Raw genomic sequence first — 71,536 nt, forward strand, 5'->3', positions numbered from 1 at the left:
AGTTAAATTCCTCAGCTTGAATGTTACCTAACATGCGACAGTACAGCTGGGACCACAGTCTAGCACTTGTTCCACTTATTAATTTTGTCTTTTGTTTCATAAGAAACCAGAGTGTAAAAACACAGCACCAGCAAACCTAAATACAGCAGGACTGCAGTAAACACAACAAACAGTTGCTTATTTTCTCGGCCCTGTAACACTGCATCTGTTTGAAGTACGTTTTCCAGTGAAAAGATGGCTCTGCATGATGCATAAAAAGTCTCTTTTCCATCTGTATACCTGGCCAGCAAATGCTGAGAGCTAGAATTTGAACTGAGTGGGAGCTCACTTGCTTTTATCCCTCATTTGTTATTTTAAAGGCTCTATTTTCTTTTCTTTGTTTTATTTTTCTCCTTTCCCTTTTTATTTTGTCCTTTTCCTCTTCCTTTTTCTTTTTCCTCTTCCTTTTTCTTTTTCCTCTTCTTTTTCTTTTTCCTTTTCTTTTTCTTTTTCCTCTTCTTTTTCTTTTTCCTCTTTTTCTTTTTCCTCTTCCTTTTTCTTTTTCCTCTTCCTTTCTCCTCTTCCTTTTTCTTTCTCCTCTTCCTTTTTCTTTCTCCTCTTCCTCTTCCTTTTTCTTTCTCCTCTTCCTTTTTCTTTCTCCTCTTCCTTTTTCTTTCTCCTCTTCCTTTTTCTTTCTCCTCTTCCTTTTTCTTTCTCCTCTTCCTTTTTCTTTCTCCTCTTCCTTTTTCTTTTTCTCTTTCTCTTTCTTTTCCTTTTTCTCTTCCTTTTCCTTTTTCTCTTCCTTTTCCTTTTTCTCTTCCTTTTCCTTTTCTCTTCCTTTTCCTTTTTCTCTTCCTTTCCCTTTTTCTCTTCCTTTTCCTTTTTCTCTTCCGTTCTCTTTTTCTCTTCCTTTCCCTTTTTCTCTTCCTTTCCCTTTTTCTCTTCCTTTCCCTTTTTCTCTTCCTTTCCCTTTTTCTCTTCCTTTCCCTTTTTCTCTTCCTTTCCCTTTTTCTCTTCCTTTCCCTTTTTCTCTTCCTTTCCCTTTTTCTCTTCCTTTCTCTTTTTCTCTTCCTTTCCCTTTTTCTCTTCCTTTCCCTTTTTCTCTTCCTTTCCCTTTTTCTCTTCCTTTCCCTTTTTCTTTTCCTTTCCCTTTTTCTCTTCCTTTCTCTTTTTCTCTTCCTTTCTCTTTTTCTCTTCCTTTCTCTTTCTCCTTTTCTCCTTTTTTTTTTATTTTTTATTTTAAAGGCCTTTTGACTGTCTGTTTGGAAAAAGAAACAGTGCAAGGGCTGGGGGAAAACCAGTGGTTGAAAATACCTAATAAGCTATAGGAAAACAGAATTTATGGGAGGAAAAAGAACTGTCCTAGGCAGTGCATTAACTCATGTCATGGCTTTTTAAAGGCAGTGTTATAGGTTAATTAGTATCTGTGCTGTCCTGGTGCCTGCCAGGTCTCATTGGGTAGGACTCCTATAAAGACAATCCTTCTATAAGTGGTTTAATACCTGTGTGTGTACAGGGAAATTTTTTTCTCTCCTCAGCAGAAAAAGTCAGATACTAAAAGGACCACAGAAAGGGAAATGCTTTGAGTGACACAAAGCCTGCAGTCTATTGAGATTCTGATTGGATGCTTAAAGGAGGTATTCTTTTATCTTGTGTTTTCCTACACATTGGCTTTCTCAACCTGCTTTAGGGCTGAATTCAGGCACTAAGAGCTGCAGAGTGTTTCCCTCTGAAAGACCTTGCTTGCACTTCTAGCTCTTCTGCATTAGAGGTAGCAGCCAGAATGGTGATGATCCACTGCCCTTTGAGCATCACTGGGTGCGTGGTGGTAAAACCAGATTAATGTTTCATGGGCCTCTGAGCCCATGCTGGCTGAGCACAGCAAATATCAAAGGTAATGCAATGTTCCTCTGTAGTATAAAGAGGGGGGGGGGGAAAGGCAGCAAAATGACCTTTTCTCTGTGAAAGTGAATGAAAATAGGAGTGTCTGTGTCTGGAATCCAAGAGGCAGAAGTGTCACTCTGAAATGACACCCATGGCTGAATCTGCTGGTGTAGAAGAGAAGGGAAGGCTGAGAAAAGCCATGATTTGTGCACCTCAGTTGTTGTGCATGTCACAAAACTTAGACTTACCCACACCTTCTCCTTCCTTTTCTCTTTGCTTCTGCTCTACTCTCCAGAACACAGAATGTGGATGGGCTATCACAGCAGAAAATACTGGTTCCAACTGGAGATTCCAGGCTGATGGTAGTCTTCACCAGGCTGTCATAGGGATCTCTGCTCTATTGCACAGGAGGACTGGTTCCCAGAGGGCTTAACAGCTTCAAAAAGCACTTTCCACATTAAAGAAGTGGGTACTGTCACCTTGAATCTCACATCGATTAGAGAATTTGTAGCAATCCATGCAGATAATTAAAGCAGTTGTGTCTGATAGCTCTGTGATGGGATTTCCATGACCAGAGGGATAAATAAGCACTGTCCAGAAGACAGCTGTGCATCCTCAGGAACCCTTTACCAACTGGGTACTTGTTGGCACCCAAAACAAATCCCAAGAGTGAGTGAGTCTGTACAGTCACCTGCCTCTCATCTTCCAGGTCTCATCTTTCCAGGGCAAGGACAAAGTTTGCCTTGCAATGTGCCAGTGTCTCTCAGGCATGCTTGCACTCTGCCTTTGCCAGGAACTGGGACATAACACCAAGCTAGGTGTGTTGGTTAAAGATGAGTCAGAGTTGGCTAGTCTGTGCAGGTGGAGAGAACATGTAATGTCTTAAAACAGAGAAAATGTTATGAGACCTTGAGTGATTGTTGATCCTGATAGACTCAGGATGGAGTAAAAAGCCTTATTGATCAGCTTGTTATCCTTGGACCAGCATAGACCCCCTCTGAAAGGAAAACAAAATGGCAATGAAATTAATTTTTTGCCTGCTGCAGTGTGCCTCATAGAAGATCTCATAGGGCAAAGAGTCCTGAAAATGCTATAGATTATGAAAAAACACTAGCAAAACCTGCTTTTTACTGTGCTTTCCCCAGGAAGGATACTTCCCAAGTTAACAGAGACCATAGCTGCATCTTTTGAATCTCGAAAAGCAAACCCCAGGCAAGAATATAGGAAATAGGGACCACTTGTTTCCTGGAGAGAAGCCCAATTGCTTCATTAAAGAAGAGTTGTCACATGCTTGTTTCTTAAATCCTGCTAAATACCTGCTTAGCAGCATTATTGACAGGCTTTTCTCATGAACATTGAGCTGTTAAGCTGCTCCTAGTTTACAGCAAGAGGTTAAAGGATTTCTCAAAGCTCCCAATGAAAGCCTTACTAACTGGATTAACTGCTAACATGGATTTAAGCTTTGAGTCAGATTAACCCCCATTGCTCAAAGAAGGTTCTTCTTGTTCATCTTTTCTTCCTTTCCCCCCACCCCCCTTCTCTTTTTCTTCCCAGCTTTTCTCTTTTTGTTTGTCAGGAATAAGGAGAAAAAAAATAAGCCTCTATGCTTGTGTCTGAGCAGGGGGACTCTGTGCTCAAGGGTCTGGGAGGAAGAAGGCTTCTGCTCCTGGGATGTGGTCTGTGAAGCAACATCAGAACTGGGCTGGCACCCTCAGATGTTACAGTTTCTGGAAGGCCATTAGAAAATGGGGGTAGCCATTATAAGAATAAGGAGAAGTAATAATTGGTCAACAGGTTTGGCTTCTGCTTCCCTTTTCTGGTCTCATCCTTAGATTTCCTGAGCATGAGAATCAGGAACTCTTCTATTAAGGACTGTAACTATTCACACAACTGGCTGGACAGTTAGTAGAGAAAGTGGGTCAAAGAGGTTAAACCAAGGTCTTAGTAGCCCCCAAAACCTGAAGTTTATCTCCTTTAGGCTGTAGTTAAATGTGTATTACTTCAGCATCTTAGGAGGACTTCAGCACCATCTGTGCTCCTGCTTTGGGCCAATTGTTTCTGCTGCTCCACTGGATTCTGAGCTGGTGCATGGATTTCCAAGCAGCCCTATAATCAAGCTATCTAAAGCCCACTGTATAGGCATTTCCCCCTCTCTTCTGGGTGGTAATGTTCACAAGCACTCTTGATCCCTGATGAAGAAGTGAATTCAGCAGCCCTGTACTCTTGATCCCTGATGAAGAAGTGAATTCAGCAGCCCTGCACTCTTGATCCCTGATGAAGAAGTGAATTCAGCAGCCCTGCACTCTTGATCCCTGATGAAGAAGTGAATTCAGCAGCCCTGTACTCTTGATCCCTGATGAAGAAGTGAATTCAGCAGCCCTGTACTCTTGATCCCTGATGAAGAAGTGAATTCAGCAGCCCTGCACTCTTGAACCCTGATGAAGAAGTGAATTCAGCAGCTCTGCTCACCTCTGTGTGAAGCCAGTCCTGGAGCTGGTCCTTCCAAGTGTAAGAGTTTGTTAGCAAATGCTAAAGGGTGGCAGGGGAAAGCAAACAGAGACATGGGCTGGAAGGAGCCAGGGCACAGCAATGTGGTTGCTCTTGCCTGACCAAACAGGCATATGAGTTGATTCCCAGCCCAGAAAAGAGATCAAGGAATTGAGCCAATGCTTTTTTCAGTTTCTCCATCATGTGTTCACTGCACAATTCAGACCTCTCAATTACCTTTCCTCCCAGTGTCTGACAAGTGATGCAATGTCCATGTGATGTTTAGCACACCAGGGGCATGGCATCGTCTGGCACAGGCAAGGAGTCCCAGCACTTGGCTGCCCCAGGGAAGTGAGTCTTGTACTGGGGCCACTCAGAGCACCCCTCAGGGTGGTGGCATCTCCCCAGGGATGAAGCTGTCTTTCTCATTTAGCTCTCTCTGCTGTGCTGGCTCAGATCTAAGTCCAGCTGGCCCAGGACCATGTTTCTAAACAGAGACTGAAATGTAAGAAACTCCTGCAGAGTGCTTGTCCCCCATTTAACATCGCCCATAAGTGTGCCCAGTGCCCGGCAGCCCTGGGTGCAGCTGGCTCTCCCAGGATCACAGCAGTCCTGTGCTTTTCAAAATGCTGTTTCCAAGCTTGCTCTCAGGTGATCCCAGTGAGTGATCTGGAAGTCAGCCTTTCTCTGAACCCCTTGGGATTTTATGTGTGTCCTGTTTTGTAGCCATCCTCCCTCTCAAATTGTTCAGACTCTGCTCCTCTAAAAGCCATCAGCAGGATTCACATGATCCTGCTTCCTCATTTTCATTGAAAAATGATCAGCTCTCCTGTGCACTTCTTAATCTCACACTCTTTGAGTCTCTCCCAGCTGCCTTTATCCCCATCTAATCCATTTTATCTGAATTGCTGGCCTCCACTTCTGGTTTACCTTTCACCTTGCTTCACCACCACCATCCCATGTCCCTTTAATCTCCTATCTCCTATTCTCCCACTCCTCTGGGAGCTGCTCCTCCTCCTCTTTCCTCCAGCCCATCAGGTTTCTCTGCTTTCCCCCTGGTCTTCCCCAAATGTCTTCCAGCTGTTCAGCATCACCCTGTTCCTTCCTCATCATTGCCAGGAGGATTCCCTCACAAATTTCCTTTACCAATTTCTTCCCACACTTCACTCCACATCCCCTAGGGCAAGCCAGGTCACTCATTTTGTGCTTCCCATCGGCAGATGCTGATTTCTTCAGGGCAATTGCTCCAGGTGTGTGACAGAGAGAATGCTGTTACCCAGAGGCAACTGTTCTCTGCAAGACCTCCCACAGAGGTCTCAGGTGGTGGCATTGTCTGTCTGCTCTCTGGCAGGTCTTGCTCTTAGCACATGTAAGGACCTTCAGAAATCTCCAAGCTTGGACAGAGCCACATTTCTCTCTCTGTAGTGCTGGTGGACTCAGATGTTCATTTGGGAGCCATCCATATCCTGCCTCCCCCTTTGGGCATCTGAACAGTTATTTGTGGAATTCCTTATGGTTTGACACTTGGCATTTTACAGCACAGGCCTGTCATATCCCTTTTATATCAGATGATAAAAATAATGTTTCCTAGCCCTACAGCTTGCAGGGAGACTGGCCAAAGAGAAGGGAAACAGGGAAAAATAAAATCTAACAAATAAAAAGGTTGGGAAGAAATGAGCTAGTTATGGGGTGTGAGGGAACGTCACTCCCTATGATGTAGTGAGGTGAAGGCAAAGGGTGATGGTTAGGTGGCTGGGGAACCTGGCAAGACACTGCCATAGCTCTCAGTTGTTTCCTTTCAGGGCATACATTCACCAGCACTGTGGCAGGCATGAGAAGAGAGTATCTGTAACCTGGATATTCCTTTTTGTTCTTAGAGACACTCCAGAGCTCTTCTGAGGTCTGTGTAAGTTGAAACAACCTTAAGCTTCTCCAGCTTGTTCTCTCTATTCCTTGAGCTGAGGGAAGCATAAACCTCTGATGCATTGACAAGACTTTGCTTCCCACTGCCTGACATTCAAAGGCTGCTCTGCTGGAAAGGTGTGGGCTCACTTTAGGTCAGAGCCCTGCCTTCAATTGCACAGTGGTCCAGAGGCCTCCTGCCCTCCTGATCTTCTTAAAGGGCAGGTTTTGAGGCCACTCCTCATAGCAAGCAGGGCATAAAAGCATTTGAGTGTGACTAAGTATTGGCCTGATGGATTTCCTAGGTCTAATCCCAGGGGCATTATCCCAACCTTGGTATTTAAGAAGAATGGTGAACTTCATTAGCAAATCAGAGGCTTCCTGGTGGTTATGTCCCCTCTCTGAGGGAGGCACCAGACAAAGCTATCACCTGTAAGAACTGAAATGGGCTGTGCCCTGCCTTTGTAGACAGCACAGGATTTTGTGTCGAGTACTTGCTCGTGTAGGCAGACACTGCATGAGGTCTCAGCCTGCTGAGCCTGATCTCTGCCTGATGTCCTAGTGGGCTGGGTATAGAACAACCTTCTGGCAGCTCTGGTAGTTAACAAAAGGAGCAGCTCTACCGAAGATGAATTCTATCCCACCAGCTAGATAGAAGCACAGCTGAGGTGACATGTCTAAGCCACTGGGATTTCTCCATACCACCTCCCACTGATGGGAGGCTCGTTGTACTCCCAAGACTCCATTATACCCATGGGAAGTAGCCTCCTAATTTCATCCTTGGAGCTGGACTGACTAGCTTGTGGGGCTAATCTCCTTGTAGTCTGCTCCCCCAAGGCGGATTTACGTGAGTGCTAAGGTCTGCCATTTGTGATCTTTCATAGTTAAGAAACGTCTGCCAGGTGTTATTGGTTTGCTTTTTGGCATGTAATGGCCAGGGCAGCAAGCACTAAGAGATGATTCTCTCTGACCATTTTCAGCAGTCACCTTGCCTGCTTCTTGCTGACACAGTTCTTATGGTAATTAATGAGCTGGCACGTTCCTAGGAGCCTTGTCAACGAATTAATCTCTGCACAGAGGGAACAGCAGAACATAGGTTCCTCTTGTTGTCTTTGGCAGACAGGGGAGATGGAGAACCTGCAGGCAGATAGGGAAGGGGCTGTGTAAGGAGTCCCTGCTCCAAGGCTGGATGAAGTGATGCATATTGCATATGTTTGTGGGGTTGGGTTTTTTTCGGTTTTTTTTTGTTTTGTTTTTTTTTATATACATCTATTTTTATCCTCTTGAGCTTTTATGTGTCTGATTACAGTTTCTGAGGTGCTGCTTTGCCTGGTGAGGGAGTGCAGTTCATTATTAAGTTGGTGCTACAGGAGCTGAGAATATCATCAGCTCCATCAGTTCTGTGAAGGCATCTATGTGGATGCATTTTGTCCAAGTAAGCGAAGAAAGGTGAGATCTGGAAGGGTGATCAACCCAGGGAGCTTGTTCTTGATAAATTGTATTTCATGTTTGATCACACTCTGGTTCAGAGGCTGGCAGTGAAACAATGAGGAAAAACTACCTCCCTGTAGGGCTCCAGACATCTGCTTTATCACCACTGGAGGAAAAGTGTCTACAAAGGCAGTGAAGGAACATTCTCTCCCTCCTTCCAAGCTCAGCAGGTTGTAGGGAGCCCTGTGGCCTTGCACTGCCATCCTCCTCTTCTGTCTCTCACACTCAGAGACACAGTAAGCTTGAAAGAGCCTCTCCAGGCAGCTCCTGACTAACTCTCTCCAAGGACCACACTTCACAGCTGACCCTCTGCTGCTCCCACTCTGCAACTTTTTTAAAACATTGGTCAAAGCCTACAGCAGTTACCACTAAGGAGTGGGGAAAGATGAAATGAGTGGCAGTCTCTGAAGTTGTCTTCGGTGTGAGTAAAGCAGAAAACATAAATGTGAAGAATTTGTGGCTAGAAATACAGTGGTCTGCCTTGAGACTTTATTGGGGTCTGAATCTCTCATGCCTTCCTTGAGCCACCTCCTGGTAAGTGCATCAGTGGATTGTTATAGATCCTGTTAAACGTTCAAGAGTCTCTCCTGCTGCAGTCTGACTCTCCTAAAGGAGGAGGTTTTGCACTTGTGCAGTAGAGGTGGAAATGAGTTGATAATGTGGGTCAGGGCAAGCCCAGGATTTGAAACTACTTTGTAGCCAGTTGTTTTTCAACCCAGCAACTGAAAAACTGTCTGTGGTTCTGGCAGAAGGATATTTAACTTTGAGGTTTAGGAGCTGTTCTTTAATTTAGACAGAGTAGCAGGCTGATAACCCAGTTATATAGTCAGTGTTGTATTAAAAGTCCCAGGGCTGCTGGTATTGATCCCAGTATTGACCTAAAGTAACTCATGCCTCTGCTAGGAAAGAAAATCATATATTTGCTTAAGGGACAAGGTGATCTACAAGAGCTAAGAAACATATTTTCTTAGAGCATCTAGGAGTGAGACATGGAATTTGTCATCTGGTTTAGTATTTACTTGCTCTTTCCTCTCCAGTTGCTAATCCCAGCCAGCCACGGAGAAAACTCTTAAGTCTACAGTGTATCTCTGCTTATTTGATTGTCCAAGAGACTGGAAAATGGTCTAACCCATGATTAAGTCCATCCACAGGTAATGAGGGGATTGACTTAGCCATTTCTTATTCTTTCCTTACCTATGATTCTGCACTGAAACCACTGACCAGGAGACAAGTTTGATTATTGCCTGCCTGTGGGATGCAGCTTCTCCCTGGACTCTGCATGTTTTGCTTTCATTGTCACCAGAGACATTTCAGTGATGAGAACAAAAGAAGGGTAGCATGACTGCTTTTTATAAAGATATATTTCCCATTTCAGTTGAAAAGGGAATTCCCCAGGCCTCTGCTTTTCTGAAATCATCCAGGTGCATCAGAGTATTTCCAAGCTCTTTTGTCATCATTTCAAGGACTGCCTGCCTGTAGGAAGAGAGGGGACAGTGCAACTGGGTGTTAACCCTTTGATGTACAGGGCTGTTTGACCCAGCTTTAACCCACTGTATCAGAAGGATTTTCACAGTGTTTCTTCAGCTTCAGTGGATTAGACTGAGCTGGATTCTGCCTCGATGTTTTAGTTTTGTTAATGTAGAATTACACTAAAATGTCAGCTGGAAGAACACAGGAATGCTGCACTTACACCTAAGGATAATATTATGGTCAGTGATGCAGCTGACACCCACATGGCCAGGCCAGCATGGATACAGCGACTGTCTTGCTCTATTGAACTGCTGAACTATGTTTGGTTCATGTAAGTGCTTGGAAACTGCAATGATAAACAGACCAGAAATTTCTATAGAGAGCTGAAACATTTCCCTACCTCTACCCATTGCAGAATCCCCAGAGGTTTATGGTGAATTGATCTCATTGGGCACCCCTAAGAAATAGGGGAGATACATCCCAATTTAATGGGTGAACCAAGTTCCCCATTAAAGGAAAGGTACTGGAATGTGTCCAGAGAAGGGCAATGAAGCAGATCAGGGGCCTGGAACACAAACCCTATGAGGAGAGGCTGAGGGAGCTGGGGGTGTTTAGCCTGGAGAAGAGGAGGCTCAGGGGAGACCTCATTGCTGTCTACAACTACCTGAAGGGAGGTTGTAGCCAGGTGGGGGTTGGTCTCTTCTCCCAGGCAACCAGCACCAGAACAAGAGGACACAGTCTGAAGTTGTGCCAGGGGATGTATAGGCTGGATGGTAGGAGGAAGTTCTTCACAGAGAGAGAGATTGCCCATTGGAATGGGTTGCCTAGGGAGGTGGTGGAGTCACTGTCCCTGGAGATGTTCAAGAGAAGACTGGATGAGGCACTTAGTGCCATGGTCTAGTTGATTGGCTAGGGCTGGGTGATAGGTTGGACTGGAGGATCTTGGAGGTCTCATCCAACCTGGCTGATTCTGTGCTTCTATCATGTCTTCACTTCTTCCTGAGAGTATTCACAGCACAGGGTATTAGCAATCTAATTTAGATGGTGGAGCTTGTCCATGGCAAGAGAGAAGCTCCCTCTGTAGTCCTGACTGTGAGTGGTGTTTGGAGAGGAAAACTATGAGCTGAGAGGATGTACAGCTATTTCAGGTTAAATTTTCCACAAATATCTGTTGTGTGGCTCTGAGTTAGCAAATCAAGCTTCATCTTCATGAGGAAACTTGCCAAAAAAACCCAAACCCCAAAAACACAAAACCCAAACCCTAAGAAACAACCAACCAAACAAAACCCAACAACAACAACAAAATCCTGAACAAACCTCTGGTATCCTTTATGCTAGAAATCACAGTGTGTGCCACATATTATCACAGTCTCACAGTGTATCAGAGGTTGGAAAGGACCTCAAGAGATCATCAGGTCCAACCCCCCTGCCAGAGCAGGAGCACCTAGGGTAGTCCAAACAGGAATGCATCCAGGTGGGTTTGGAAAGTCTCCAGGGAAGGAGACTCCACAACCCCCCTGGGCAGCCTGCTCCAGGGCTCTGTCACCCTCACTGTAAAGAAGTTTCTCCTCATGTTGAGCTGAAAGCTTCTATGTTCTAGTTTGAACCCATTGTTCATTATCTTATCACTGTGAACCACCCAAAAGAGCCTGGCCCCCTCCACTTGACACCCACCCCTCAGATATTGATAGACATTGATCAGATCCCCTCTCAGTCTTTGATAGACATTGATCAGATCTCCTCTCAGTCTTCACTTCTCCAGACTAAACAGCCCCAGGGCTCTCAGTCTCTCTTCATAGGGGAGGTGCTCAAGTCCCCTAATCCTCCTTGTGGCTCCCTGTTGGATTCTCTTCAGTAGGTTTCTGTCTCATATTAAATGTCCTAGTAAATGTCTCTGTCTCATATTAAATGTCCTGTTAAATGTCTCTGTCATATTAAATGTCCTTTTTAGGTAGCAGAAGGCTATAGCTGCTTGCTTCACTTGCACCATTCAGCGCAGAGTTCCAGTGGTTATTCTTGCTTAACCACATCAAAGTTTGTTTTGTTTTGTTTTGTTTTTAATATAGGTCTTATAAACAATTTCTCTTTTAATTGTGCAGATTGTCCCAAACTGCTTTCTCAAATGTCAGTGAAATATCAGAACTGCCAGCTATGGTGTTTCAGGTTTGTGGCCTCACCTCTGCTGTATCATCTCATCCATCTTTCTGATTTCTATTCAATAGCCATCAGCTTTGTAGCTTTTCTCCACCCAGAAAAAAATCTCTATTATCCTTGCAGTCCTTTCTGAAATTGTGTTCATTTTTCCACTGTTCCCTCTCAGGACTCTGACACAGATCTAATCACAGCACTCACCAAGGAAATTATTTGTGGTTTCTCTGGTGCAAAGCCCATTGGTATTTTCTATCTCCCAATATTTTGGCTCTGGAGCAGATGTTTAATTCACCACAGATGTTTAGAGCAGATGCATCAGAGTGTTTGATGGTGCTGAGCTTATTCAAATGACTTTTGTGTTCTCAGGTCTCTTACTCCTCACCAAATGTTACAGTGGGCTTAGATCCTCTCAGGCAAACGATCCCAAGCCCTGCCATTGTCTGAAGCCCTGCTGACCACCTCACTCATATTTGCTAATCTCTCTGAAATGCCTCAGGAGAGCTTTTAAGCTCCTCTTTAATTCCTTCTTTTGCTCTAGATTTTTCTCTCTCGTTATTCCTCCTTTTACTTCCAGAAGCTAACAGATATCTCCAGACCTTGCAGTGATCCTAAAGCTTTTATGGTTCTTTTTTTTTTTTTTTTTAAATCTTTTTTCCCCTACCTTAAATCTGACCATACAAATCCAGGCAAACTCAGTGTGGCTCTTTGTCTCCCTCAAGTGATTAGCACAAATACCAACCTCTGTGCAATTAAAACATCCTCCTGTGAATTAAATCATGAGGTGTGCTGCTCCCCTTGAAGAAGCTCATATGTTTTTTTTTCTCTTATTTCTTTGGGAACATAAATCTGCAGATTTTTTTAAAAGAGGCTGGATGCCTCACCTGAAAAAGCCAGGCTGAGAGGAGAGGGTGATGGCTTCAGGCTTTCCTTTGACACTGCTGATGTGGCTGCTCCAGACCCAACATTTTGCAAGACATCACCTCCATCTTACTGCCCATCAGGCTGAAATATTCTGTACTTGAAATTTATGCCCAGATCTGTCTATGAGCTGTGGTGGTGAGAGCAGATCTTGTTGAACTGGGCTTGGGGGAAGTAGAGATGGCTGTGCTGCTTCCAGTGCAACCCACTCTGTCTACTCTCCAGGGCTGTGTAACACTGGACAGTCACCTTGGTCTGGCAACCTCTGCCCAGAGCTTGTGCACATTGTTGCTAAAGTTCAGCCAAGGAGCTCAGAGCCAAGGCTGCTTCTAGATACCTTAAGTGAAGCTCAGGACATAGCAGAATTGTCCTTTCCTATAGCTCACTTTTTTCACTGTGTCCTTCAGGTATTTTGATGAAAAGACAATTTTCTCCAAGCCACCAAATACAGCTCACATCAGGGCAGTGGCATGTCTATAAGCAACACAGGGGACACTTGTAAAGATGGATTCCCAGCTGTCTGTCTCCATCTCAGCAGCAATGATCAGCCCAGCTCTGAATGACAGAATGCAATAAAATGGAGACAGCTCTGCCCTTGATGCATAATAAGTGAAAGACTAGTGGGAAATATCTGTGAGAAACTTTCCTACATTTGGAGTGGATGAGTGAGCACAGCCCTTTTCTGTCCTTTTCTTTTTGTGCTTTTCTCTCAGTTGCAGCAACAGCCTAGAGCTGAGCCTTTGGTGTCTTTGCCCTTCTCTTTTCTACCTCCTCCTTCTGCAACTCCTAGGATGAAAAAATAATGTGGCTTTTCTAGTGTCCTAACCCCATTCTGTCATTCCTGCTGCACCCCTGTGAAATGCATGTTATCCTATAAGAAAGCTGCTCTGAAGCCAGCATGGAAATGGTATTGGCAAAGCTGTAATGCAGGGGACAATTTATGACTGTGGCCAGGTGGACTTCTGATGGAAATCCAGACTGGGCAGTGACTGGCTGGAGAGCAGCCCTGAGGAGAGGGACTTGGGGGTGCTGATAGACAAAAATATCAACAAGAGCTGTCAATGTGCACTTGCAGCCCAGAAAGCCAACCAGAGCTTGGGCTGCATCAGGAGAAGTGTGGCCAGCAGGTCAAGGGAGGTGATTCTCCCCCTCTGCTCAGCTCTGCTGAGACCCCACCTGGAGTACTGTGTCCAGTTCTGGAGCCTCTATTACAAGAGGGCTATGGACATGCTGGAAGGTGTCCAGAGAAGGGCCACCAGGATGATCAGGGGGCTGGAGGACCTCTCCTGTAAGGAGAGACTGAAAGAGTTGGGGCTGTTCAGTCTGGAGAAGAGAAGGCTCCAAGGTGACCTTCTTGTGGCCTTCCAGTATCTGAAGGGGGCTACAAGAAAGCTGGGGAAGGACTTTTTAGGCTATCAGGTAGTGACAGGAGTAGGGGGAATGGAATAAAGCTGGAAGTGGGGAGATTCAGGCTGGACTTGAGGAAGAAGTTCTTCCCCATGAGAGTGGTGAGAGCCTGGAATGGGTTGCCCAGGGAGGTGGTTGAGGCTGGATGAGTCTCTAGGCATCCTGGTGTGACCTGTCCCTGCCTATGGCAGGTGGGGTTGGAACTGCATGATCCTTGTGCTCCCTTCCAGCCCTGACGGGTTCTATGATTCTGTGATTGTACCTAAGCTAATATTACCTTGCTGTGAGACACTGAAGTCAGCTCTATCACTTTGGGCAGGTAAATCTCTTGGCACTATTGGAGTGTGGCTACCAAAGTGCTATCTCTTTTCTTCAAAGAAAAAAAGAATGTTTACTTTTAGTTGCACTGACTGCCAGTCACTTGTCTCACAGTTGGAAAGGTCTAACCTGAGGTGAGTATGAAGAGAAAAATAGGTAGTTGAAAAGGAAAAATATTCTGTCATGATTAATTCTTAAGTACACGCATTTACAGGTCATTAATATCTGGAATGAGGCCAAATGGAGCTGACCAGTCAAGGAGAAAGTTTCTGGCTGGGTGATCTTGGATCTTATGACAACTAAGGTCAGAGAGACAAGGGAGTGTTTACCCCAGCAGGCACAAATGATTGCCCCTTCCTTCCTCCATCTTCACATCCCAGTGTGTGGTCCCAAGCAACTGCCCTCCTTGCTCACTCACTGCTGTGCCATAGCTGATGCAGTCTGAACCCTAAGTCTGTTGAGGTATGGATATACTCTTTTGAGGGTGATGCTTTGAAAAGTCACAGATTGCTTTCAGGCTCCAATTTTCTCTTCCTATTCCATCTGCAATCCCTTAAGAAGTGGATTCATCCCTCAACACAGGACTGGCCTAGACACTGCATGTCCTGACAAAGGCTTGGGATCTTAACCTTGACTTGAGCCTCACGATCCTGATGTCTGTTTCTGCTCTTTCTTTTCTCTACCTTCATCTTATTTGCTGAAGCTAGATGAAGCACAAAGTTAAAGAAGTCCCCAGATTCAAGGGATAGAAACATGGAGAGTTATGAGCTCCCTCTGCTTTGGCTGCTCCAGTGCAATTAGGTTTTATGTTCCCAGAAAGGGTTAGACCTCAGCTCCTCTCCAGTCCCCCCTTTGCATTTCCTGCTCTGTCAGTACCATGGATCACAGCCCAAATTTCACTTTGGATGGGAACTCACTCAACAGCTCTTGCTGCAGAAGGAAATTTAGAGAAGAACATGCAGATAAAGAGGAGAAGGTGTTAGGTAGGTGGTTGGACTCAATGTTCTTAGAGGTCTTTACCAACCAAAACGATTCTATGATTCTTTTAGTTGTAGCTGTGGGTAGGGTAAAAATCAGAGTGAAGAAAATGGACTCTTCTCCACCTACTGCCACCTTCCCCCACTCCAGAGCAGTGCTGCTACAAAGCAGCTGCACCCTTTATGCCTTTAATACCTTCATGTAAATAGCTTTATCATCCCTCTTAGCCAAGGTGTCAGTCAGCTGCTCAAGGCATCATTTTCTGTTTATCTTCTTCTAAGCTGCTGCTCCAGCGGAGCTGCAAAATTAACATTGTGCTCAGCAAAATGGCCTATGTAAAACAAGGGCAATTTGTACAGAAATATCCATAATCTTTCACATTAGAATTTGGCTGTTAAAATTCTGGCACCTCTCAGAGGTCACTCTAACCTAGTTAAAGTTCAGTTAAGAAAAGCTGTTATTAGGACTCACAGTTCTTTTTCCCCCCCTACAATATTGGTTCTTTCAGCTTGTGTGCTTCAGGACTCACCTTTACCTCCCCTCTCCTGCTGTCTGCCTCTCCTGATTTAAATTGCACTACTTTCTGTCATATATTATTGAACACTAAGCTTAACTACCTAGACATCATGAAAAGTAGTCAATAGTGGGGTTAAAGGTCCTGCAGTATTTCCTTTTCTGGGGTTTTGACCCTATATGAAGCACATTGAGCGAGGCTGCTTGTAGAAAAGGTGCTGAGCTGGAAGAGAACAGAACAGATGTGAATTCATTTCCCTGCTGTGACATGGGTTTCCTGAGTGTCCTTGGACATATCATTTAATTTCTCTCTTCTTTGTCTTCATTTCTCTCTAATTCTGCCTCATTCCCCTGTTGCCACTTTGCACATGACAATATTTACTTTCACCATCTAGCATATCTCAACATGTTATTTTGTCTTTTTCTCCCAGAGCAAATCATATTAACCAATGTGTACACAGCACTGTGAAGAGTAGGATTGCAGTCTTTGGACCTCAGATTTGATAACACCACACAAATAAATACAGTAAATAAATACCTCTCCTTCCAGGTCATTCACTATTGCCATAGGCTGTTTGAAACAGAATGATGCTGAGGTTAAACTTGATCTCTCTTGCCTGAGGCTTCTAATGAAGTGAAAAGGAGATGATTTCATTCCAGTAATTGTGTTGGAAGTGTATGACCTTAAATAGAGTCCTGCTGAATTTATCTGGGGGGTAAGTACACAACTATGCAAATATTTAGAGCCCCTGGCTTCCTGGTACTTCCTTGTGCAATGCTCTTTCAGGTACTGAATGGTGAAATCTGGATCAGCAGTGGTCTCTCTATAGCATTTCAGTGTGTGTGGCAGGTCCTGGCTTGTTAAAGGACATGTTTTAAGGAAACACTTGTTGGGAAAAAAAAAATAAGCACTTTGCATTTCAAGATGGAGAAGAAGTCCCCTAGCAGGCATGAGGAAACATCTCCCTTGCAAAGGAATGTAATCAGATATTTCTGGAACCCCGATGTGACCTCAGATTGGCTTTCAGGCCCTAAGCCCCAATGCAAAGTAGAAAAGTAGTTGTGCCAATGTGAGTGCACACACCAAGACTGACCCAGGGAGTGGTCAAAGAAACCTCAGGGAGTACTTCACAGGCACTTCCTCTCCTCTGGCATGCAGATAAAGCAAACCTTTTTTATCCTTCATAGGTGGCAGCATGAAGTTGCAACGAGTTCACTGTCAAGATACACTTGGCGCAGCTCTCCGTGGAGTCCACATTCCTCATCCTATAGATAAAATGGACTAAATTAAGGCTGCAGACAACAGCACCCTTGAATGGAAGGAAGTCTCTTCCCCATGCAGAAAGGAAAGTAATTATATTCAGAGGACTCCAGAGGACTCCTATCTCTACCACTGATATGAAGAAACACACCAAGGAAGATCAGTCTGACAAACAATGATATATTTATGCTGCAGTAATCCAAGGGGCACAGGCACTGGACCTTGGGAAGGTTGCCTTTCTCATTCAGAGCCCATATCTGGCAAGGGAAAGACTGTTCCCTCATGTGTAAGATTACAATGCTGCTCCAGGATATAGAAACTTCTATCCTGAAAAGTTTTATGATGCCAGAGAAGTGCATTTCAGTGGCCAGGGTGCTGTAGTTACATTCTGATTCAGCAAGGACAAACCTGTCAGAGTAGCTTTGGAGGCATCAGTAAAACTAATTCTACTACTGGAAGCTGGTCCCTTGCTTAGGCAGCATGTAAAATAAAATGGTAGAAGTTTGCTTGGTGCCTTGGTATAACACATTGTAGGTTATTCTAGACTGCCCTTGGGCTTGTTGAGAGGTTTACAAGGACTCTGCAGGTTCTCTGCAGGAGGTTTTTGTTACGGCCATCTTTGACCACTTCCTTGGGATTTTGAGCGCTCTGGGGTCTCTTTAGTAGCTTTATAAGATCAGAGAAAAATCAGGAGAAAGGACTTTAAGAGGTTTCTTTATCCACTTTTCTCCCCCTTTAGTGAGGAGCAGCTATCTATATATATCACTTCTGATGGATATTTGTTCTTTACAAAAGCCTCCAACTGTGAGACTCTACCACACTGCAGGCAATCCACTCCACTCCTCTGCTCCCCTTCCTGTTAGGAAGCTTTCCCTGATGTTTAACCCTCACATCTCTTGCTGTCACTTAAACCCATTACATTTCATGCTAGCCATCCTGGTCATGGCAAACAGATTATTTTCTTTCTTTTTTTTTTTTTTTTTTTTTTCCCAGCAGCTTTTTTACAACTGATGGCTCTTAATCTCTCTGTGTGTTTTTTTCTCTTCTCTGCCTGAACCACCAACTTCCTGGTTGCTCCCTCAAAGATCTTCAATCTTTAATGCCTCACATTCCTCTCCTCTGGAATTTATGCAATTGTTCCACTTTTTTTTTTTTTTTTTTTTTTTTTTGACTCCAACACCCAAAATTTGATGAAACTGAAGTTTCAATGATACAGGCTGAGTGACAGAAATTAATTACCTTTGATTACATCTCCTATGACACATTCCCATCCTCACCACATACTTGGACTAAGATGATTTTAACTAAGACAGAAATTAGTGGCAAATGATTTTCTTTTAGTAGCAATTTAGACTTATCTGCTATCTTTCAGATGAAGCTCTAAAGTTTGATACAGTGCAGGTTCTTCCTAGAAAATGTTAAATCTCTGGGACAGATAGTGGTCTTCATGTGACCATACTTAGATCATCTCTTTGTGGAGCGTTGCCATCTCAGTGGGTGTTGATAGCTGTTCCCAAAGAATCAGTGTTGCACTATGATTAAGTAGCCTCACAGATCCTGACTTTGGAATTAGAGTGTTTGGAGGTGTATTTGTGGTACTTTAGTCCTACCTGAGAGACTCAATGGCTGATATTCAACATGCACTTTCCAGGCAAGCAATTGGAAGCCATCTGACCACTTTTCATGCCTTTTCCTTTTGGAGGGACTTTGATGTGCTTTGAAGGAAAGCCAGGCTAGCACACTTATCTCTGCCCTGACAGAGCATAGGGACAACTTCTTCCTATTTCTGATAACACACTATTGACCAAACACAGAGGAAAAGAAAAGAGAAAAGAAAAGAAAAAAGAAAAGAAAAGGACAATGTCACTTCACCTGCCTGAAGGGCACCTATGTTGGATCCCACTCTGAGGCTGACATAAATGTGGTGGAGACATACACAGAAATTATGAGAAAGAGTGATCCAGATTGAATCACTGGAGGTAGAGGATCATACTCCATTCCATCTTCTTGGCTCTGATGAGCACATGAGACAGACACTTTCATTCTTAAAGGTGAATGATGAGTAGGGCAGAAGGTTTTTTTTTGTCATAGCTCATTGAATTCCCTTGCTTTGTGGGTTGCATTTTAATTTCCAAATTTTATCTGGATTCAGCCTTGTGGGGTTTCATTGATCTACAGAAAGAATGGGATGCTGAAAAATAGAGAGAGAGAGGCAGGAGGAAGATCAGCTTTAAAGTTGTGCCTGACCTAAAGGACGGAGCTAACATATTCCTGGTGGTTCAGGTTTTGGGTATTACAGAGTTCTCACACAGGAAAAGCTTGTTGACTTTTTTTCCTTCAGTGTACACACTGAGCATATATATTTATTTTAGGAAAAACACTTAGCCAGAAGGAAGGCAATGTGTAGTGAAAGATAAATTATGCAGATAATGTTCTATTATGCACACAGAGTTAAAAAAAAAGTACAAGGGACATGAATTTCCCCAGGGAGACACCTCTGAGAGGGGAGGTTGGGGCAACACACAAAATAAAATGCAAGAGGAAGGAAAAAAAATGAATTGGAAGTAGTCAGTTCTGGCAGATTTTGCTTGAAGGAGGCAAAGGACTGAATGAGCAAAAGATTCTACTGGAGGCGATTTCTTGCTAAGAAAGGACTTCATACTGGCTCTGTCACTTGTCAAGGTCACTACTCCAACTCCTGAGGACAGTGCTTGGACCCTGCAGGTGTTTAGGAAGCCTGGAGCAAGTGACTGGAGAGTGTGAGAAGAATCACCGTAGAAAACAAGTGGCAGCATCCCTTCCCTCCAGGCTTTCCTTTGCTCTGAGGTGGGGATCGCACTGGCTGGCTTCCTGTACTTCTGTGCTAGACAACCCATTGAGGTTTGGCAGGATCAATTCCTGCGGGTCTTGTGCAAATGTAAGATCAGACACAGCAGGCAAAGCAGCCCCTGGTCTTATCAGAGACAGGCACAAAGACACTTTGAGGGTGGAGTAATATTTGTACTTGAACAGCAGAATATGGAGCCTCAGTGGGCAGTACACTTCATGTCATCAGGAACAGCAAGAAGATGCCTCTAAAGCCTCTCTTCTTTCACCTCCAGAGCTGTAGCTCATAACAGCAGGTCTCAAAGCTGGCATTTTTAATCAGTCCCTGTTACTGCTGACACTGATGCTCAGCTTCACTGCAGCAGTCTTTCTGACATATTTGTGCTTCTTCTGCACCTTGCAATGAGATGAATTTTCTCAGGTGAATACAGTGAGAAAATAAAATAGATTGGGATTTTCCCAGCCCTTGAGATAGGTGCAAAGGTGGTAGGTTCCTCCTATGGGCCAGTGCACACAGGTTTTCTTTGGTGTGTTCAGCTTCAGACTCTCTGACCTGGCTTTTGGAATTCTTGAGGTGAGGTACTGAAGGTAGTCAATATTTCACAGGGTATGCTGCAACCACTGGCAGGAACCTAATTGGCCCTTCCCATGTGGCTGCCATCATGAGCTGCATTGCAGAGAAAAAAAATTAGAAAACAAATCCAAGTGCTGGCACCCCTGTGGCTCTACCTTCACATATGTGTTTGAGGTGACTGCTGTGCTATGCACTGACCTCCTGCAAGTAGCCATTGCAATCACTCCCATTCTTTGTGCTCACCCACAGCTTACCAGTCTTCAGGGTTTGTGTTCACACCTGCAGGTTCAGATACTTTGTTTCTTTGCCCCATTCTCTTCAAGTGTTTTTTCTCCCTCACAGCTTTCTACCAGGCATTAGTCACAACTGAAGACTGAGCTAACTTGCTGGTGTCTAACAAGGAATCATCCTGTCTAGAGACCTGGCTGATGTAATCAGAGCTCACAAATGGTATCAGACCAAAGGCCCATTCAGGCAAGTGGTTCTCTGTTTATTTTGGCTTAGATTGTTGTTGCCCTTTCTTTGTCAGGTCTTCTGCCTCCCTTGCTGCATATATCTTTGCTTCCTGTCTTTTGTTTGTTTGGTTGGTTGTTTTTTTGCATTGCTGGCTCCTTGCCCTCAGATCTAGGCTGGCATGCCTTTCACAGCATCAGCACCACAGATTTGACAGATATGGGAGAGAAGGGTCCACCATACTGCTTGTAGCTTATATGCTGTCATGCCTTGCTTTCCTTTTCTTCTGCCTCCCTTCCACACCAGCTATACCTTGGAATCCAGTTGAAAAAAACAGCTCCAGGCTTGCTTTCTGCTCACCCTCCATTTCTAGTGAAAGATACTATGAGTGGTTGCATTTGGACTCTAGTTTTTCACAGCCAATGATGGTTCCACCGTCTATGAATTTGTCTAATCCTAATAGAAGTTATTGACCTTGACTGGAAATTATTCCCTATTCCCTTTGTAACAGCTGCTCTTCTCCTGATGGATTTTGTTGGGTCTAGGTTTGATAACTTGCTTATGACAAAGGCCAGCAGTCTGTTAAAACAGTATCATCTCTATATTTAATACCTCTCTGCCCCTGGCTCTCATGTAATCTAAGTATTAAACATCATTCACAGCACCACAAAAAGCATTTACTGTTTGCAGTATTAGGATGAAAAAAAAATCATAGGAAATAATGGGTAAAGTGATAAGTACTGGACATCAGCACCTTTGGTTGGTGTATATTGATAAAGGATAAAATAACTGCTGACTCACACCCTGCTCCTGGGCCTTTCCATTCTTGACAGAGTGGCATACATAATGGTCAGTGCTCCTCTAGCACCAGTATCCTATCTGTGGACTCAGAGATTTCTTATATTTCAGCCATCATTTACCAGTGGAATGCTTCCAGGTTTTATTCTTGGCTTTTCCTTGTATTGTGTATGTGTGTGTGTGTCTCCTTCTGTCGTTTAGCAGCTACTTTAGAAAACAGCTGATGCCCCCGGGGCAAACGTTTAAACCCTGTCCTACTGTGCCAAAATTCTGCTCTATCAGCAAACCATCTTGTGTCATTGTTTAGCAAACTGCAGTTACAAAGTGCTTTGGGGTTTAAAGGGCTTCTCTCTGACCTAAGAAACAGCAAAAGCTGTGTTAGAGAGGACACAGTAAGCCTCAGTAGCTGGGGTTGCTTCACTCGAGCCAACTATTTATTTCCAACACCTTGTTATGTCATCAGAATACTTCAGCAGAGATGTTGCAGCTCCAACTTTTATCAATAGTCTTTTGAAGGGTTAATCAAAAGAGAGATACCATCAACATTATGTGCTTGAAAAATAAAGCTCTAGACAGCACTGTCCAGAGGGGGCAACAATAATTAACCAGCTCTGATTAAACAGATCATATAGATCCTTGTGCCTTACCGGTTCTCCATGATCTTCGATCAAAGCTTAGGCTGGAGACATTAATCTTTCAGCAGTGTTTGAAAATCAAAAGCCTTTCTTCAGATCATATAAAATTGATGTTCATGAAGTGCCTTTCATGCTGAAAGCACTAGGATATACTTGAGGACTTTAGCTTAAGTTCCTTCTTTAAGTTCCTTAAGTTCCTTCTTCACTCAGCCGAACTCCTTTGATAAGAAACAGTTACTACCAGAAGCCACGCTGCTCTTGTAAGACCCCACCTCGAATACCTGCATTCAGTTCTGGTGTCCCCATCATAAGAAGGACACAGAGCAAGTCCAGAGGAGGGCCACAAAGATGATCCAAGGGCTGCTATCCTCTGCTATGAGGATAGGCAGAAGAAGCTGGGGTTATTCAGCCTAGAAAAGACTCGACTCTTGGGGGGGATCTTAGAGCTGCCTTTCAGTACCTGAAGGGATGCTACAGGAAGGCTGCAGAGGGACTTTTCATAAGGGTATCTGTCAACAGGACAAGGGGGAATGGTTATAAGCTGAGGGAGAGTAGGTTTGGGTTGGATCTTAGGAAGAAGTTCTTCAGTACAAGGGTGGTGAGACTCTAGAATAGGTTGCCCAGGGAGCTTGTGGATGTCTCCTCCCTGGGGGTGTTGAAGGCCAGGTTGGATGAAGCCTGGAGCAGCTGAGGCTAGTTGTGAGGTGTGCCTGCCCATGGTGAGGAGGCTGGAATACATAATCTCTAAGGTCCTTTCCAATCAAAGCAATTCTATGATTCTATGATCACTATTCCTAAAACAATTTCTTTGATATTAGACTAACTCTGTATAAATGGTACTCTTTCAGAAGGAATAGAAGACATGGCCAATTTAGCTCTAGTGCAATGAAAAGGATGCTATGAAGTTCAAATTAATTTCAGTTGCTCATCACCAGCCAAACTGTCTGCCTTTAAAGGGGAACAATATACACTGATTTAGAAAAGCCAGTGTGTCTAAGACCAGGTAGGGTAAATAAGGGCTATTGAGAGTTGATGAAGATGTACTCCTTTGTAAAAAGGTGTTCTGGACATTTAAATTGAATGTTGATTCAATTAGAGCTTTAGGAATTCTGTGTCTGACCTCTCAGGATCATTTTTAAAGCATGTAATAAGTAGTCAGACATTCTTTCCTCTCCTACAACAAAAAGCCTGCTTTTAAAAGCCTGCTGCAGTGCACTGCTGCAGTGGTTTTAAAAGGCTGCTGCAGTGCTGCTGCAGTGCCCCAGGCTCTTCCTGCCTTTGCTTACTGTGTGTAGCTATCAGGCTAAATAAGAACAATATCCCATTCTCATTTAAGCAGTCTTTACAAGACAGGGACCAGCTGGTTGCCTTCTAAGTGTTCAGGGCATGAACCAAAGAGAGGATTTTGCAAATCAAAGCAGCTCTGCTACAGCCCGAGGAGGAGGCAATGGCAGTGTCTGATGATTGCTGTGATGAGTTACTCCTCTTTTTCCATCAAGAGGCTAGCTGCAATTCTTTAGTGGGCTGGAAGTGGAGGGTGAGGGCCAGAGCACTGTGTTATGAAACAAGAGGACACAGTGCCACCTGACTTGTTTGGTGAAGATATAGGAGGTTGTAGAAACTGCATTCATTGCCATGGAAGGTTTATTTAGATACTTTCATGGCTGTTGAAGTCAAATGCAAATAAGAAACCAAACAGGTGACTTAGGAGAAAAAAAAAAAAAGTTTTAAATCAGGGATGCTCCTCAGTGCTCTTCAAAGGAAATGTGTGGTGATGCATTCCAAAGTAGTATGGCAGCTGTAGGCGTTCCTCTGTTCATAGCTTCTGCTCTAGAAGAGATGAATGACATAAGCTGAAGCAATGTGGCAGGAGTGTGTATTGTGGTGCATCTATATGTTAAATGTCTTCTGAGCTTGCAGTCAGTATGTGAGGAATCATTGGGACTTCTCTCTGGAGTAGGCACAGAAGCACTGAAATATGTTTGTCTGCTGAGTCAAATATTTGGTCATGCTGGGGCTGGGGATATTGTTGCTTTAATTTCCTTCCCTGAATATTTTGTACTTCTGGAAAGAAAGGGAAGAAATAACTTGCTTCTTGCTTCTCTCTCTCTTTTTTTTTTTTTTTTTTTTTCTCCTTAGAACCATCTTTTCATCACCAAATTTGCAATCAGAGCCCAGTGTCTCCAGATTTCCTTTGCTAACTTAGCAAAGCAGCAAAACTGTAGCTTTCTCTTTTTTTCCTTTTTAAGAGACTTCAGTGCCTCATTGTATGTCAGGAGCATCTCTCATTAGGGTTGAAGCAACCAGGTCCCTCTGTCTGCTTTGGGTATGCACATGGCACTTCCTGAACCTCGGCTATTCTCTTTGTGCAGGTCTCCTGACAAAAAGCCAGACACAAGGAGGATCTCACTGTATTGCTTCCCATCTGCTGTCACTGAGGTCATTGTTCTGGCACAGAGCGAGACAGGAACAGCTGCAGAAACCCAGTGATGGCCCTGCTATTGCTTCCTGGAGGGATGAATGTGGAAATAAGCGTCAGGAAAAGGAAATTGGCAGCCATGCTCTCTGTCCTGGCCACTTGCTTATGGGAAAGGCTTGGCAGGTGGCTCCTGTTTCCTCCGTGGAGGACAGGAGCATTATTTGTTTAGTTTGGTTTTTTGTTTGGGGGGTTGTTTGTATTTCCCCCCCTTTCCCCCCCCTATCTTCTAAGCCTCTGCTCAGCAAAAGCTGTCATAAAATACTTCCATGCATGGTTATTGACCTCGTCCTCAGTTCAGATCTGGCCTGTATCCCCCTCCATGGTCCTGTGGAGGCTGCTAATTTTGAGGTCTGTCTTCAGAATCTACACAGGTAAACCATTTCTGCTCTTCTTGCTTGGTAGTGGAGGCTGTGCTTCACAAGCCATCCTTGGATTGTGAAGATTGGATGTGGCACTTGGAGCCATGGTTTAGCTGTCATGAGGAATTAGGTAATAGGTTGAACTTGATCTCTGACGTCTTTTTCAACCTGATTGATTCTGTGATTCTGTGACACAAGGGAGTCACCATTCCACCTGTCCCTGATGATGCCCTGTGTCCACTGTGGAGCTAAAAACCTATGCTGACATTCATACAATGCAGGGGAGTTCTGAGTGTGAGGGATAGGGATGGTCCATGACCTGAGAAACAGTATAGAGGTGTGGGAGTGAATTTGTTCTTGTATGGACTCCTTGTACAGGACACTGACTCTCTGGTAAACTTCTACTGGCAAAGTGGTCTGCAAAGAGCAGTTAAAAGCTAGCACATGAAGACAGCTGTCATGGAGAAGATGAAGGTGACTGCCCATCACCAGCTAGCAGGGCAGAAAGCTGGGGCCAAGGGGGACAGCACTTGCAGGGTGTCTGTTGGTTGCTTTTGCAAAGCTCTGCCTTCACACCTTTGCAATCCAAGTAGAGTGGAGAAATAAATCACAGTTGTCATCTTTCCCCTCTGAGCACCAGCCAAAGAGTTTAAATATAGCCATCCCACTGTATTTCCTTAGACTAAACACTCAAACACCCAAAAGAGATTGCTGGGTGCTTGTGTCACAGGAATGATTTATAAACTAATTGTACTGGGAATTTTATTCTCTGTTGTTTCTCTGGGTCAGTCAGGTGTTTTACTCCTGTAGGAACACATCCTCATCCCACCATAAAAAGTCTGAACTTGATAGACTGGGATTCACTCTGTCCATCTTGCGAAAGAACTCCAATTTGTGGGAAAACTTTGAGGATCATTCTGCCTAGGGCAAGGTCTTTAATTTTCATCCTGTGTTGTCTGTGTTTACTGCTGAGGGCATTATCAGGAGTGCAGAGTTCCTGTCTGGTAAATAATCTTCACCACCTTCTGTCTGCTCAATCAGACTTGTGTCGATACGCTCATGGTGCACATTATCTGTAAACTATTACCTACTGAGGAATCTTTGAGCCTTCAGAGCAGCTTGACAGCATCAGTCATGGGTCTGCAGTTGGGGCCATATTCTGGTGAAGAATAACAACAGGGCAAGCATGTTTAATCTTCTTCCATAACGTTTTCTATTCACTGAGTAAACTCAGCTCAGCATTTCCCAAGGCTGATGTGATTCTGGAGTAGGCACACTGGGTTCCTCTTGCAGCTGCTTGTCTGCTCTGTCCTTGAGCACCCACAACTCCAGCACCACTCTGAATGAGGCACATTAGCTTTTAGAGCAAACCCTGTTACCCCCTACAGTGGTGCAAACCCATGGTTATTCTAAAGCCCTTAGCCGAGTCATTTTTTTATTGGCAAGCTAATTAAGGAGTGCAAATGAGGAAATGCAAGAGGAATCAGTTTTATGATTCCCCCCCTGAAGTCTTACACCATGTCAGCATTGCAGAGTGCTCAGTGCATTTTCATTCTCTTGTAAGTATGGACTTTTCCACTCCTGTGTGTTAGTTATGTCAATATAAGCCAGAAAGGGAATCCAGCCCAAGGGTTTTGTATCATCCTTGAACCTTCTCCTCCTCCTTTTTTTTTTTTTTTCTTTTTGCAAATTAGAATAACAATGCCATAGTCTTGAATAATGTTATCTTTTTTTCTACTCCTGTAAGCCACAGTCATCTCCTCTAGCCATAGGGGTATTGAAGCTAAAAGAGAAACAAAATCCAATCCCAGCCACATTTCTGCAGTGGTGATGTAAAACCCCAGGCAGATGGTTTTGTTATTCTCATGCCCAGCTTTTTTTCCTGCATGTGGCTCTTAGCATGATGGAGCTGTTTGTACTGAAGTGGTGCAGGTTCTTCCTCAGAATGCCTGACTCTTCTTGCTGCTTCCCTTCCCACACTTCAGTTATCTAACAGACAAATGCAGCAAGCACTACGATAATTAGGGCATCGTGTGGTATTCACAAACTATTTGCAGAGCAACTCCAGCATTGCTGAAATGGATAATTAGTCTGAAAGTATAAACCAAAAAACGCTGCTGGTGTGAGCTGAAGGTGATTGAAGTGTGCTCACACATCAGGTAAACACTGTGTGTACAAGCTGGACTTAGGGAACCTTTTTTTTTGCTTCATTCTCATTCTAGATGAAGCATCAGCACAGGTTGAAAGGGGGCCTGCAGAAGAGGAGGCTTAGAGGGGACCTTGTCACTCTCTACAACTACTTAAAAGGAAGTTGTAGTCAGGTGGGGGTCAGGCTCTTCTCACAGGCAACCAGTGACAGGACAAGAGGACATGGCATGGAGCTGTGCCAGGGGAGGTTTAGGTTGGATATTAGGAAGCAATTCCTCACAGAAAGGCTGACTGGGCACTGGGATGGACTGCCCAGGGAGATGGTGGAGTTGCCATCACTGGAGGTCTTTAAGAAAAGATTGAATGTGGCACTTGGTGATGTGGTTTAGCTGATGGGGTGTTAGGTCATTGGCTGGACTTGATGAGCTCAGAGGTCTTTTCCAGCCTCATTAATTCTGTGATCCTGTGAACGACCTTCATGGCCTATTTCTCTGAGAATGACCTTTATTATTTTTGACTCTCTTCAGCTGGGTGAGAAGTTCTCCAATATTTGCCTATTATTGTAGTGCCATTTATTAGTTGCAATGAGCATTTAGTGTTTTCAATTCTTTTCTGCCTCATTGAAAGCACAACAGCTATTGGGGTCATGAAGGAATTCTTAGTCAACCCACTAAATAATAGAAAGAAGCAGAGAGCATGTATAAACCATGAGATGTTGCTGGCCTGGCTGTCAGCTGGGAATGTGAGCAAATCATAGCCACTAGCCATCACAGTCATGCTAACAAAAGCTTTGAGGCACATGCAAAAAAATGCAGTCTCTCAAATGCTCCTGAGTTCTGTCTCTGGAGAAATACTACAGCTGGGCTTGGAGAAGAGTCTTCTGATGATGTAAGTTGCATGTCCTTTATGGATGGTTGCTCATACATGCAGAATTTCAAGTTTAGTGTGGTAAAAGCTGCTTGGTATCCTCTCCCTGATTTATTTTTTTTTTCTCCTTTGAAATGAAATACTTTAGCTGCTTGAATGGAAAATTGTTTTCAGACTAAATAGTTGGCTTTGTATGTTCACTAAACCTGTTTTAATGATGTGGAATAGGCAGGGTGGGTGCCACAGAAAGAAATAACAGGCAAGGTTAGTGGGTGACTTTCCAGGATGACAGCTTCTCCACAAGAAGCTCCAGGACACTTCTCTTTGTTTTTACAGATGCAGAGCAACCAACTTCTCCCTCCCCTCATCCCTCCCCCCCCTCCGCTTTTTTTTTTTCCTGAGGACAAATCACTTCCAAGCACATCTGGTTGAGCATGAAGAATGAGAATATGAATACAGACAATTATGATGGAGTAGAGGCCTTATAAAAATTTATACCCAAACTTACCCCCTGGTAACTCATTCATCTGCAAGTCTTGACAGGATGCATATGAAATAGTGGGACAACAAAAGCTGTTGTTATGCTGAAAGATGTTAAGAGCTGGCCTTAGGGTGAGCTGGGTTTCCAAGACAATCACAGAAAACCTTAGGCTCAAGGAGAATGAACAGTTTAACCTTCATTTTGTAAAACAGAAGTGGGGGTTGTCTAAAGGTATAGCTTTTACAGGATCTTATTTTTATGGAAAGCCCTTCATGGGGCCAGCAGGATGTCTGAAGTGCTGGTTACAGGTATGGACATAATCATAGAATCATAGAATTGTTAGGGTTGGAAGGGACCTCAAGGATCATCCAGATGAAGAGAGACTGAGATCCCTGGGACTGTTTAGTCTGGAGAAGAGAAGACTGAGAGGGGATCTGATCAATGTCTATCAATAGCTGAGGGGTGGGTGTCAGGAGGAGGGGGCCAGGCTCTTTTGGGTGGTTCACAGTGATACGACAAGGAACAATGGGTTCAAACTTGAACATAGAAGATTTCACCTCAACATGAGGAGAAACTTCTCTACAGTGAGGGTGACAGAGCACTGGAACAGGCTGCCCAGGGGGGTTGTGGAGTCTCCTTCTCTGGAGACTTTCCAAACCCACCTGGATGCATTCCTGTTTGGGGACTACTCTAAGTGTCCTGCTCTGGCAAGGGGGTTGGATCTGATGATCTCTTGAGGTCCCTTCCAATCTCTGATATACTGTGAGACTGTGAACTTGGTTCTGTCTGAAAGTAGTGTCCTTTCCAAGGTGATGCTTTTGAGAAGACTCAGGAATAAACTGGAATGGATCCACTCCTGTGTACAGGTGAACGTATAAGGATGTTTTGAGTGTGTTCCACCTAGGATAAATGTAACTGTCTAAAAGTTGGTATCTAGTTTAAACAAGAGTTTAGATTTGCTCTGTAGTTAGTAGGAAGAGGATTGCACTCTTGGACAGTCATTTTAGACTCAGATAAATGGTCCTTGAGGGGTGTTTCTTTCTCCAGTGATTATACAACAGGAACTAAGCTACCTTGCAGGCAAACTGCCTAAGCTGAGATGGGAACAATCCCATCCAGAGCTCAGCAGCACTGACAGAAAGTTTGCTCCATGTGCCCCTGTATGTTAGAGGTTAAAAAAACCTTTCCATATTCTACACCACAGCTGTAAACCACAAACCCTTCAACTAGGAGGAAGAAAGCAAGGATGTCCTGAGGGAAAATGCACAGAGGATCCTAGGAAGTGCTTATTTGCACCTCAGTTTGGATGTGACTAGTGGCAAAAAGCTCTAGGACGATTGTAGCAGAAAGTGCAGAAGGAAGGACGAGGGGGTAGGTTGTGTAGAGCCCACTGAGGAGAGACTGATGTGTATGAAGAGGCTGCAGAATTCAAGAATATCCTGAAAATGACAGTAGTGAGATTGATCTCACCTCACTTTAGGTATCTATTCATGCCCTAATGTAGGTTTTTACTTTAGGATGAGAGGAATTAGTCTGGAAACATCCCTTTCTCTCCACTGACTGGAGTCAGTGGTCTGGTTCAGATGAAGTTGTCTGAACTGTAGCTCTCCGTGTCTGCTGAGCTGAATCTGGCCCCATGTGAAGGAGAGGAAATTTGCCTGTGCAAATCCCACTTTGAGCCTTTGTGTATTGCTTCCTCTCTCAGTGAAACCTACCCAAACAGCCATTTCTACACTCCCAGCAGACTAATTATTACCAAAATTCTCTATGGTTGCTTTGCAACGCTCCATGGCTTAACTAATTTAAAAATGCAAATGAATGCTAAATTGCAGTTGAATCTGAACCATCTCCTTTTCCTCCCACCCTCCCTTTATTTCTTTCTTTCTTTCTCTTTTTCTTTCTCTTTTTCTTCCCTTTTCCCTTTTCCATTTTCCCTTTTCCCTTTTCCCTTTTCCCTTTTCCCTTTTTCCTTTTCCTTTCCTTTTTTTTCTCTGCTAGGTAAAGAAAGATAAAGCAGGCATTAATTGCTGATGGTGAAATTCAATCCTCCAGATTTGAGGTAATTCTAAATTAGGCTCCAGTGCCAGGGATTGTGATGTCATGAGAGTTGCTCAACTGATTCATGATTTGAGGAGAAACGGCTTGGACTTGATCCTCTCTCTGTTCTTATAAAGAGACATAAATGCTGCAGTCTTCAGCTCTTTCTCTGTTTAACTTTCATACTCAAATCATCTCAGCTGCTAGGAAAAGACGTTTAGGAGGAGCATGAGCAAATATATTGGCTGAAACACATCCCTTTGTACTGCTGCTGTCCTGATGCCTGAAGCTACAGCTCTCTTTTGCAGTTATGTGTGGGCAAGTGCCCAGGTGGTCCTGAAGAATAAGCTGAAGGAAGTGTTGACCTTTTTAGCCTCTGTGACTAGCTAATTAACCCTAAACTGTCAATACTTTCATCTCCTGTCAAGGCTCTCTTCCCATCTCATGGTCCCCATCTATCTTTGCCTGCTAACATTAATTTTTCTCCAAGGTAGTAACTCCTTTGAGGAAGAGGCTATGCCATAGATATATATTTGAGTGGAAAATCAACAATATCTAGCACCATGATTGATGGTCTTCAGGGAGAGGATCATTGAGATAATTGTACTGATGACCCACAGACCATCTTCTTGCTTTCCTAATCCCAGCACTGCACTGTAACATCATCACTGAGATTGAATGCTCAGGAATGGGACTCTTAAGTATCTACAGAGCCACTAATAGGCTCAAGATTAGGTATTGAGACTACTTCCTTCCCTGTACAGCATATGGCATGAAAGGCTGATAATCCAAACTGCTGGCAACTCTCTTGACCACAGACCCATTTGCAGTGTTGCTGAGTTAGGTAGCAAGAGAAGAACACCCAAAACGCTAACCCCTACTGTGTCCATTGGTTGTATGCAAGCCCACAATGAGAGAGCCATGAGGATGCTTAGGGGACTTGAGCATCTCCACTACGAAGAGAGACTGAGAGCCCTGGGGCTATTTAGTCTGGAGAAGAGAAGACTGAGAGGGGATCTGATCAATGTCTATCAATATCCGAGGGGTGGTTTCAGGAGGAGGGGGCCAGGCTCTTTTGGGTGGTTCACAGTGATAAGCCAAGGAACAATGGGTTCAAACTTTAACATAGATGATTTCACCTCAAGATGAGGAGAAACTTCTTTACAGTGAGGGTGATGGAGTACTGGAACAGGCTGCCCGGGGGGGTTGTGGATTCTCATTCTCTGGAGACTTTCCAAACCCACCTGGATGCATTCCTGTTTGGACTACCCTAGGTGCTCCTGCTCTGGCAAGGGGGTTGGACCTGATGATCTGTTAAAGTCCCTTCCAACCTCTGATATACTGTGAGACTGTGGTAATGTTTGCTGGGCTGATGTGTGGTGGGAGATAAGCATGTTTCTTTGGAGCTATGACCCTCTTGCCACCCCAAAGCAAATGCTCACAGACACACATCTCCCCTTCTGGATCCCAGACCACCACAGTGTGTGTGTTTTCAATTAGGACATCATAATAGAGTCCCCCTAATCCTTCTACAAAGGTGTGTGTGGTTAATCAAACTGTAATGCCTCAGGCTCTGGATAGTTTTGTTTACCATCAGCTTAATGCCAGATCTCCTGGGAGGTGTTTTCTGTTTCAGGATGGACAGCATGCTTCCAGCCCTTCCAGGGCAGGGATGGCAACTTTGGCTGTAAAGGCAGATGCAGCTGTTGCCTTGCCTGACGTGGCCTCTTAATGACTCCTGGGAGGAAGAGGAGCCCTTAGCTTTCTCTTTCTGGGCAGAAAAGCATTCAAGGTATCAGTCTGGGTGCAAATGTGTGAGAAAACATGGGTAATTTTCTGTGTGGACCGACTGCATTCTAAAGGGACTACAGGAGAAAGGAGAGCAAGAAGGAGTTTTAACTTCCTGCACTTGCCCAGAGGGGAGGTGGTTCTTCCTCTGCTCTGGGCTACCCCAGGGACTGTAGCTAGCCACTAGCTGTGCCAGCCCAAGGTTTCCTGGCTCTGTTTCCTGTGAGCATGACATCCCATGTTTACAAAAATGATTGTGTGGAGCTCCCTTTTCCTGTGTTCTTGAGGGAGAGAAGATGTAATGTTGAAAAACCTGGGTCTCAGCCCAGCAGGCTGGAGTCATTGTAAACTGAGCAGGAACCTTTTGGAGGTTTTGCTGTTCATGCCTATCAAAGCCCTCAGGAGAACTTTGGCAACATAGTGAAGGCATGACCTTGAGGATTTTCCCCAGCCACTCCTCTGGCCTCATGTCTGGATTTAAGGTGACAGAGGAGTCGTTATCAAGGCTGCAGAAGTCCTAATGGTTAGTCATGCTTGTTGTACTAGAGATCTGCATTCTCAGCAACGCTTTTGTTGGAGCCTTTATAGCCTCATAATGCAGTCTTAACTTTAGATGCACACACTGGGACAAATCCTGATCTTGATCACAGTAGTGTAAAACTCAGATGTATTATTATATTAATTTCAGAGTAAGCTCTAGGCTGTAACAACAGGAACAGAATCTGACCAAAGATGCCAATCTAGATGAAGGGGGAAAAAAATGCAACTTTTGCAATGGAAGAGGTGAGAAAGAAAAGCTTGTATCTTCCCACAGTCCCTCAATGTATGGCCCAGAGTGCTGGCAGGTCTGTGTGTGTGTATGTCTTCTCCATGTATGCTTGTGTTTGCACTTGTGAGAGACAGTCTGTCTCCATGAGCCACAGCAGCTCCTCAGGGCGTGCACAGCTCTGCCTTTTCAGTCTAGATGGATTGCTGTGCCTAAAGCTCTGTGTGTGTGGATCATAACAACCCAGCAGCATGCACTGCATCCACCCCTTGAGCATGAAACCTTATGACCCTTATGCCTCAGAGTCTGTTTTGGGCAGAATGATTGAAAGCAAATCTCCTCTGTGGGCATGTGTCAGAATCCCACATCTGTGTGTGTGCACAAGCACATAGCATGCATAAATATTTGTATTTTGTGTTTCCAGAAAGGTGTTTTCATTTTTTTTTTTTTGTCTGTGATTCTGTGCTAGTAGACCCAAAATCAGTATTGAAGATTAATTCCATTTAATTTCATCCTCAAAGAACGTTGCAGTCACAAGAGGTTTGCCATTAATGTTGGAGGACATTAAGTATTTGGGGTATTTTTTTTAGTGGCAAGATAATAATGTTCTGGTGTAAATGTTTTATAATTACCTCATGAATTATTCATGGTTAACTTGATAACCAGGCATTTTATGGGATGTGGTCTCTAGAGTGCAGGGAGGGAGGGAAATTTTAAAAAATAAATAAATGTGAAGACAGGACCCAGCTGCAACAAGGAGAAAGCACTGATTTATTTTCTGTCTGCACCAAAGGGTTGTTTCATCCTTTTATTTATATTTTGGTGGTGATGAGCCACAGAAGGTAAGTGGATGATGTTATTTTATATATATATATATATATAAAAATATACATGGAAAAGAAAAACTGGGAAAGAAAATAAACTCACTTCACTGGTTTTTGTTTTGTTTTGTTTTAATCTGAAAGTGGTGCTTGAATTATTTCACCTATTGTTTTGGAGCTCAGAGGTGCTGTTATTGTTGATGCCATTTCCATCTGGTGAAGCATTACTGAAAACAAGTGTGGACTTTATGCATATTTCTGATCCTTTATTCTCCTTTCCCTTTTCCCTATCCTCTCTTCCTTCATTCTTATTTACCTGCCATTTATTTATAAATTTTCCTTTCCTCTCTTCCTTCATTCTTATTCACCTGCCATTTATTTATTAATTTTCCTTTCCTCTCTTCCTTCATTCTTATTCACCTGCCATTTATTTATTAATTTTCCTTTCCTCTCTTCCTTCATTCTTATTCACCTGCCATTTATTTATTAATTTTCCTTTCCTCTCTTCCTTCATTCTTATTCACCTGCCATTTATTTATTAATTTTCCTTTCCTCTCTTCTTTCATTCTTATTCACCTGCCATTTATTTATTAATTTTCCTTTCCTCTCTTCTTTCATTCTTATTCACCTGCCATTTTTTAATTAATTTTCCTTTCCTCTCTTCCTTCATTCTTATTCACCTGCCATTTATTTATAAATTTTCCTTTCCTCTCTTCCTTCATTCTTATTCACCTGCCATTTATTTATTAATTTTCTTTTCCTCTCTTCTTTCATTCTTATTCACGTGCCATTTTTTTATTAATTTTCCTTTTTTACCCTTTTTTACCCTTTTTTACCCTTTTTTACCTTTTTTTGCCTTTTTTGCCTTTTTTTGCCTTTTTTTACCTTTTTTTGCCTTTTTTTGCCTTTTTTGCCTTTTTTACCTTTTTTAACATTTTAAAATATTTTTACCTTTTTTTACCTTTTTTAACCTTTTTTTACCTTTTTTACCTTTTTTACCTTTTTTTACCTTTTTTACCATTTTTTTCTCAGTGTTTGTCTCTCTGTCTCTGGGTTTGTCGGTTTTTTCCTCATTTCTCTCTGCTTTTTTTAAAACACTCCTCGTTTTTCCATATTTTATCTGTCTACAATCCCCTCTTTGTTCTCTCTATTGCCAACAGGATCTTAGTGCTATCTGCTGAAGTCACAGAATCACTTCAAAGTCCAGGGGCCCTAACCCATATCAGCTGAAGGAAGAATCAGACCCAAAGAAGAGGTCCTGGAATTTAATGAAACATGTTGGCAACCTCTTGAAGAAGAGAGTTGGGACTCATACTTGGACACTCAGTCCAGGCCATGATAATCAAAACTGATTTGGAAAGAGGTGCAGTAGCTTTGTTGCTATACTCCACTCATCAATAGCACAAGAGACTGAAGAAGTCCCCAGGCTTGCCAGGTATCCATGAATCCAAATGGAAAAGAGAACGCAGCACAATCCCAGCGTGAGCAAGGACTGCCCTTGTACCCAGAGGCATAACTGAGAGCTTGTACAGGATGGAGACCCCTGGGAAGCTGTCCTGGAGCAATGTCTCCTCTGCAGAGGACAAAAGGTTGGGGTAAACACCAAGGTCTTCTATGTACAGGCAGTGGGAAGGGTGCAGTGTAGTGTTTGGGTTGCCCAGGAAGGTAGTGGATGCCCCATCCCTGGAGATATTCCAGCTGGGACTCAACAGGGCTCTGGACAACCTGATCTAGCAGAGGATGTCCTTGCTTACTGCAGAAGGGTTGGACTGGATGACCTTTGGAGGTCTCTTCCAAGCCAGACCATCCTGTGATTCTATGATTGGAGCTACCTGGCATCCAGGTGCTTAGCTGTGTTGAGGTTTACTGCACTGGAGTTTTTACAAAGAGTTTGCATCAGTCAGAAGGGCTTGGACTTTTTCAATCAAACCCAAGGAGGCTGCAGAGCCTGGTGGATATGCTTACAAATTTCAAAGTGACAATTTGGAGGGTAGCTGGTGAGACATGAGCCATTGTAGATGAATTCACAGGCAGGACTCTTTAGAAAATGAATTGAAGAATGAAAAAATGATTCCACCAACCTGCTGCATTCATTTATTTATATTTATAGGATATAATGAACAGCAGAGGAAAGCCAAAACTTGCACTGATAATTTTTCTTCTTTTTCCCAATCTTCTTTTATTTATTAAACTGCTCTGGGTACACCTTTCAAAGGACTTTTTTCTTTTTTTCTTTATTTCTGTTTTTCTTTTTTTCAGTTTTTCTTTTTTTCTTTTTTTTTCTTTTTTTTTTCTTTTTTTTTTTCTTTTTTCTTTTTTCTTTTTTCTTTTTTCTTTTTTTTTTCTTTTTTTTTTTCTTTTTATCTTTTTTTCTCTTCTTTTCTTTTTGGCTCATTGCCTATTACAACTTCATCAGCCCTGAAATGGGAGCTGCAGGCAGCTTGATAAATGGATTGAAAAGCTGCTCCTGCCAGAATCACACAAAACCCTCTTGATATCAACAGACCCTTTTGTTTTAGCATTTCTAAACCAAGCAGTTTCCCTCAGAACATCACAGAAGAGTGACACATCAGTACCCTTCAGTGTTTCAGCAAAGACATTTCTTCATCCAGTTATGCCCAGGGAAGTTCATCCCTGGGTCATGAACAGGACTCACCTTCCAGCACTGAAGAGCAAGGGCAGCTGGGGTTTAGTAGAGGGGGAGTGAGACAGCCCAAGCAAGGCTGAGCAAATCTCTACTCTGAAATGTGCTGGGCAGATCAATGGAGTCAACCAGCCAAGACATGAAGCTGGGTGCTGCTCCCAGATTCTAGCAACTGTCCTCCTTCCATACAGCTACTTTTTACCTAGACACTTTCTAAACTCTCCTTTTTCTTCCAATCCTTCTTTAAATATAGACAGCTAAATATATCCCTGGTTCAACCCTTTTGTCTTCAGCACACTTACAAAGTTCCACAGCTGGAAAACTAGGGCTTCAGCTGCTGTGATTTATTTTGAGGTAAGTGATTCATTTCCATCTGTGAAAGTGTGAAATGTTAATAAGAAAACAAATATCTCATAAGAAAAAGGTAATGGACCATCAGCTGCAAAGCTCACAAACATCAGGTAAAAATGTTTCATTTCCTGCTGTAGTAAATATCACAGATGTTGCAGCACAGGATGAGGAGAGGGGAAAAAACCCAACCCAAACCCAAACCAAGCAACCAAAAAAAAAAAAACCCACCCTAAAACAAACATAAAAAAGAATGAAAATGGTGAATTCTGAGAGGAAGGACCAGTGGTGGATCCCGAAGTTTGTGTTCCTTCCTTCACTAACCTTGTTTCACCTTTCTATGCAAAGCTGATTAATATGCAAAGCAAAGGATGTGAGTGTCCCCTTGGCCAAAGCTCACTGGAATGCAATTTGCCAGTATGGATCATGCTGGGAACAGTGCATCCTATGCTCCTAACACAGTTTTCAGTAGGCAGCAAGACAGCAGCATCCAAGGGCTGCTGCAGGAATGGCTGATATAAAAATGGGCTCTGCTAAAATCAGCTCTCTTCTTTTCTCTGTTCCTACCCATTGCTTGCCTGGTTTCTGACTGGGACATCACTGGGCTGCCAAGGTCCTGGACTAGTTAGAATCACTTCTTCCAACTAATTACTCCAGTGCCATGGCCATGCTGTGGGCTTGTTACTGAGTCACAGAGAGCCAATATCAGTAGCTTACTGCAGTGGACCCTCTCTGTCTCTTTCTCCCCCCCCCCCCCCATCTTCTGCAGTCCTTCTTAAGAACTACCTGGCTTTGCAAAGAACTTGGCTATTCCTTGAAGTGGGAGGTGAGGCAGGGGACAGCTCTGTCATCCTTGATCTAGTCACAACATAGGTGAAAGAAGGAAGATATGGGCCACAGACTCATGTGTAGAATAGGAGGAGATCACAACTGAATACTTCAATCTTCATTTCTATGTAGGCCATACTGATGCTTATTTTTTCTGTAGACACGTGAGTTACCAAGAGATGACTTCACTCAGTAGAGCCAGAGCACCTGTAGGGTCTTGCATAAAAGCACAGGAGGATTTTTGTTGTTGCTATTGGTTTGATGGGTTTTTTTTGGTTGCTGTTGGTTTGATTTTTTTTTGGTTGCTGTTGGTTTGATTTTTTTTTTTGGTTGCTGTTGGTTTGATTTTTTTTTTTGGTTGCTGTTGGCTTGATTTTTTGTTGGTGGTGCTTTGATTTTTTTGTTGGTGGTGCTTTGATTTTTTTGTTGGTGGTGCTTTGATTTTTTTGTTGGTGGTGCTTTGATTTTTTTGTTGGTGGTACTTTGATTATTTTTTTGTTGGTGGTGCTTTGATTTTTTTTTGTTGGTGGTGCTTTGATTTTTTTTGTTGGTGGTGCTTTGATTATTTTTTTGTTGGTGGTGCTTTGATTTTTTTTTGTTGGTGGTGCTTTGATTTTTTTTGTTGGTGGTGCTTTGATTTTTTTTTTGTTGGTGGTGCTTTGATTTTTTTTGTTGGTGGTGCTTTGTTTTTTTTTTTTTTTTGTTGGTGGTGCTTTGATTTTTTTTTGTTGGTGGTGTTTTGATTTTTTTGTTGGTGGTGCTTTGATTTTTTTGTTGGTGGTGCTTTGATTTCTTTTTTGTTGGTGGTGCTTTGATTTTTTTTGTTGGTGGTGCTTTGATTTTTTTTGTTGGTGGTGCTTTGATTTTTTTTGTTGGTGGTTGGTGCTTTGATGTTTTCTTTTATGGTTGTTGTTGGTGGTGTGTTTTCAAGAGGGGAAAAAAAAAGTCTGTTTTATCAAAATGTTTAGCTTGAAGGATTTTCTTTCCCATCAAAAATGTCTTGAGCACTTCTTGGAGTGTTTTCCAGAAGGAGCAGGAAAAGGTGACCCTTTAAAAGGAGCTCAATGAGAAAATCTTAATGACTGGCACTGGCAAGGAGTATGGCTCAGAGTTAGGTATACCTGGACTTGGACTTGTGTTGGTCATGGATCAATGTCCTGATCTCTCCCCCACAGGGTGCAATCTGTATATAACTATGATGCCATTCTCCCGTGAAAGAAAGCCAAAAGACTAAGAATTGACCCGAAACAAAAGCATTTTTCAGCTCAGCTTGGCCAAGCCTTACTATGTGGTGCCACTGCACATACCTGAGCATCCTGGTTTTCTGTGATCCTGCACTCTGACATGGCTCTTTCTGAGCTTATCCAGCAACATCTAAATGAAAATGTAAAAAATACCTCAGTCCTATCTCAGCACTGAGGGAACTGGAAGAGGTTCCCTCAAAAACTATGCAGATGTGGCACTTTGGGACATGGTTTAATGGCCATGGGGACGTTAGGACTCGATGACCTTAAAGGTCTTTTCCAACCAAAACAGTTCTACGGTTCTCCTGGGTGCTGAGAATCACATGGCACCCACTGCCTCACTCCATACAGAGGTTTTCATGGCTCAAGTCCGACCTCCAGTGGATACTGACTGATGCTGTTGGCCTGGAAACCAGGGAGATATGTGCAAATGGTCTTTAGAGGCCACAGCTTGAGATTTCAGAGCAAGTACTTGCTCTTTGGCTTCTCCAGGCCTTTTCTGGCCTAAAATCAGACCTTAGGAGCAGTGTCCTGCTGGGCTGATAAATGCAAGGTGAGGTGGATGATTCTGAGAATTAGTGAAGCAGGGAGGAATCATCTTAGCTATGACCTCTCCCTACAGAGCAGAGAGGGACACAGCAAAGTGATGAGCAAGTAAGGGGCAACAGAGAGAGCCTGAAGTGTTTAGGGCAGAAGGAGTTTGATTCTGAATGAAGGAAAGTCAATTTCTCAAGCTCTATCCCTCAGAAAGTTCAGGCCTGCAGTCCATGTGGGGGTGTAGTCTCCTCAAGAGTAGTTTGTGTCATTCCCTTTGACCTGCATGGAATGGTCACCAGAGTCTCAGGAGGGCTTGTCCTGTAGCTAGACCACTACCAGTGCTCAAGTCAGTGGACTCCAGCATACATGTGTGGTTTGCAACTCTACCACTGGAGGATGAGGGAACGTGCGTGAGAGTTTAAGCTGTGGTTCCACTTCCCAGAGCAGCAAAGAGCTGGACAGAAGTGTTCTTCTAAAAGCAGGACCCAGGAAACACCTGCACATAAAGAATCACTGGGGCTTTCTTCACACCACAGGACTCTTCTTCTAATGATAGAATTAGAGCTCCTTAATTCCTCTCATAACTGACACAAACCCCTCCTGCTTTTCATGTTGCTGGTGGGATTTGCAGTCCCCCTCCCCCTATGGTCTTTAGATGGCTTCACAGCATCTCACATGCCCTGAACATAAGTGTATTGGTTGCTGCTTTCCTCACTGGGTGAATACAGGTCTTTCCTCATTCTTCTCAGAGCAACATCCTGCTTCTGCCAGTGAGAAAGCACTGACACCATGACAAAGCTTGATGGAATTAGGAAGGAGGTGTTCTGGATGGCTAATAGTTACTTGACCTCCAGCAGAAGGAAGGAGATATTTCCTCTGTTAGTGGAACCTCTTTGTGAAAGGTAAGCCACAGCAGTGCAACCTACTATAAGGCAGGAAACACATGAACTGCTAGAGAGAGATCCTGCTCCTTAATTACCAAGGAAATCTGTTATCACCAGCTGTGGGATGGATAAGACCTGAAGGGCTGCCTTAGATCTAGTCCACTTAGAGCATTTTTATCTCAAAAGGAGTTTTCAAGGACAGAGCTATTGTATGTGACCTTTGAGCAATCAGAACTGCATCAAGAAGTCGTCTTTGGGCTACCAAATGTGTCAGGAATAGGAGGTCATGCTAGACTGAGTACATCCAATGTTGAGACTCAGCATGACTCAGATTTAGCTCAGATTTTCACCCAGGGTAGATTCCAATAGGCATAGACCTTAAACTTAGACACTTTCCAGCTATTTGAACATGGTGGAAGGATTCCAAGTGCCCTTGGCATCTGTGTAAGAGAAGCATTCACCTGGCAATTTACACAGATGTCTACTGTGGAGCTCAAGGGTTGTGATGAACTTGAGTCAGCTGCAAAATGGGTAGATGAAATGCTTCACTTAAAAGCAGCTCAAGGGAGCCACAGAAGCTATGAGCAATTGGAAGAGGTCTCTGGAGTGAGCAGGAGAGACACAGCTGAGCTGCCCTTTCCCAGAGCCTGCTTAGCATAGGACAAGACCCTCATTTCCTACTGACTGGAAGGATGTTTTACAAGTGCCCCTTCTGGTTTAGAGAGATATAAAGTCTGTCTGTAATTAAGTTAATTTGGAGTTGAACATGAATAACTATAATGAGCTGGAAACAACAAAAGAGTAAGAAAAATAGGAAGGAGTTGCTAAGAAACAGAGCTATTGCATTAAATTCTTGCCCTTGCCAATCAAAAAAGTAATTTTTACGATGGCTGAGTGCTGGGGCAGGCAGAGCTCAGGCATGGAAATGATTGCTGTAATGAGAACTCAAAAGAATGCAGGAAACAGGAGTGTTGTGAGTTGGGGAACTAAGAAAGGCAAAAAGGGAGAGGAAAATTATTTCTTTTGCAGGTGACAGCTGTGGCCAGGACGATTTGGAGGCAGAGCAATGGCTTTGGGATCAGCAGGGTGGTGTCCTGTGCCTGGCTTGCCTTCATACTAAGGGAAACCCTCCAGTGCTCTGAGCCTCCACTCAGAAGTGCTCTGGGACTGGCTACCACCATGTCTTGCTTTGTCAAAAATCATCCAGTAGCCACTCTCAAAGCACAAGGCTTTCACCTTCTCCACTATTTGTCCCTGGTGGAGAGTTACCACTGGAGTTAAGCACCAGGATGAAGATTTAAGGCTGTTTCTCCATGGCTTTTAGAAACAATATTAAAAAAAGGAAAAAAAATTAGCATGTTCAAGCCAAAAGAGATCTGCAGAAAGGACCAGAACACTTCAGAGCCAGCAAAGCATAAGTAAATAGACAAGTTATGATCAATGAGTTTGTTTGAATTTGACAGAGCTTTCCTGCAAATGTAGGGGAGGGAAAGGGGGGTGTGAAACATTCCCTGCCAGTGTGAGCTGTAATAAAGGACCTGCTGTTTTCTGATACTCACTCTCTGTGAAAATTGAAAAGGTTAGCCAGGTAATTGAAATCGGGACTGGAATACAAATCCAGTGTGAAACCCCTGCAGCTGGCAAATAAAGTTGCAGGGAGAACACTCAGTGGAATTTCTTAGTGGAAAAAAAAAAAAAAGATAGGAGTGGATGAAGGGAGAGATGATTCTTCACTATACCTGTTTCTCCAGGGAGGGCAGATAGGACAAGAAATGAGAGCTGAAGCAACCAGATTGAAACTAACATTTGTAAGAGTGCTGCTTGCTGTCAGGGCAAGAGACGCTGTGAAGCTGGAGTGTGCTGAGCTGAAGCACGTATGGCAGTCACTGCTGACTTGGATTGATGTGCTGAGTTTATTGGGGATTGGGAGGTTGCCATATCAGCCCTGGCTTGGAGACTATTCCTTGTTATAGACAGTGAGGGGGTGCTCCACAGAACTCAGCCCCTGGACTTGTGGCTGGGATCCATAAGCAAGTTAGAAGCACCTCGACCAGTGTTGGTTGCCTCTTCATCTTGGTTGTGTGCAGGAACACAAACTGATCTGCATTCCTTTGGGCTAGGAACTTGGACATAGTGACTGTGAAGCAGATGAGGAATGGTTCCTTGTTACCCTCCTGCGTGCTGCATGAGTCCAAGTCCCAGTGGGGAGGGTCTTGTCATTGCTGCTGTAAGGGTGATCTTTCTGTGTTTCTCTATCTGTGGTCTGTTTTCTCTGCAGGAGCAGGTAACCTGAGCTGGGAGGATACAGTGGTACAGGCCTTGGGGGAAGCTGAGGTTTGTGGCATTAGCCAAGTTCATCCCTGTTCAAAAAAAAAAAAAAAAAAACCCTCTGCATCTCGTATTTTGCTGGCATCAAACCAGCTAACAGAAACTCCAGTCTGTACATGGTGAAATAAATGAGAAGTGTACCTCACAGCTCCTGTGTTAGTGTTTTATTTCCTTCCTCACAGAGAGGCTGGGGAGTTCTGTGTCCCAAACCTGTGGTTGCTTCTGGTGTTTTGCTGCAGTTGCTCAGTGCTGCCCAACCCACCTGCACTGCAGTCAATAGCAGCATGAAAAGGCTTCCCTTTGGAGCCTTTCCATGGAGTTCAGGCAGCTGTTTAACACAGTCTGTGACAGGACAGATATCTTTCATGCCCTCAGCAGCTCCTAGAGAAGTAAGAGAAGGAAAACTGGAACTTGCAAACAAATGATGCAAACCCTAAAAGTGGTAGAGCCTTGTCTGAATTTTCCCAGCTTGTGAAAGCATGGTCCCAGGTGTCTCAGAGAGAGAGGGAGAGCAGATGTGGATGTTACACAGATTGGGGAGCAGCTGGTTTTGCTTTGGAACCTTCTTCTGGCTATGAAAACCATACTGCCCAATTTTTTTGACCTCTTCCTCTGAGGAAGCAGTCATTCGGAAGACTTGGATGCCATAAAGCAAACTGGGATTAGTGCTGTATTTTTATCCATTTATACAGCATCTGAAATAATCTGTGCTTGATTTTAAAGCCCTGTGACTTGTAGCAAGCCCTTGGTGTCTTGCACTTGGTGCTGGCTGAACAGCCAGGGAATCTCTGTCTTCTGCCACTCATAGGAAATCAGAGGGAGAAAAAAGAAGCACCAGAATTGCTGAGTATGGACCAGAGACTCTAATATGTTTATTTTCATGTGACACAGATGCACACAACCTGCTCTGCAGCTAAAGTGCACATTTAGTTTTACTGATAAGCCCCAGTTTAAACACTTCAGAACAAGGTAGCATCCAAAACCTCTTCATATCAGCTTAACAGAAGTGTCTGCTGGCTGTCATGATGCTTCTTCCAGTGCTGAACCTGGCATTAAATCTGAGTAACACTCAGGAGCAACACAAGCAACTCTTCTCTCCTTTAAGTGCTTCCTTGCAACACTGTTCAGCCTGCCCATGTTCTGTTCAGAGTGCAGGAGCATTGCCCCCTGCCCTCCACATCCTTGTGTGCTTCCCAGAGGGAAACAGAAACAGAGAAACAAATCAGTAGGCAGTTCTGTCTAGGAAGTCATGCTTGATTTCAAATAAATATATTTTTCTCTCTCTAGACCACTTTGAGAGAAAATGAGTTGTTCTGTTTTCTTGCAGCAAGAGCTTTTCTCAGCCAGTTGCCAATATTTTTCAGCACTGGGCTATGAAATGTATAAATCAGGGAATAAAATTGGCTTTCCTGACATCTCTATCCATCTTCTCAGTATTTTCATGTTTGGATCCAGCTTCTAAACTTTAGCCAGGTAAACATCAGAGCAGAGTGATAAACAACTCAAGCACTGACCTTCCATGAAGAAAAGCCTTGGTGACCATTGGCTCAATTTTAGGGGCAAAGTGCATCAACTGGTTTCTAGAGATCCCATTTTAGGATGCTGAGATGTGCTGTCCCAGGGAACTTACAGCACTCAGCCTCCAGCCAGTACACTTTTTCTTCCCTTTTTCTACTGCATTTTATTTTATTTTAAACAGAATTTGGAAGAAATTTATCATGCCTCCTGCCATGACAGAAGGTCTCACTTGGTGCAAGCCTAAATGTTTTCTGCTTTGCTTTTGAAGCTTGGCCAAAAAGCTCAGTAATTTTGGGTCATAATTGTTATTTCTTTGACTGTTGCTAAATTCAGTATGACAGAAACTGCTTTTAGGAAAACCAACCAACCAACCAAAAAATTCAGAACTGGAAGTGAATTTCTGGTCATTTTCTTCTCAGTGTTTCTCTTCTAAAATACCTCCATCAATCCACATTCCCCACACACATACACACTACCCTTTCCTCACAAACCCATTTTAATTCCCTAGGAATGAAAAATTTGCCTCTTTGTTTTAAGATCACACAAATCTTCAGCTTCACATCCCAACCTCAGATGTGGGAAATCCAGAAATGCATTTAACCACCATGAGCTTTGCAGAGAAGGTGGCAGTTCTTCTGGGAAGGAAGGAGAAGAAAGAGGCATCCCTCATGGATGGCTTTCTGTGCACCAGCATAAGACACTGCCTGGTCCTAAATGCACAAAGAGCTATGGAGTCTTGCAGAGGAATGTCTCCATCCCATGGTGGCTGTGTGAGTATGCCAGACTATCCTGTCTCCTCACTGCTTTGGCTGGCTATTTGGGACAGTGGAGAAGATAGGATTTCAGTGGCACACAGCTGGGATGAGGAAGATAAGCTCCTGAGTTCAATTAAGGAGCTCAATTAAGTGAGGGAGGAAGTCACCCACAGCTTCTGCCCAGGTGGGAGCTCACTGTCCTGCATGGGGCAGGAGAGAAGGGACCTGGGTAGCTCATGGGCAGCAAAGCACAACAAAAGCTGCAAATCCAGAGGGAAAACACACTTCAGTGTCTAATGGAGGGGGAAAAATGACAATAGAGAACTGGTTAGAAATGTAAATCTCACTGATAAAACTCAAGTGTCCACTTGGGGGTGGCAAAGTATTTCAGCTGTGTCTTCAGGGAGCATGAATCACTTGTTCTCTCCAGGACCTTCTGTGTCTGTTACCCTCTCCATGGCTTATTTCTCAAGCTTGCAGCTGGTAAAATGGGTTTGACAGAAAGCATGGGCTACAACTCCCCTTATGCTGCAGGAAACAGATGACTCACCAGCTGTCATGAGCACCTCAGCTCTCAGCTCGCCTACAAGTCCCACAGTGAGAATCAAAATGGAAGACTTTGGGGCAAGCAAGGTAAGAGCCCACTGCAGCAGAAGGATGACCCATTCCTTCTGTGGTGAGAAATGTAATCTGGATCCCCAGTGGCCAGACTAGAAAGAGCCTTTAAGCACACAGTGTATCATCTTTCAGGAGCCAGTGCTTATTTGTGATGATAACTCTGTGTACTCTGGCTAAGTGAAGTCTCAGCCCCTTGGTGACACACAGTGCCTGATTTGCTGTGGCAGTGCATGCCAAGCCTGAGCCCAGTGTGGTGGCTAAACCTAGGTCTGTGTCATGATGCTCAGCAGAGACTTTTCTCTGAAACTCAAGCAGGCTTTGAAACTCGGCCCATGGAGCTTTATAAAATTCTCTGCTGTGTAACAGATTCACCCTCTCCCCCCTTGACAAAACTCTGTAGGGTCCTCACCTTTGCAGTAAGTGGAGCACAGGAGCTCATTGGTTTGGATGGAAGTGTGCTGCCTTTAGGATCTGTTTGCATGACTGGGATGCAGGAGCTTTTCCAGACCTTATAATGTACTTTGTGGCAAAACCTGAATTCAGTAGATGCAAAACCCCTGCAAAACTCTCTTTTTTATTGTCATTGTATCAGCTTCTCTGATCCTGCAGGTTTATGCCAGTTCTATTGTGAATGGTTTCCAGCCTTGTCTCCTGATGGTTTCTGCCCCTGTGTAGATTTGTGACTTCTGCAATCCACTTGCTATGGGCAGCTTTGAAGTCTGCTTCACTGGCAGGGACAATATCTAAGCATCTGAAGTTTAGGCAGTGATAAAAAGTTGTGGCAAGCTGCAGGGCATAGCAGGGACCTACCCCAGTCCATTTGTACTTTTCAGGCTCAGCAAAAACGAAGCTGTGCAATGTAGAGGATAGTCCTATAAAGACTGCAGACATTTCCTAATCCCTGGGCAGAAATCTCACGCTAGCTGCATTTTGGGCAAAGGAATCACACCAAGAAAACCCTCATCTCCCGGCAGTGGCTATTTCTCAGGTCATGTAGATGACTTTGTGGCATGAATGTGCCACTTCAGCACTGCAGAGTTGGTGCCAGACATGGTGTGAGGAGATATGCTAACAATGTTGAGCCTTGTTAAAAAATACCCCACTGAATGCTAGGGTTTCTGAGAAAGTGATCCAAGGCATTGCTTACCAACCCCCATCCAAATATTCACCTAGATCTGAAAGCAAAATTTGCTTTTCATAATTCCCTGGGTCTTCTGGCCCAGAAATAGCTCTTGCTGGTGTGTCTGATGTTTATCAGCCCAGCTCATTCATGCCTACTTGCTCATGTAGCCAAGAGGGACTTGCAGCAGCTACACCTCAAGAAGATCACAGGGGAGGGAAGTGAGCTTGGCTTGCTTAAAGCTAGAAGTGGATGGACAAGTGCAGCAAGCTGCCCCATTTCAAACTGAGCACACTGATGTTTAGGCTGGTGTACAAAAAAAGCCATTCAGCAAGCCCTGGATAAGCTGTGTCTCCCTTCTCTGCTGGTAACACTGGGAGTGTGCCTCATTTTTGTAAGGCAGCTCTTTGCTGGCTTAGCTTGCAGCCAGCAAGCTGAGATTTCCAGTCCTCCTATTGGCTTGATGGTGGTACAGTGCTGCTCAACCACCTGCTAATTAGAATCTCCCCAGTTATTGATTCAATGAGACATGACTGTGAGCTCTTCTCATAGAAATCAGTCTTTTAGGAGGGTATCTCATTGTTTCTTGAAATAATTTTCTTTAACTTCTCCCTCACCTGGATCACAACATAGAAAGTCACAGGCCAGTAGAGAGCTGAGAACTGCTGACTGATGTCCTGTGGGTGCCAGGCAGACTTGTGTCTTCAGCAGAGTCGATGAGATTGTGGTCCTCAATCAAAATGATGCTCTGCTGGGCAGGGGTCCTGATACTGGGATGTTTGGAGGCCCAGTGCTTGCAGCAAGGGGAGATCACGCTGAGGAAAGCCATCCTGAAGCGCTGGGACAAGAGATTGTAAATGATGGGATTGACAGCAGAGCTCAGATAGAAGAAAACACCTAGGGAAGGTGGGGGGAAAGAGAGAGAGACCTTGTTTTTGTGTGGTATAATCTCAGAAAGGGAAAATCTGTTCACTGCCTACAGTGCTCCGCCAAGCTTGGGTGCAAGGAGGCAGTGAGAGCACATCTCTGCCTGCTGCCATCCAGGCAGAGGGATGTCTTGCTGAGGCTAGCTCAGGCACTGCAGCACTCAGGAAAGTGGGAGAGACTGGAGCTTACTATCTCCAGCTCCCTCTTGTGCTATACTGACCTGCCTCCAGCACTGCCCTCATCCCCACAGCAGGATTTGCACAGCTGGTGCCCCCATCAAAGCTGTCAGAGGATAACTTCCAGCCAAGGGGAGCTAATATCTTGCAACACAACAGGACAATTGCATGGGATTGGATTTGTCTGAGCTGCCTAATGGCCACATTTAGTGTTTTCCCATGGCAGACTGAAAATAAGATTCCTCTTTCAAAAAGCCTTCATATTATGGTTGGCAGGGCCATAAACATCTGCTGATATCAACCAGTTCTGAGCAGTATGTAAGTCTTTTGTCTTGCCCTGTGGAAAGCTTTCCTCAGAGACCCTCTGGAGGAAGATGCCTGTTGCTGTGCACTCATCAAAAGCAGCTGAATGGGGCAGATCTCATTTCTGAATGTCTCCAAGAAAGAAAATCAGCTGATGCTGAGGTAAGATATCCTACTTTGTTTTCATTCTTTGTGAATACTGAGACAACTCTGTTGGACAACAGAGCTGCAGGTACCTGCATACAGTTTGTTGTTTTTTTTTTTTTTTTTTACTTCAGGCACAGTTCTCATCACTGCTCACCAAACAAGAAGCTTTTCCATGCATATCTCACGTTACCCACACACTGACTGACTATATGTTTCAAGTAAACCACTCACAAATACATTTTGCCAGCCCCTGTGCAAGCAGAAGAAAGCTTTACCTGACACTACATGAATTAAGTTGAATATATTAGCCAGGGGCTCAGTCCATTCCACAACAAAGCTGAAGAAAAGTCGATCTACATGGAATGGAGCCCAGCAGATAGCAAAAACCATCACAAGGACAACTGGAATGGAGAAAAGGAGAGAGATAATACAAGTCAATATGGAAGGAAATCAGTTATGCAAGTGTGAGGTGTCCATGCCCACGGCAGGGGGCTTGGAACTAGGTGATCCTTGTGGTCCCTTCCAACCCTGACTGATTCTGATTCTGTGATTCTCTGATTCTCTGATTCTCTGATTCTCTGATTCTAAGTGTAGCTCACTAGCCTGCACAGAGCAGAGAGAGTCCAGAGAGCTTGATGAAAGTCTAAGCATACAAATTTTATTCATTGTTTAAGATGTTTTTGGCCATCCTCTCTGTCTTTTTGCAGTGCTCTCTGAAATACCTTGCCAGCTAAAAGAAACTTTCCACTGATTTCTGTGTTGGAGGACTCAAGGCATGCCCACACAGTGACATGTAAGCAAATCAGGTAACAGCCAGGGAACGTTGTGGCATGGACAGAGCCTTATAAAGAAACTGTGAGACATCTGGATTCAGCTGTGGTACTTGGGACATATTGAGTCCATGGTGCCTTGGAGTTAATTTGCTCTGCACGCTCTTTTTAAATCACCTAGCAGGATGAGGCCATAGGAAGCATACAGTGATGAGAAGTCTGTCTGGGTGCACTGTTCAGTTTGCCTCCATGCACAGCCTGGCCTGTGCTGGATCTCTTGCAAATCTGGTTCAGACTTGGGTTCTGTGAAGCTCTGTGGCCACAGTCATGGGACACAGTATCAGGCTGACTTTGAAGTACAGTCTCCACGTTCAGAAGGTGACTTAAGCTGCCTAAAAGAATAGTGTTGTTGCAGGAAATACTGAAGGTGATTTATGTTTCCTGCATAAGCACCATCTTAGCAGCAAGGTGATCTCTGCCTTAAAGACAGCCTGAAATGAGAAAGCAGTGTGATTGCTTTCAGGGTGGTTAGAGCAAAAAAATCTCCTGAATGTTATGCAATGTGCAAGTCTGCCCAGCTCCTGCTTTAACTTGGGGAAGTCTAAGTGGTTGTCAGCAGTAGAGGATGTATGTGGCTTGTCTGGACCTTCCTGTTGATGGGCAGAGTTCAGGATGTGATGCAAAACAGATGCATGTCCTTCTTTAAAAATGTACAAGACAGACTATTTGAACTCTCAAATAGAGAGATTGGCCCCAGGGGGCTACAAAAGCCAGGCTGGGAGTGCCATGCAAGCACCTGCCCTGCAGGTTTGCTCAATACCCTCTTGTGCTGGGGAAGAGCATTTGACTTCTGAGTCCCTAGGTAGCAGTCATGGTGTTTCACTCCCATGCCCTCTAAGTCCAGATAAAGGAGCAGTAAGTTTTATTGAATTTATTGTATATTTTATCACAGCCACTCATCTAATATTTCTTGCATCCAGTGAATTTGTTCCATTCAGGACCTGGCCAAGCCTCTTCTCCATAGCAAACACAACACAGAAGGGCTCATTACTTACACAGCATCTTGGTGACTGATTTCCTGGATGGTCTCTGAACGTTCACAGTCATTTCCTCCACTTCCAAAGATCTGTCTCCTCTCAGCTGGCAAAAGAAGGGAAACCAAAGGAGAGCTTAGACAGGAGATGAAATCCTCACCAGACATAGTCTGTTTGCTATTTTGGTAGCTGTAGCTGAGAAGGTAAAATAGGAGGCAGCTAAGGACTCTCTAACAGAAAAAAAAATCTATATTGAAATTTCAGTTTTAGTTTAGGGAAACATTGAAGCTTTAGGTCCAAAACAACCTGCAGATGTGTCCAAGACTATGTGTTTACAGTAAATTTATGTTTCTGTCCTCCACTTGTCCTTTCTCTCTGAGTCAAAATTTGGTTCACAGTTTGTGTTCATTTTTTGACAGCATTTTGCTAGGCATTATTTCCCCCCCTAGCAAAATATTGTTTGTTTGTTTATTTTCCTAAAAGGGTTCCTCACAATTAAGCACAAACCAGTGATCCAAAATATACCCAGAGAGGCCTCAGTAAAACACAGCTGTAATCACTGGAAAAAATCCTGTAGAATTCAAGGGAGTTCATTTCATGCCCTGAGTGTTTGGACTAAATGATATTTAAGCCATTTATTGAACAAACCTCTTGCAGACAGCTAGTGTGCATAATGTACACAATTCAGCCATGCAATATTTAGTTACAAGGTGGTTGGGTTGGGTTGGATTGGTTTGGTTTGTTTTTTTTTTCCCCAGTAGTCTTTCCTGGACTTCAAAAAATGGACACAAATAATAATAACAACCTGCTTGTCCCTGAAATCACAGAATGTTAGGGGTCAGAAGGGACCTTGCAAGATGACCTAATCCCAACCTCCCTACCAGAATAGGATCACCTGGAGTAGTTGCTGCCCCAGCATGCTTATCAGGAGAGCCCTGGTGCATTTGCTGATGAGAAGACCAGTGTAACAGTGTGAAGAAAAATCAAAAAGACAGTCTTAAAACCACCACAACCAGGTCTAGGTAAGCTTTGGTTATAAAAGAAATAATCTATGGATAACTGCACCCTGTTTCCCAAAGTGGCAACTTCTGAATATCCAACAGATTTGGAGTGACCTTTTCTTTTATTTTTTTTTTTAACTGAGAGACGTTGGAAACAAAACTTCTAATTGCATGGGAAAGACTATCAGGAATGAGGGAAAAGACAGAAATCAACCTGCATTTGTAGAAGCCTGGTGCCAACATGCTAGTTGTTGTATTTGCTGTTGCTTTTCACACCGTGCCTTTGCTTCCTGATTTTTGATTAGTGATCCTCCTTCTGTAAGAGTGATCAAATGGGACCTTCATTCAATGTTCTGTTTATTCATAAGGCCCATGAAAGGGAAACCCATGCAAATAGAATTGTGTTCAATTACAGTGCAATTCAGCCTCTCATGTTTTACAGTGTTCCCTCTGTAAATTACAGCCACAGACATAGTTGCTTAAGAAAGAGGCTCAACATTTGAAACACACCTAGCAATAAAAGTATGCTCAGAATGGATTAAAATCCCCAATTTCCCTTCAGTGGCTTTTAGTTTCAAGAGTAATCTATTCAAAGCCTCAGAGAATACAGTACTCTGATGTTGTAATAAGCCAGAGATGTCTATTTTTCACCTTCCCCCTGTCATTTTGATGATGCTATAAGGCTCCTTCTTAGCCTCAAGTGGTAATTGATGGAGGTATAACTAGTAAGTGTAAGTCAGCAGCTGCAATTTAATGAAACAATGAGTTGTGGCAAAGAGGAAGGGAAAAGAAATAAATAAATCCACAGCAAAGGTTGTACCTTGAGTTCGTTCCAATGCTCTGACAGGGAGAACTCCAGCCATGCTAGTTGTTACTTTTACATCACAGTGGCTGTATACAGGGTTGCCTGGAGATGAGTTACCCATTCAGTGCAAGAGAATTAGAAGAGTCTGGAGCAAAAAGCTGAAAATTGGATTCCCTCCCTGCCCTCCCATCTTTATTACCTACAGCGTTTCATACCAGAAACCAAAAGGCAGAGTGAAATTAGGGCCTCCCCTATCCCCAGGCAAGCCTAGTGAGGCCACTCAGAAAAAGCCTGGGAATTGTTTTCTGTAAGCTACTCAGCCTGACATGAGTGGTGATTGAGCTTTCTCTACAGCTGAGGGAAAAATTGATGTTAACCCCACACAGCATGTGCTAAAGCACCCACCCCTGCCTGTTTCAAGTGCTTTAGCTGAAGCAGTTGCAAACATTCTGCTGAGCTGTGGCCTGGGTGTTAGTGGGTGCAAGGTTTGCTGAACAACCTCCACAGGAGGAGGACCCGTTCCAGATTTATGGGAGGCTCTGCAGAAATTAGCCAAAGGTGGCCACTGGCCAGAGATGACTCTGGTTTTAAAAGCTGGGAGCAAAATAAAGTTTGATAATAAAACCTGAACTGGTTGTGGCAAAAAAACCCCAACAAAACAACAAACAAACAAACCCCAAAAACCAAAACAACCAAAACTTGTCTCAATTCAAAGACAGCTGAAATAAACACCAGCAGTGTGTCCAAGGTGTTCTCACCACTGTTGCTGGGAGCATGACCTCTCCACAAAGCCTGGACTTGGAAAAGCTATGCCTCTGCTGAATCTGGCCTCTGCATGACTTTGGGATCAACTCTGAGCTCTCCTACTACAGTCTATGAGCAACATGTGGCACTCAGGAGATGCTGGAATGCTGCTGAAACTCGATAGAGTTCATCTTCTCTGAGTACAAAAAAAAAAAAAAAAAAAAAAAAGAGTCTTCTCTTGAAAAGATTTCTATCATTTCTGTTGAGAAGACTTCTCTCAATCATTTCTGTTAAGACTTCTATCATTTCTGTTGAGAAGACTTCTATCATTTCTGTTGAGAAGACTTCTATCATTTCTGTTGAGAGGACTTCTCAATCATTTCTGTTAAGACTATCATTTCTGTTGAGCAAACTTCTCTCAATCATTTCTGTTAAGACTTCTATCATTTCTGTTGAGCAAACTTCTATCATTTCTGTGGAGAAATAAAATAAATACATTGCCTTGGCTGCTGGAGTTTGGTGCATAGTGCAGAGATACCTGGGATGGATGTTGTTAAAATTTGGAAGTCTGGATATAGAGGAAAGCAGAGGCATAAACAACAAATGTGGAAGCCCTAAGGAAAGATGGCTTGAGCATATCTCTGAAGACAGACAGCAGTCCTGGGGAGCAGCCCTCGTCTGGTACTTATATTCTCTTCTGGGATGGGGATCAGGAATATCTTCTGCCACAAGTAAAGGTTGTTGTAATCTTCAATACTTTTTTAATCAGTCCAGGATTTCTCTTTTTCCTTTCATGGCAGCTGTGATTTCTGCCCTTTTCCCTCCCTCCAGGTCTTATTTTGCAAGATTTCCAGTGAAACTATGTCAAGTGCCCACAACAGCCACTGGGCAGTGGGGATGATTTAACCCATTCATTGCTTTGAAGGTCTGTGGTGTGCTACGGACTTCTGGAAGTTAATTTTTGTGATTTTTCCAAGGTAAGGAAAAAATTGCTTCTGTATAGATTTGCATAACAGTAAGTATCAACCAGCACAACAAAATTAGATATACACCACCAGAGATTTGCTTAAGTATCTTGCACGTTATTCAGTAAGTCCTTTTGTCTCTACCAGCATATTGCACCCCTTCCTTGTTAGGTGATCAGACACAGATTTTTTTTTTCAGCATTTTAAAGTTCTATTCAATGCAGTAGGATGGGATTTATGTTTTTTAAATGCATGTAACATATGAGAAGAAAAAAGGTCATCAACTTGCTATGATTTGCTGCATGCTGCATTGTTTTATCCTACTGTGGTGCTGATTGTTTTATCCATCTGTTTAAATGATGACTATTTGGTAGCACTAAGGTTTTTTTTTTTTGAAGAGGGAATGAATATGAACTCTAAGGTAGCCTTAATCAGTGGTGAAACTGTGCTGTATTTACATGCAGAAGTGATTGCTGAATTTGCTAGCTGCAGCAATAAGGTAGCATTTCAGTTGATGACAGCTTTGTGAGTTTTAACAGCTGAATATTACCACCTGCTCCAGGGAAGGAGAAAAACAAAGTAATGCAATGAAAATTTCACAGGCACAAGAAGAGGGGAAAAAAATAACACACAAGAAGCACTAAGCATGCTCCTTTTAAAATTCTTTTAATATAATTTTTTTCCTCTTGGTCAATTTCCTTCTAGTCTCTACTGCAAAGGTGCAAATCTCAGACAGGCTAAATCAATCTACAGACTTAGAGGTTTAAGTAGCATTCAAACATGAGCAGCAGTGATGGTAATAAAAAAAACCCCACAACAATATTGGAGTGAATTATTCCCCAATGTAGCTATATTCATTTCTTAATGGGGTTACACCAGAGGAGTTGGATCCACTCTTTTCAGAAGTTTGAAATACTTGTGGTGTTTTTTGTTTTTTTTTTTTTTTTGGAGGGAGAGGTGGGGGGAAAACAGGGGCAAGAAAAAGGTGCAATCACTTAGAAGACACAAACAGACACAACCACACAAAAATGAGCTAAGGAAACACTGAGCACAGTGGGAGTAGGACTTACTCTTAGCCCCATCAGATAGTACAGCACACTTATCACCCCCATAGGCAGCACATAGAAGAGAAAAGAAGTAATCTGGACAATACAGTTGTAGATCCACATGGGCATGACTACAGTGCAGGTAGCAGAGCCAGGGACCAGAGTGCCATTGGGGAAATGCTGCGACACGATGCCATGGGTGCCCGTGTTGGGGAGGGCAAAGAGGACAGAGAGGACCCAGAGCACCAGGATGGTCCTCAGGGCACGCCTGCGAGTGCTTTCCAGCTTGGCACGGAACGGATGGAGGATGGCAATGTATCTCTCCACGCTGACCGTGGTGACGTTGAGGATGGAGGCAAAGCAGACTGTCTCGAAAAGCCCTGTCTTCAGGTAGCAGCCCACGGGCCCAAACAAGAAGGGGTAGTTGCTCCACATCTCGTACACTTCCAGAGGCATCCCAAAAAGCAGCACCAGCAGGTCTGAGACAGCGAGACTGAAGAGGTAGTAATTGGTTGGGGTCTTCATGTTCTGGTGCTTGAGGATTACCAGGCAAACCAAGAAGTTGCCTACCACCCCGACGATGAAGATCAGGGTGTACACCAAAGCCATGGGCAAGAAGAGATGACTCCTCCTGGGCCCACACAGGAAGGCCAAGTAATCCTCAGTGCTGTTTAAGTAACTCCTGAAACGTTCTTCGTGTAGAGCAAGGTGATTGAACCAGGAGATATTACCGATCCAGGCCATTACTGGATCTGTTGAAATGCTCCGCCACTGGGATCCACTCTTCTCTAAGTTTCTCTGTGTTGGTTTGCTCACTTTTTGCAGAGAGAGGACGAGAGGAAGGAGCTGTCTCTCCAGACCCAGATGCACAAAGCCACTGAGAGCTGTGAGTGAGCGTTTGCCTGGCTTCAGTTCAGGTTTTGCTGTTGTAACAGCTGTTCCCCTGCGAGCAGTCCTCAGCCAGAAAGCCCCTCCTTACACACATTGCCATTGGCTCACCAAGTGTATTAGATTATAGGGTGAGAAAAGAGGTTTCAGCTACTTCTCTCAGCTCCCACAACAGATGCAATTTACAGAATCAGAAATGTGGGATTTTAAAGAGCTGGGAATCTGAAATATAGGATGTGAGGCAAGCTGTGAAATGCAGCAGGGTGGAAAACGAGACACTCCCAAATAGCTTTCACAAAATTATATTCATTCTGCATCCAGTTATGAGCCACAAGCAAACAGACAAACAAACCAACCCAAACTGGCAGGAGTCTATTTTTCAGATCTCTGCTGATTTTTATTGTTTTTTGTTGTCTGTGGCAGCAAGTACTTGGAAACAGAGCCTGAGCAACAGAAAGCCAACCCATTTTTTGTAGTCTTTCATGTGGAATTAGGCTACTATAATATTTCAGCCCTTTTTAAACACTGTAAGCTTTTTTTTTCCCTTCTGAACTTTAACACAGGGCTTTAATTGCTCTTCTTAGTGATATAGTTCCCCACTTTCCTGCTATGCTGGAATCTGGTGCCATATTCTTAGACAGCCTTGCTTTGGGAATCTTTCTGAGGACCAAATTATTCCAAAGACACATTTGTTGCCTCTGGGACTAATTTACATGTTTGTTTTTTTTTTTTTTTTTAATAAACTATTATTTCTTCCTGAATGGCAACTATTCAGCAAACACACTTTGTCAGCTAAAGTATTTCCTGCAAGGATGATGACTGTGTGAAAACAAAATAGTTTATCTCTTTATAAATGACTTTTTTTTCCTACTGAATTTCTCTAAGCCAAGAATGCTTTGATATGCATGGATGACAACTCAGAAAAAGTTTAGTTGCTTGGAAAAGAGGAGGTGCCAAAGATGAGGGCTAGTTTAGGGAATTCTGTCAGCCTCATGTGCAGTTTGGCTGCTCAGTACCTCTTGCTTTTACTTTTCAGTACTTACTCCTCATCCTTGAAGTCATGTAGAGTTTGGCAAGGAGCTCCTTGGGTCTGTTACCTGTGTGTGAAGAATCATCTTTTTTTCTCTTCTTGACCCTCTAGCTGAATCTTCCTGGCTACTAAGCTAACACTGCATGTTTTTAACTCTCCAGGGGAAAAGGAACAGCCCTTTTGGCTAGCACACCCTCCAAAATGCTGTCAAAAGCCAGGTTTTCCAAGGAAGATGAACTCTTAAGTGCCTGAACAGTAAACTGATCCTACACAAAACCTGTTTTCTGATTCTTAAGAACTGGGCCTGTCTTAGATCCTGTCTTTTTTTACTTGTTTCCTCCTTAACTTTTACTAGTGGTCCAATAACCCTGTAGGAAAAAATCCCAACCCTGTAAAAAGCACAGACTGCATCCAAAAATAAGAATAGGAGATAAAGAACTGAGGCTTGTTCTAACAGAGGTACACCCAATGTGTGGAGGCTAAGGATTGCCTTTCGTTCATTTTAACTGCTAGAGGCATGGAAGGTACCACAATAACTATACTGGGAAAAAACTGTGTCTCTTGTGATGACTTTTACATCTGCTGAACTCATCTTGCACAGAAACTCTCTCCATCAGGAAGACCTTAGCCATTTTTGTTAGCATTGCACAGAAGTACTTCATTCAGCAGACCAAAAGGTTTATTGTGTTGGTGAGCTATGAGTGTGCTGTTTTGATCTGTTTCTCCTTTCTCTTAAGGATTCATCTTAAAGAGATTCCTCTTGAAAGAATGGGAATTTGGTTTTGATCTACTGTTGGTGTAAAAGGTAAGAACAGAGGAATTGTTAGTAGGGTGCCTGCTGAGGACTGTTTCAGAGCACAGTAGGAGGCAAGTAACTGAGAATTTGTACAGGACTAAACATTTGCTGCACCTCTGCTTACCTTTCAGGGCTCTCCCCCCCCTTAATCTCTCAACAATATTTCATTTCTTTCCATTTCTTCTTTTCTCTCCAGTAAGTTCCAGCACTCTCTATACTGCCTCATAACTGAGGTGACTAAACACTTCTAAATTAGTCACCAAACTGTTCTTCATTTCTTCCCTTTTACATTAACGTCTGTTAAGAAACAGAAAAGGAAACTTGCTTCAAGTTTCGTATCTGTTCAACACGAACTCAGTCTTGCAGAAAAGAAAACCCAGATTAATTGACTGGTTCTCCAAAGATGCAATAGGGCAGCCATACCCACCATGATTTCTATGACAGGAAAGCAACAGGCTCTACAAACACCTCAGGTCACTTGGAAGTGTGGATGTGCTGTGTCTACTTTCACTTGTTCTCCCTCCTCCATTCTTTCTGATCCTCCTGGGCTTGGGTGTTGACAAGCTGTGGGAATAGAAGCACTTTAAAAAAAAAAAAAAAGCCCAGAAAAACCAAAAATCACAAACCCAAACAGGTCTATTTATCTAGCAGGTCACTGCTGGAACCATGTTGCTGTGACCATGATTAAGTGATAGATGGAGAGGATGGGGAGAGTGGAAAATATACTACAGTTCATTTCTCAAAGCTTTATTTGGTGTTCTTTATCATATCTCTCTCAATAAGAACAGGAGAGTCTATCTAACAAAGACTGGCTCTGGCTCTCTGTGACTGGAAATACTTTATTTTTACAACTGAGACAGAAAATAAACCCAGATTTTACTCCTGAAAATAATAGGAAAGCATTTGGTGTTTTTCATTGCAAAGCTTGCTTCATCACTGCTTCCTTGCAGGCAAAGGAAGATGCTGTGCTGTGTGCTGCCCTTAGGACTGTGCAGTTATATGTAGCAGTGATGTGATTAATGTCAGGCAATATTTACTTTCACTGAGTGGATACTGTGTAATGCATATTAACGTAGTGTAATATTTGGCCACATGAATCCAGACAAGGATTTTTGACTGAGTGAGTGTCGCCACCAGTCAGAGTGTGGCATTATCTCCTTAGACACTGAGAGTGGCCCCATGCTGGTGGTAGCTCTTGTACCACATTTACACTGTGGAATCTTTCCCTTAGCCTCCCTAATGTGCTCCAGCACATTCCTGTGTTCCTTTGAGAGCAGCAAAGTGCATGTTTAAGAAGCAGCAAACTCAAATGCCTTGATGTTTCCCAAAGCCCTTGTAAGGATATCCATTATTATATATATATATATATATATATATATATATATATATATATATATATATATAATATATATATATTAGGTCAGTAAATGGTGAATAATTTTATTTGAGGGAAAATTTGACACATTCATCACAAGAGAGAGAACTGTGGAGAGCAGCAAGTGGATAAATCCTCTCCTGGTGCCACTGACAGAGTGATGATGTGCTTTGAAGAATTATGGCCCATTGTGGGAGTTTGCTTTGAATTCTTGCTCAGCTCAGAATGTAGAATTTTGTTAATGGAAAACAATTTTTATTTATTTACTTATATGTGGTGACAGAAAAAGGTCTCTCATCCAGCTGCTTCTGTTCTGGGGTTGGAACTGGAAGGAATAGATTTGTGCTAAGGCCATGGTGTGCCACTCCAATCCATTCTGTTGATGAGCTGGGATACAATAGTATCCTGCCATGTCCTCTTGGCATCCAGGGCTTGAGCTGGCATTTGTGATCAACCCTGCGTGTGATGCTGCTCAGAAATGGCAAATGTTGTAATGCTTACTGTAACCATTGCAACTTGGGAAAGACATCCTGAAAGGACTGGAAGAGGTATTAATTTTGCCATGATTTTTTGGCAAGCAGATGCCACTAATTCTTATCTTCAGCAGCTGCAAGCTGGCCTTTCGTTTCTAATTTCCAACTTCCTTTTGCAGCCATCAGATTCTGCTGTTTCTGTGCTTTCACTCTTTCTCCAGTTTGTAGCTAGTGAAGGTATGTGCAAAATCCTTTAGCTATTCTGTGAGAGGACTGCTATCCAGCCTGTCTGAGCCTGTTTTCCCTGCTTGGAACCTTTCAGAGCTGTCCATGGAGCTGCACTGCTCTCAGAACAGTTTCAGTCCTTTAAGACCTTGGCAGTACCAAGAACCTCTGCAGCACAGGGATGCAAAGATGAGGATGTGAGTAAGAGGAGGCAAAGAGCAGGTGAGCAGAAGTGTTAAGCTGCTGCATAACTGAATATGTTAATATAACAGCTAGAAAAATACACTCCCCCTATGAGTTACTGACCTATAATTGTAGGTCATGGATTTGACTTGTTTTTGTTTTTTAAAGCCTTGCTTGGTTCACTGCAGCAGCTGGAATGGGAGTCCTTCTTTTCCTAAGTATATTTAATACAACACTCTACATCCCATCAAATACATATTTGCATATTTTCTCTCCCTCCAGGCTGGAGAAGGAAGCTGCAATACAACAACAGCTGGATCTGCAGAAGCCTTTCCATGCCTTATTGTAAGTTGTTTTGCAATTATCTAGGCTCTTTGTAGCCAGCTTTGCCATGGCTGTGCATGATCTCTGAAGTCCCCAGGTTATCCATCAACACACATAAGTAGTGGATTTCATGACTACAGCACAAAAAAATCCCAAGGAGGGCATCTTTCTGCCTGGAGCAGCTGGCAGCCTACACAGCAGCTCCAAAGTGGAACCTGTTTTGCCTAACTCCAGTCGTTCAAAATAGCAAATGAGTCTGTGTGGACTTTTCAGACTCCTACTTCATTCAGCAATGGAGAGAGGAACCTCCAGAATGGAATTTCTCCTACACCATTGCACAAGGTAAGCCGTATGAAATGGAAGACTTTTTTTTTTTTTTCTTAGTGTCTACAGAGGAAAATTGGGAAATAAGGTTTAACAGCAAGCTTAGTAAAGAGCTGAGATTAATTTAGACACCAATTTTGTGCGGTCTGATCCATCCCCCTCCTACCAGGACTAGTCTTTAGAAGTCTATGTGCTTTGTCTTTGAGAAGCTGTTGGGCCAGCTGAAAACAGAGCCAGAGAGCCAGCTTGCAGGTGAAGGGAGGACAGTCCAGTGCTGAAAATCATTCTCTAGTCCTTTCTCACCTAGCAAGGTGGATGTGCCTGTTGCCCATCCAGTGATGGAGTTCTTTGCTAGTGTTGGCTCAGGAAATTAGTGGAATGGTGTCTTTTATTTTTAGTTAGTGTTTTGTGTGCTGTTTGAGTGTATATGTGCTCATCCCCTAAAGAAGCAGTGAGTGGCAGGTAGGGATGTAGTGTAGGCAGGGGATGCAGGGGACCAGTGAAAAGAGCTGAACAAGAGCTCTGACCCACAACATCTTGTCACGTTGAACGTGTCTGGCGTGACAGAGACTTGGATTTACATGGGAGCAGATGGAAGGACTGTCATGGAAGAGAACGTGTTGAAGTCACCCAGTACAGAATGAGTCAGATTGTCTGAGTCAGGAGGGTTCTGGTGCTAGAGGGACTCGGGTTTATGCAGGCAGGATCAGATTATTCAGCATCTCTTTATGGCTTTATGCAGTTTATGACAGTCCTGATACCCCACTGCAGTTTCTTCCTCTCCTTGTGGTGCACATGTTTCTCAGGAGATCTTGACTCACTTGGTTGTCTGACCAAATGGAGACTTCCCTCTTCTCCCTAACATGACTCACCAGTATTAATTTTCAGCTCACATGTATTTGGCTTCTATTCAGCACTTTGGGATTTGAGCAAAGATTTTTCTCCACTGGAAACCAACCAGACAAAAAGCTCCACATCATAGAACCTGGATGTCTGCTGGATATATGCACTGATGAGACAGAAAGAATCACAGTGACAAACATTCATGCAGCCAGAGGAAGGCAGTGATACATTGTCCTGTTGGAGAGGGCAGGAAGCTAACAATTTGTTAGAGGAGGACTGAATCTGTCAATGGAGATGGTAAATGGGGCATGTGGAATTTATGTAGCACAGAGCTGACAGTGAGAGAAATGTTAAGAGAATCCCTTTGCTGAACATTTGTTTCTTTGAGGGTTGGTGTCAGGTAAGACTCAACGGGAGACCTTATAACTGCTGTCCAATACCTGAAGGAAACCTACAGGAAGGCTGGAGAGGGACTTTTGGCAGAGTGTCTACTGATAGGACAAGGAGAAATGGATTTAAATTGAAGGAGAATAGGTTTAGATTGGCTCTTAGAAAGAATTCTTCACTCTGAGGGTGTCAATACTCTGGAATGGGTTGTCCAGAGAGGTTGTGGATGGCCCCTCACTGGAGATGTTCAAGACCAGGTTGGATGGAGGCCTTGAGTAACCTGGGCTGGTTGAGAGGTGTCCCTGCCCATGTCAGGGAGGATGGATCAGATGATCTCTAAAATCTCTTCCAGCCTAAGAAGTTCTATGATTCTATGATTGGAAAGGTTTTGTTCCTGTCAGAAAACTATATCCCCTGTTTCTCCCATAAATGCAGTTAGTTTATGCTCTGCAAAACACTTTGTTTACAACTACTTACATCATAATAAAAATGAAATTTAAGGACTCAGAAATGAGACAGCATTTCTACATCTTCCAAGTTCTGAAAAAGCATGTTTAAATTTTCTTGGCTCCAGTAAAAGTATTCTACAGCTTGTAAGGATGACTCTTTGGAGAAAAAACAGGGAAGTTTCCATTCCCTCCTGCCTCAGCTGCAGCTCAGATTACTTCAGAAGTTGGATACAGTGATCCCCTGTCTTTGTGTCACATTGAGAATCAATATTATTTGACTTGGAATTAATGACAGAATCTTTATGAAGCAGGATGTGCATAATTTGGGACATTAAGATGCTGGCAGATGATGTTCTCTTCCTGCTCCTTTACCCATTAGGCTATTCCCAGGAGTGCTCTCTTGGTTCAGTTAAATGCAGCCAGATATGGCACTGTTCTTTGGAATGTCTCCTGCTGCAAGGTTAGAGAGAGAAACAAAACTCTGGCCACAACAGTCCAAGAAGGATAATCCACCATAGTTTCCAAATAACCTAGTAAACCTTAGACATGCAAGGCAACCTGGATTGACATTAAAAAGCTTGTTTCAAATTGTGGTGTACACCTCAAAGATGCTTTTGTGCTTTGCAGCCACTCGGTAGTGAGCTGGTCCTAGGCAGAACTGCACAACAAATTAAATAGTCCATCTGGGACATCTGAAGCCAAGGAGTAGAGCGTGGGAGAGTCCCCATGCAATGAGAACACTTCTCTTGTGCAGGACTGGGGTGTGGGGTTAAGTGGCTTGAGCATCACTGTGACCTGGTAATTCTGGATTCAGTGGATTCAGTCGGTATTAACTCTGGATTCAGTGGATTCAGTCGGTATTAACTCTGGATTCAGTGGATTCAGTAAAACTAGCTCAGTTCTCCTGCATCAGGATTCAGCTCAGTCTGCCAGTCTTGGAGCCTTATTGCCCTGACTGAAACTGAAGATGAGTGTTAGGCTCAGGAGCTTCCCAAGAGATCCCTACAAACAGAGAAGGGAATGGAGGCTGTGCCCTCTTCATTTCAGATGCAAAAAAAAAAAAATATTATTTGGACATTTTCTTGTACCATGGGCATTAAGGCCACAGCTGCTGCCATGCCTCTCTCTTTAATATTCTCCAATGCTAATTCTACAGCAGCTGTTCAACTTTGGCTTACTCCATCTCTCTTTACAGGGAAACCAATTTAGTATCCAGCCTGACAAATATTTTTGCCTACCAAGACACCTTCTTTATCTTATGTTCAAACTGATTCTCAATTAGACCTGAGCTGGCCCAGAACTGTGTTGCCTTGCTCTGATTCTACTAAATGCTAAACATATGCGTGAAGTGATTTAGCACAAAACAGAGCTGAAAGGGAAGAGAAGCAGGCAGCGCCTTGTACAGCTCTCCTCTTTGTTAATATTTGCATTGGGTCCCTAGAAGAGTGAAGAAGACTGCTCAGGCTGTGGCACTGTCTGTGCCTCCAAGCTAATGGAAAACCAGGCAATTTCATAAAACCATAGAATCAGTCAGGGCTGGAAGGGACCACAAGGAGCAGCCAGTTCCAACTCCCCTGCCATTGGCAGGGACACCTCACACTAGAGCAGGCTGGCCAGAGCCTCATCCAGCCTGGCCTTAAACACCTCCAGGGATGGGACCTCAACCACCTCCCTGGACAACCCATTCCAGGCTCTCACCACTCTCATGGGGAAGAACTTCTTCCTCATGTCCAGTCTCAATCTCCCCACTTCCAGCTTTATTCCATTCCCACTAGTCCTGTCACTCCCTGATATCCTAAAAAGTCCCTCCCCAGCTTTCTTGTAGCCCCCTTCAGATACTGGAAGGCCACAAGAAGGTCACCTTGGAGCCTTCTTTTCTCCAGACTGAGCAGCCTCAACTCTTTCAGTCTGTCCTCATCGGAGAGGTGCTCCAGCCCTCTGCTCATCCTGGTGGCCCTTCTCTGGACACCTTCCAGCATGTCCAGATCCCTCTTGTAATAGAGGCTCCAGAACTGGATGCAGTACTCCAGATGGGGTCTCAGCAGAGCTGAGCAGAGGGGGAGAATCACCTCCCTTGACCTGCTGGCCACACTTCTGATGCAGCCCAGGCTTTGGTTGGCTTTCTGGGCTGCAAGTGCTCACTGCTGGCTCATGTTGAGCTTCTCATCCACCAGCATCCCCAAGTCCCTCTCCTCAGGGCTGCCCTCCAGCCAGTCACTGCCTGGCTCATATTTGTGAAGGCACAAAGTTTAGATGGGATCTAGTGGAAAAGAAGGAGAAGACACATGCTTACTGGCTAGATGGCAAAAGGTTCAAACCAGAGTACAGGGCAATAATCTGCACCTCTCTGGTCCTTTTAGAGAAACATTTATTCACAGACCTAAAAGAGGCTTCCTGTGGTGAGTGAGCAGCCCACACTTTGGCTGTGTGCTGAATAGGTCCTCTTGAAATGAAGTGTGCAAGCCATGATTTTTGTCTTCAGGATGTGAGAATCAAGGCCTATGCTCTTCACCAGCCAGTCTTTCAAAAGGGTGCTATGATGCAATCCAGATGGTGCATCACAGCCATAAAGAGCCTGCTCTCAGTGGGGAAAAAGCTCCTCTTCTTCACCACATCTACCCTTGCATTGCTATAAAATTTCCCATTAGATTTTCAAGTGCTTTAGAGAGGTGAATATCTTCAAAGCAAGATTGTCTCACTCTACCAAAGAGGTGCAGAGGAAGTATAAAGTTCTACAAAAATTGTAGCTTTTAAAACTTTTGTTATTTTTTTTTCCCTGGCATTTAGCTCTGTTCTGTACCAGCAACCCACTGGAGGAAGTTCACAAGGCTTTTTTTTTTTTTTTTTGTCTCATTCTATAATAAATGCTGCCTTCCCTTCCACCCTTTTGGGAGCATTATGTAGATTCTGCTTTGAGACACGTCATGTCTTACTCTGACAACAATTACCATAATGTCAAGAGCCCTGGAGTACTTTAAGTCCCATTTGAGTCTACTCTATGACATTTTAAAACTTTCTACATTGTTATCAGGTTTGGTAAGTATTGACTTGAAGAATATATATATATTTTTTTTTTGTCCTTCAGATCTTATAAATATTTATAGTGAAGTGGGTGCTTCAGGTCTTGTGCATATTCCTAGTGAAATGGGTGCTTTTGCTAACTCCTGTTGGTGTTTTTTAACCTACAGGCTGTGGAAGGTGTTCTCTTGCTGTATCTTCATATTAAAGAAATGAGTGAAAACCCAGAAAAATATGTAGTTTCCACACAGCAGCCATGATACTGTAGAAAAGAACCTGAGGTATTTTTTTCTGTTGCAGCTATACCTCTGAGATCTGAAGTCAACTGTTAGGGTGAAAAGTGGGGCCAAAGGACCAGGCTTAAAATTAAGTATACTCAAACTTTACTCAAAAATTAAGTATACTCAAAACAAAGTGGGGCACTCTGCTCACTTCTATTGGATAGATAGAAATGTTTTAGAACAATCATTATTTTGCTTTCTTACACCCAATAGTGACTTATTTGCACTCTTTCACTTTCTCTGCTTGAATTGTGAGAAGAAAAATAAAAGAGACAGTTTCAAACCATCACGGGCTCTAAAATGCTGCTTTGTATAGTCCTGTTTTTCACTGCAGAGAGTTCTATTGTGAGTGTTAGCTTGAATATGCTGAAGTGCATGCAATGCATCACTCAGAGTGCCCAAATCTGAAGGACAACAAGCATGCAAAAGCACCTTTGGAGGAACAAAATTAACAAAGCAAACCAAAATCCCCCAAAACAACAAAGCCACAAACAAATCTGAAGAAGTGAGCAGCTGAATGTGGTTTTCGAAGCCCCATTATTTCTGACAGCAGATGTTAGCTCTGATGAATAGCTGTTTACACAGTCAGCTGAGAGGAAAACAAAAAGAAGGTCTCTACTGTTCCACTTCACTTTCAAAGATGTGCTGCTGAGTTCAGATGTGCGTAAATCCGTGCTGGAACACTCCAGATTAGCAAAGCAACAAAGCTACCTCAAAGCAGCTCAACCAAATGAACCCACAGTGTGACAAATGAGCAATAAAGAGCCATTCCCCTTTCCCACCTTTGCTACAGGTGGGTTCCCTTATTGGGGCATATCAGAGCTGCTTCCACTTCTACCTTCTAGAATGAAAGTCAGCTGGGCACTGTCTCTTCTGGATGGATAGCATGAACTTCACCCCTCAGTGAACACAAGGTTGCTGTCCATGTGGCTCTGGAGCAGCATGGAATCAAACACTGGTAATGGTTCATCCTTTTTCAATGCAATGATGTTGTTTGCCTCTAACCTGATTTGTTTTTCTCTGCCATTTTTCTTGACAAACCTTCCCGGCAACATAGAAACTCTCCCTGATCTTGATCCTCTCCTTGGAGATTTCATGGTGAGCTAATTAGTCCTGACCCTTGTGGCTGTATCTTAAGCTCATAACTGGATGTATAGAGGTAAACATAATGAAATTCTTGGTAGGAATCAACTCTAGTTATAAGCTTCTGGTGAGAACAGCTTTCTGTTGGGAAATAAAGTTTTGATGAAGCCTGAGGAGTTGGGTGCCTCAGGAGATGCTGCTGATTTTGATGAAATTATTCCACTCTAGAAAACTTCTGAAAGTAAAATGCTTTAGGAATGGCAAACTGAAGGTTTAAAATACCAAAACATTATTATGCCTTTTCATCTGAATATTTATATCTTGTTTCCAAGTCTGTCAGAAATATTGGCTTAAAGGCTTTGTTAAGAACATCTCAAGTTACAGTGTGAGATGCAGGCAGCCACAAGATGACATTGACATATTTTCTAACCTTTTAAAATAAATTTGAAGTACAGTTACTACTTGGTAAAGATTGAACTGGAAAAGTAACACAAGGTCCTCCAGAGTGTGTTTCTCATTCAATCAAGAGGAACAGAGCAGCCCTGAAAGTATTTCCCAGGAGTAGCTGTTTTCACTAGCCCAGTGTTCACTTGGAATAATTTATATATATATATATATATGTCTCTGTGTGTGTATATATATATATATATATAAAATATGTTATAAAAATTGTTATTATTTTATGTTAAAAATATAATTTGGGAGATTTTTCACTCAGCCAAGTTTTTCAGGATTTCAGCTATTCCTCCTAGTTCATTTAGAAAAGGAGGCCGCAGGCATTAATGCTTCCAATGAAGCCAAAATTCTGACAAACTCTCATAACCACCCAGTTTCTTTTTTTCTTAGATTGCTTACGTGCATACCTGACCTGGAAAGTTCCACAGTCACCTTTTGCAAATAAGATCCTGAGACTTGTGGTAAGCAAGACTACATTTCCATACAGAGCAGACAAGCTTTTAAGGGGCACATCATCAGACAATTCATCTTCATGCAAAACAGAGAAGCTGTGAGGCAAGCCTCAAGAGAGGGAAAGGCAGGGTTTGATTCAGAGGTAACCTGTTAAACTGTTTACAAGATCAATTAAGGACATTCTGGACTTCTATATGTGTGCACTTTACATGTGTGTATGTTGAGTCTATAAAGTGCAGACATGAAACTACATAGAGGGAGGCTTTTCCCTTTCAGGTGGTTCATCCTGTTTCTAAACATATCTGTAAGTAAATGAAAAAATAAATATACGGATAACCTGACCACTCCAGCAAGGAATGCTAATTTATGTTTAGAAAGATAAAAATATAATTCCTCCTTCTGACACTCATTTTTGAAGCTTTTGTGATACTCTAAAAAAGTCAAAGTATTGGTGGTGTTTGAAAGCAAATTGATGCCTTGAATTTAGTGTCTGCATTTCCATCGTGGTTTTAAGTGGGTGAGAAGATAACTGAAGTTTTCTGAGGATTTGTCTGCTCAGCTTTCTCTAAACACAACTAATCCATTCTAAGGATTCTGGGAATAGCATTTTGAGCACTTTTTTTTTTTTTTTTCAGAACTCACTATTACTACTGCTTAATATTGTGGTCTTAAACCTATTCAGTGCAGGGAGGAGAAAAAAAAAAAAAGGCAATACTCCCTTACATTGCTTTGAGGCAGGTGAATACAAATACTGTCCACTTTAAAGGAATTTTCCAGTTCAGTCAGATCCTGGATGAAGATTTTGGAATAATTATGAAGTTTTGTATAGGTAGGAGCTGGGAACAATATATCACAGTATCCAAAAGTAGTGAAGGGAAAGGAAGTAACCCAGAATGTATTAGACTTAATTTTGTAATTTATACAACCAGTATTTTTTTTTTTTCCAGAGGACTGTTACCAGAAAACATCAAGTTGTTGAACTCAAAACTTTTCATGGGAATGCACTTGTTTCAAGCATTTAATAGGTAAAGATTTCCTTTTCAGGATGGGCACTCTGAAGGACCTTTCCCTTTTCCAAGAACAATTAATAGCCCAGTGGTCTGGATATGACCCCAGCATGTGTGACATCAGGTTCAGCTCTCCATTCCTGTGTATTTTTCAAATGAATCCCAAAACAGCCAAAAGTCTGGCACTTGGAAACTTTCTGTGGTGAAGAGACTTAGAAGTTTGATCTGGAGCTGTCAGAGCAGAGGTTTGAGCTTCACCTGGATTCACCATGAGGACAAGTGAGCCCCTTACCCATAGGCTAGTTACTCACATATGCTCTGGGTTTTCCTAAGGTAATACTCATGTGGTCTAACTAAAACTAAGGTAATATTCATGGGGTGTAACTAAAACCCAGCGCTGAATGATTAATGTGCTAGAGGAAGCATTTCCTCTCAAGATCTCAAATGTATTTCAGAAGGTAGCAATTATTCAGTGGCATCTTGGTGAGGAGATGTACCCACCAAGCACAAGTAAATATAGAAAACAGAGAAAGCTTTGGAATTTTTCTGAAGAACAAACTAAAATACTATTTCCTCCTTTCTTCTCCCCTGTATGACAAACAAAGGCCATTAATAATGACAAATGAAATGTAAAAACTCCTGTGACTCACCCAGGGCTGGAAAAGGGGTCAGCAATTCATCTTCTGTAAGAGTACAGCATTTATGGTTCCTTGCTGCCTCTTGGCCTCCCTGGTTTGTGTCATTTGTTTCCCTTGTATGCTGAAAATGCCCTCAAGTATGAAGAGCAACTTTTAAGAACCATGTATGATTACATAATGAGAAAAATGGGATTATTTAGAAGAATTTTGCAATGACTAACTGAGCTATAGGTAAAAGTTATCTCTCTTAATTTTGGTGTTAGAGTGTGAATAGTTCAGCAATATAACTTCAGGAATTAGGAAAACCACAGCACCTTTGAAAAAGCTAAACATTTTTCAAAGGTAAAGGTAGGCAGTTCAAAGGAAAAAAAAAAAAAAAGAAGGAGGAAAAAAAAAAGAAGGGGAAAAAAAAGAAAAGAAAGGGGAAAAAAAATCCCCAAACAACAAACCAACAACAAACAGTGGCATATTATAAATTATAAAAATTATAATAATTGTATTATTATTGTACAGATGATTTACAATTATGCAGTTGATTTACACACAAACAAACCAAAATATCACATGTATTAATTGGTATTAATTGTGGGGGCTTTTTTTTTCATATTTAGACATATGTTCTGATAATTTTATTTGGAAAATCTAGTTCAAGCAAGGAAATATTATGCTAATGTCTGATATCTACAGATTTTCCAGGACAGCTGCTCCCATTTTTAGAAAGCTCTCATCATGACAGCTCGAATGCAACAGGAAAACAAAAATCCAGCTCGTGAGAAATGTGCTTGCACATGCTTCAAAATGGTAAGATCCAAGTCAGGCTGATATTTAAAACCCTCTTTGGATTAGATTTTTTTCTATGGAGAAAGATTCTGGGGTTCAGGGTGCAGATTTCTAGAAGAAAGAGAAATCCAGCAACTGAAACTCAGTAAAATGAAAGCAATAAATATTCAAACTTCTTCAGACATCATTCTGACTTTTTTTTTACCTCTGACTGTATTTAGGAGGTGATTACTCCTGCTTTCCCCCTGAACTCAATGATGAACACTTTGTCTTAAGGGATTGATTTATCTTCTTGGAGCAAAACCCAATAAAATTAAAACCAAACAGGACTGCCTTGATGAAAAATTAAGAATTGTTTAATTGCTTTCTTAAAATGTTAGACTCAGGACTGTGCATAGGAAAGTGAGAGGAAGACTCTCTCTGCACAGAATATTAATCAATGTCCTTTCATAGAGATGCAATTAGAACCAATAGAGATGTAAGGATGGTAAGATGAATGGTGGTAGAAGGTAACAGAGACAAAAATTTGGAGAAGATTCAGGGTAAAGTACCTAAATAAAGCATCAGAAGTCAGGAACTTCTGATAGAAGAGGTTGCAATCAGTTAGGGACAGAGGTTAACTAACATTTTAGCTTTACAGTATTTGAAGCAAGTGATATTAATCTGTTATGAAAGAGTTTTGATGCAGAGGGCAAGGCAAAAAACACTCTTGCTTTTGTATGCGTCTGTTGAAGAGGACAGGAATTGGGATTTTCACTAGCCACAGGCAACCAGAAATATTCCAGGAAACTGCCCTCCTAATGGAGGCATAGATGTGCAAAAAAAGAATGTCACTGCCTCTTCCTTCCTCCCTTATGTACATCTGCTGTGCACCTCTGGCATCATTTGGCTTCCTAGGTGAACCTACCACCTGTCTTTCCTTGTTGATATCTGGATTTCCCTTTGCTTCTATTCTTTCATTCTATAGGCCAAAATCTCACTAAGATTCTAGCAACATAACCTGTGTGGTCCATACTTCCATGTCTCAGTGCAGGAGATCCAGCATCACGGCAGGAGCAGGAGGAAACGTATGGAAAAGCTCTTCACACACTGGTTGTCTGTGGCTAGTGAAAATCCCAATTCCTGTCCTCTTCAACACACACATACAAAAGCAAGAATGCTTTTTGCCTTGCCCTCTCTATCACATCTATTTTTCATAACAGATTAATATCACTTGCTTCAAGTACTGTAAAGGTAAAATGCTAGTTAACCTCTGTCCCTAACTGATTGCATCCTCTTCTATCAGAAGCTTCTGAATGTTAGTTAACCTCTGTTCCTAACTGATTGCATCCTCTTCTATCAGAACTTTCTGACTTCTGATGCTTTATTTAGGTACTTTACCCTGAATCTTCTTCAAATTTTACCTTCTTCCACCATTCATCTTACCATCCTTACATTTTTGCCAGTGTTGCAGTTGCTGTGAAATCTGCAGCAGGGAAGTGTTTCACCACTGAAGTTTTCCAGTTCTGTCTAACTTTTCTCCTTCTGTCTCAGGTTTTGCTAGGAATGGAGTAACTCCTGCCAGAGAAAGTGCATTAAGTCCATTTGCTATACTAACATCCACACCCACCTCCCATTAGCCTTGCCTGACACGTGTGTGTAAACTTGAGAAGACCAAGAGGAGTAGAATTAGCAATTTACAATATGTTATACAGCTAAGAGAGTAGAGCTAAAGGGCTAAAGACACTGATCCACGATTGTTAAAAAATAATATTCCAATTCTTCTTCCTTCAGAGCTGACCTTCTCCTCACCTCCTGAGCATTCATCTCTCAGTTGCTTATTTTTTGTGCAGATGTCTCCCCTGATTTAATGTCTTCAACAAAAGAATGCATGCAGCATTTATTATCAATGTGTCTTGGAGATGCAAATCAGCATGCCCAGAGCAGGAGTAGTTTGTTTACCACTTAATGGCAAAGTAGTTGAATTTTAAAAAGGGCACTGATGTTATTA

The 71,536-nt window shown here is 43.0% G+C and overlaps 1 protein-coding gene across 1 annotated transcript; it reads right to left on the reverse strand.

Moving 5' to 3' along the window:
* Nucleotides 1-47,252: 47,252 nt before the first annotated feature.
* On the reverse strand, nt 47,253-55,277 carry NMUR2 (neuromedin U receptor 2). Its single transcript, XM_054389326.1, has 4 exons — nt 54,558-55,277; nt 49,994-50,078; nt 48,444-48,569; nt 47,253-47,512 (listed from the first exon to the last, which is right to left on the reverse strand). The coding sequence occupies exons 1-4, from the start codon at nt 55,275-55,277 to the stop codon at nt 47,253-47,255; spliced, it is 1,191 nt and encodes a 396-aa protein (XP_054245301.1).
* Between the last annotated feature and the right edge of the window lie 16,259 nt (nt 55,278-71,536).

This window comes from Indicator indicator, chromosome 18 (genome assembly GCF_027791375.1).
Source record: "Indicator indicator isolate 239-I01 chromosome 18, UM_Iind_1.1, whole genome shotgun sequence".
In the NCBI taxonomy this organism is placed as follows: domain Eukaryota; kingdom Metazoa; phylum Chordata; class Aves; order Piciformes; family Indicatoridae; genus Indicator; species Indicator indicator.

Excerpts from the sequence above, each read along its gene's own strand:
- NMUR2 (XM_054389326.1), bottom strand. The coding sequence starts at position 55,277 with ATGGCCTGGATCGGTAATATCTCCTGGTTCAATCACCTTGCTCTACAC. Across the intron at positions 50,079-54,557 it reads ACTATCTGATGGGGCTAAGA|CTGAGAGGAGACAGATCTTT; the intron begins GTAAGTCCTACT and ends TTCTTTTGCCAG. Across the intron at positions 47,513-48,443 it reads CTTAATTCATGTAGTGTCAG|GTGTTTTCTTCTATCTGAGC; the intron begins GTAAAGCTTTCT and ends CACCTTCCCTAG.